Here is a 72089-nt window from a genome sequence, read left to right as displayed (position 1 = left end):
ATGTCTAAAGGTATCTGGTCATCTCAGTCACTAGCTGAATCTCCAGCTAACAGCAAGAGGAAATGTGGGAAACACTAAGCTGACTTTGTTATTAAGCACAGGAACAGTACAAAACATTAATGTGAGCATTCACCCCGGGAATTCTGAATGATCACCACCCACAGTGATCATACAGCTGACCTTACTACCTTATTTTGTTCCACACACTATGTGGCCATGTTCACATGTGATGATGATGCAAAGCCTGGAGGAACCAGTGACTGTTGGAGTAGATCCTGGATGAACTTTTAGTGGTGATGAGAGCTTGAAAATAGCCTTCACCACCTGCTCTATGAGAGCTTTGGTTTTCAGAGCCAAAGTATTCAACTCATACAAGCATGCCCCTACCCATGTTTATTCCATATAATCTGCTGGGCTCATTGGGCATCCTTGGAACAATTCTTGCTGCTCTCAGTGTAGTGCTCTACTGATAAACTCCCCTATCAGTCTGATTTGCACTTAGTTATTAACCTCTCTATTAGAATGATATTGAAAGTTAATTCTATTATTATATAAATTATTATTGCATAGTGTATATTTCATTTTCTTCACCAGTATTGTAGTGTATTAAAAGAAAATCCTTTGTATTGTTCATGCCTGTGGAAAATTAGTCAAAAATATTCAAGGTGGCAACTCATTGGTGACTCATCAAAAAACAGGAAGGCCAGAGCCACTAAACTTAAAAGTTGAAAACCATTTTCTTTTTTTTAGTGATAATAAGAGCAAATTAAATACAAAATAATTCTGAGTAAGAAATCATATACTTTAACTTGAATGACTATGGTAATTTTTTTTCAATGTCTGTATGTGCACATTCACTGGGGAGTATTCTGGTTATTACTAAAACCTCTGTCAGCTAAAGCAGAGATCAAAATACAAACTGTAACACATAGGAACATTATGTGAATTTGTGTCACTCCCTGGAGAAATTTAAGTTCATAAAGTAGAAATGTATGGATTACATGAAGACATAAATACACTCCTGCACTTTCTTCTGTGGCAGCTAGACTCTTTTGCAATGTAGTCTTAAAACCTACACCACCTTAGGCAATGAGCTCATCAGCGCTCTGGAGCTCAACAGGGTCAGCTCTGGATAACGTGGGGGAGGGTGACCTCCAAAGAAATCCCAGGTGCAAGAGGATACAGTGCAAGCAGTTCAAGAGATGTCATGGCTCCCTTTAAGTCACTAATAAGCAATTTCCTCTAAAGGCCATTATCGGATATCATGCTACCGGATGTCTCTTTGTAGAGATTTAATACATGTGGACAGTTAAGATCTCCTTTCCCCCTCCTTCTCTTTATTGTCATGGTAGCCATGCTGCTTTGGAATAATTTTTCAAAAGTTTTTGTAGCTAAATATACATCCATAAAATTTGTTTCTGTAGCCATTGTTACTATACTATTCCTGGACTCTAAAGAAACTGCTATTGCTGGTCAACTATCTCCACCACCCACCTTCAGAATTCATCTCAACTTACAAAGTTGAAACTTTAACCACTGAACAATTTTTCTCTCCCTTCAGCCTGAATTAAGCACCATTTTGCTTTCTCTGTCTGATTCTGAGTATTCTGTGCACTTGCTATAAGTGGAGTAAATAACATACTAATAAATACATTACTTGTGTATCTGTGATGGGCTAGGTCCATTATCCCTTGAAAATCATTTGGTCAGGAGTTAACATATTGTTCTTCCTGTAAGAAAACTAAATATTTCAGGATATTTTTTATCTCATCTATTATCTGTCATATATTCTTTCTTCTCCTCTGTGTCATTGTTATTTATTTATTATGATAATTAAAAATGTAGCAGAGGCTATTTTATCTTTAGTATCCATACACAGGGTGTTCAGATGAGATTTGTTCTATGAGCCATATTTTATTGATCATAAAGAAAAGAATAAATGTTTATTTCCCTCAAAAATAAGCTATGACAAGGAGCTAGACTTTTCTCTTGAGTTTGGGGTAAAATCATAAAGAAAGACTGATTTTACAATAGTCAGTCTACCATAAATGGAGAAGATAGGTCACATCTACTTGTATTTGTGTTAAAAGATCAATTCTGGCAGAAGATGTGGTATATAAATCAAATAAATGAGTAAATTAATAGTATAAACTTGTAAGTGCTCTGGAATTAATTAAAGGTTAAACCATATAAAGAGGATCAGGGTGGGGATATATTTCACTACTATAAGGTAGTTGGACAAAGTTCATTATGACAGCTAAGGATATGCTGCTAATGATTATATGGTGTGTCTAATATTTTATTTATATAGTTTCAAGTTTTGACAGATGTATTCAGTTCTAAAAACACAGTAATATAGGATATAGAACATAATATCTTACACAAAATCATATTTTTTTGTATTTTTTTCAGTCAATTCCCTGGTCCCATCCTAAATTCTTGACAAACCACTATTCTATATTCTGTCCCTATAAAGTTTGACTTTGCTATGATGAATATCCATTATCATGTAATATATAGTATTTTGCCTTCTTCTACTTAACAATTTTTGTCTGATTAATTTGTACTGTTAAATATATTAAGAAATTAATAAGGTGTTTATTTTCATGAGATGGTGTATCCAGTAGCCCAAGCTGGCCCATAATTCACTGGGTAGTTGAGGAAAATCTTAAACATTCGATACTCCTCATCTCAGCTCTGAAATACCAAGAGTACAAGCTAGGACCACAATCCCTCTTTAATATGAAAATTATCTTTGTTTCAGCTGAATATATTCTATTAAATGATTATACTAAAAATTGTCTAAAGAGTATTTGGATGTTTTTGTTTACTACTAATAATAAATATGGTAAGAACATTTCCATGCAGGCCTCTGTGTCAGCACATGTTTCCATTCTCTAAGAAAGAACTAAGAGTAGTATGAAAGGATTATAAACTACTCTTCTAATTATTTCTTTTAATTTTGAGGTTATAACATAATTACATCATGTTTTCCTTCCCTTTCCTTCCCCTGAAACCTTCTTATATACCCCTCCATGCTCTACTCATATTTATATCCTCTTTTTTCATAAAAATATGTTATATGCATATATGTATATTATATACATGATTAAGTACAACTGGCTTAATCTGTATAATGTTGCTTGTATGTTTATTTTCAGGGCTGGTCATTTGGTATTGGACTTGGTATGTTCTTCCCTGGAGAAGGCCATTTCTCCTGCTTTCAGTATTCTGAATGTGAAAGATTTTTAATTACTCTTAATTGTAAGGGGCATTGGGCATTGCCCTTTAAAAGTATTAGCCTTCCTAATACCTGCCCTGTAAGATCACACAAGACTTTTACTTACATTTGTTAATCGTATTCTTTTTTTTTCTCCTACCTTAATACCCTTTTCACTTGTAGTTTTTTTTTTCCTTTTTATTATATTTTTCTTTCACTTTATATACCAACCCGTTTCCTCTCCCTCTCTTTCTTCCGCTCCCCACTTCTCCCCTGGATCCAACCCCATCCCCTCCTCATGGGAGTAAGGCCTCCCTTGGGTAATTAACACAGGCTGGTATATCAAGTTGGGGTCAGACCAAGCTCCATCCCCCCACATAACAGTTGAGTAAGGCATTGCACTATAGGGAACGGGTGCTAAAAAGCCAGTTCCTGTACCCAGGATAAATCCTGGTCCCACTGCCAGGGGACCCACAAACACCTCACTCCACACAACTGTCAACCACATTCAGAGGGCCTAGTGTGGTCCCATGCAGGCTCCCCAGCTGTCAGTCCAGAGTCCATAGCTCCTACTAGCTTGGGTCAGCTATTTCTGTGGTTTTTCCCATCATGATCCTGAATCCCCTTGCTCCTATAATCCTTCCTCCCTCTCTTCAACTGAATTCCAGGAACTTGGTCACATGCTTAGCTGTGGATCTCTGCATCTGCTTCCATCAGTCACTGTATGTAGGTTCTATGATGACAATCAGGGTAGATACCAATCTGAATTCAGGGGAAGGCTAGTTCAAGTACCCTCTCCACTATTGCTATGGGTCTTAGCTAGGGATTGCCTTGTGAGTTCCTGGGGATAAGAAACAAGCTGGTATAGCCATCCTAATGTCTAACAAAATAGACTTCAAACTAAAATTAATCAAAAGAGATGGATAAGGTCATTTCATATTCATCACAGGAAAAATCCATCAAGATGAAGTCTCAATTGTGAGCATTCATGCCCCAAATACAAGGGCATTTACATTTGTAAAAGAAACATTACTAAAGCTCAAATTACACATCAAACCCCTCATACTAGTAGTGAGAGACTTCAGCACCTCTCTCTCACCACTGGACAGGTCTACCAGGCAGAAAATTAGCAGGAAAATAAGGGAACTAACAGATGTTATGACTCAAATGGACCTAACAGACATCTATAGAACATTTTACTGAAATACAAAAGAATATACATTCTTCACAGCACCTCACAGAACCTTCGCCAAAATTGACCACATACTCAGGAACAAAACAAATCTCAATAGATACAAAAATAATTGAAGTAACCCCCTGCATCTTATCAAAGAATAACCAGGCTACAATCCACAACCCCAGAGAAGCTAGGTAAAGAGGAGAACCCTAAGAGGGACACACATGGATCACACAAGGAGGTTGAAAGTTTACCTCCTGGGTAAACTGGGAGGGATAAGTAAAGGGGAGGGGATGGGAGGTGGGAACATGAGGGTTCCAGATGGCCAAGTTGGGAAAGGAATGGAAAGGGAGAACAATGAAAGATGTGTGTGTGTGTGTGTGTGTGTGTGTGTGTGTGTGTGTGTGTGTGTGTGTGTGTATTGCTTTTTTGGTTTTTCAAGACAAGGTTTTGCTGTGTAGTTTTAAAACTTGTCCTGAATCTTGCTCTGTAGACCAGGCTGGCCTCGAACTCACAGAGATCTGCCTTCCTCTGCCTCTTGAGTGCTGCTGGGATTGAAGATGTGAGCCACCAGCACCTGGCTCAGACATGCTTTCCTTTAAGCTGTAATAATTTTTCATATACATCATATGCAATTCTAATATCAGATGTGTCTTACAAGTATTTTTTCTGATCTGTGACTTGTTTTGTTCCTTCATGCTCCATCACTTTACAAATCAGTGCTGTTTTTGCAATGGTAAAGAATAATATATTTTCACATGTAATTTATAGCTTTGGGTGATTTCTATTTAAAAATATTTACCAAATGCAGAGTCACTTTTTTGTTTTTGGTTTTGGTTTTTTGTTTTGTTTTGTTTTTCGAGATATGGTTTCACTGTGTAGCTTTGGAGCCTTTCCTGGAACTGGATCTATAACCCAGGCTGGTCTCAAATTCACAGAGATCTGCTTGCCTCCACCTCATGAGTGCTAGGATTAAAGGTATGTGCCACCACCACTGGCTTCAGAGTAACGTTTTGATCTCTTCTTTCTTTTGACTTCTCAAGTTTTATAGTTCAACTCTTCTATCTGCGCCTGTGATTAATATCAACTTAATATCAACTTTTCATGTGGTAATACCTAACATTCCCATGGTTATTTATTGAAACAGCTAGTTTTCTCACACTGAATTAATAAGATCTTTGCAAAATTTATTATGGTTCTATTAGAACCCAATTTCATAAGCTTATATATAGATAGCCTCATGTCTTGACCTCTGACTACTATTATTATCTCTTGTTGTTTATAACCAAGGCAGGCCTTGAACTCACATTAATTCTACAACCTTCCTAGTGATAGGATTGCAGGAAGAAACCACCATATATGTCCTGATTATTGGCTTTTTATCCACATAACTTTTAAGTAATTGTAAAGTTGGTATTAAGGTAAGAATAGTAATAAGAAGATACAGTGTTTTATTTTGAAGCTGTGTGTTTCCATTAGCTTCTTGTGAGCCATTTTCTAATGAATTCAAAACAAGGATATGTTTTAAGAAAAGCCACAGGTACATCCACACCTGCTGCATATTTTAAAATTAAAATTCAGTAACAAGTTTTATTGGATAATTAAAATTTGTCAAAATAAAGAGTTTCCATTAAATGAATCTCAGTATTAGTCACAAACTTTTTCAGAGTGAATGAATCAAAATAGGCCATTGTTCATCTTTGTTTCATTGTATTCATTCTTTAAATACTGGCTGGAATCCAGATAGCAGTTGCCTTGAGTCTGAAAAGCAAAATCTAAAGATCTTTTCCCACTGTCTTAAGGATTTTCATGAATTAAATGATATATATATATATATATATTCACAGTACTCTCCAGTAAGTAGAGTGAAGACATAATCTATGCAATGAACTCAGAAATGCTTCCCAGGGAGAAATGTTAAATTCTGAAGATCAAGTAACATATTTTCCCTAATGAATAAATAGATTTTAATTCATTGAATGAATTGTGGATTGACATGATTGTTGTCTTGTTTTGTTCTCAAATGCCCTTTAAAGAAAAATTGTATACCTATCATTCTCACAATTCATATTGAGGGCATAAAGAAATTAAATCTGTTCTCAATAAAGTCCCTTAAGTGTAGGAAGCACCTATCAAGTCATTATTTATCTACACTTTAGAAATGAGGACAGAAGATTGATACCCATTCACTTCAATGCCTAATAAATATTCAAACCATGTACTATCTGGTTAATTTTTCATCAGAAGCTCAGAACTATGAAGATAGTTTTCAGTGTGGCTAACTTTCTCTTGAGCAGTAATTTATAGTTTGGTAGATTCTGACTGTCTTTGGATGACAATGATGATGATATAGCGCAGGTAAAGTGTGATTTATGGCAAAGGGTGTTCGCAGTAACTACAGGGGAAGCCTAGAGAATGAGCTCTCTGGATTCCTTGCAGCACACAAGTCTTGAACACTGCATCTGGTTTCCCTCCTCGTCTATCATTGTCACTTAATAAATTATTTAGGATGGGAGCTATTGAGAGAATATCCAACAATGTAGTCTATTTGATTATTAAGTTGAATGAAGTGTTAATTATTTTTAACTATAATATCACTTTGATAAATTAGTCATAGTTTGGACCATAGGAATAAAAATAATTTGAATATTTCTCTTTGTATAGAGTTTTGTTAAATAGACAATTGGGGGGCTTTTGTTGTTATAACTTTGCACAGTATATTAAAAATCATTGAAAATACTGTCTTTAATGTAAACACCATGTGCTAAATCTAACATTTATTTGTATTTCAGCAATGTATGATATAATCATTATCAATTTGCCAAACATTTAATTAAAATTGTTTTTATTCAAGTCAACAACAAGGTTCTCAAGTAGAAGAATTGGTTTGCATGTTCAGTTATCCAAATTAGTAGTTCAGTCAGTACAGATAAGTGCTGCATGAGTACATGTGTGCATGCACACACACACACATACATAGGTACATATATGTATGGATACATACCTACAGTTCAGAAATCATCATTAGATGATAAAGAGACAAACATTAGTGGAAAGCCTTTCATGCAAAGCAAAGAAATAGATAAGCACTTTATATATCAACAATTATTCTTTCTTTTCCTTTTTCCTTTCTCTTTCATTTTTGTCTAAAAGTCGAATTCAATCACTTTTGATGCCTTCCTTTAAAAATCATGTGAGAGCACCACGATTTTACACAATGCTTCCCCAGTGTTTTTCTCTACCTGAACAATCTTACTGTTTTCTTTTTTCACTAACGAGTCATGGGACTAAAAGCCCAAATCCCACAACAGTTGATCATATATAACCAAACAAGCTTGGCAAAATTTAAATGAGCACTTTTTTATTTCATAATATGTTGTTCTTAGGAGACACAGAGCCTGTCTAGAATGTTGGTTTCCCGTGAAAACTGTAAAGGGAGTGTGCTCGCGCTCTTGTGCCCTGACTCTGTTTTCATTCCACGTGTCGTACAAAAACAGAAGTGACAACCACAGGGCCCGAGTTTGCCCCTGTCCCTAGTCCCCATGGTGATCCATTGCGGCCTGCTGCACGGGAGGGACATAATGCTCTCATCCATCCCATTTTGCACAGCAGTGTATCCTCACTTGGTATCTCTGCTCCTTCTTGGACTCCAGTAAAAGGTACAGCTCACTGTGGTGCTTACCTGAGGGTTGGCGTTCTTCCACCAGTTTCTATAATGAAAGGATCATTGCATTGACTCCAGTTTCGCTACAGGTTTTAAACATTCACTGAGAGTCAAAGTTGAATGCCCCCCTCTCTCTTTCCTCTCAGACACAGCTGCACTACGTCTGCAAGGCTGACCTCACATTTACCATCCTTAGTCCCTAGCTTCCCGCATGGTGGGACTGCAGGAATGTACCACGCACCCACCTTGCTTCTCATTATCATATAATTTGCCATAGAAATTAACATTGTATGTTACAACTAAAAAGAAATTTACAATTATTTTTAAAATAAGTTAACTATTTTTAAATTACTTTTTTGGTTTTGGTTTGGTTTTGGTTTTCAAGACAGGGTTTTTCTGTGTTGCTTTGGCTGTCCTGGAACTCACTCTGTAGACCAGGCTGGCCTTGAACTCACAGAGATACGCCATTTTTAAGATCACTTGATCTACTCTACATAAGACAATTGTATTTCTATCATCATTGAGTATATTTAGTATTGTTCTTGGGTTGAATAACACCTGTCTGTATGCTGTTGCTTCATGATTTTCATTGACCATAATGTCCTTAAGTCGTGGTCTGTAATTCCTCTGAATCACCAGGACCTACATGCTGATCTTTATTTTTAAAAAGAGGATGTTGGACTATAATCTGCTACAAAAATAACTTAGAAACTTAGCTCCAGCATTATAAATATCTTTCATTTTTCATGCACTCTTCATGTCACCAGCTATTCCACTTCACATGTGTTCATTCTTATTTGCCACAGTTTTCTTCATGCTTAAAACACTCACTTCTGGAAGCTGTCTTCATACCTTAGCCATGTAAGGTATATTTCTTTTGACTCCCATGAAGCACATCAATATGAGAGAGTATATAATCAATTTATCAGATTAAAAATATCTGGCATAGCCAATTTCACATTATTCCAAGCACAATGAAATACAGCTCTTCTTTTCAATTAGAATGTAGCAATTTTGTACATTCATATACTTAATATTCCCCTCCCATGCTCTTCATTATGCTTCTCCTCATCACCTTTCCTGGTAAAAGCCTTCTTCTTTCCAAGTCCCACTTCTACTTGAATCAATGTCTTTGAGCATGTGTGTCTCTGTGTGAGTGTGTGTGTGTGTGTGTGTGTGTGTGTGTGTGTGTGTGTGTGTGTATGAGAGAGAGAGAGACAGAGAGAGAGAGAGAGCAATAACTAGCCTTGTTTGTCTGCTGGACACATCTGGGACAAGGGAGTCTCAACTGAGGAATTGTTTCCACTCCCAGATGGGCCTGTGGATCTGTCTCTGGACATTTCATAGATTGCTAACTGATGTAGGAGGGCCTGTCCCACTGTGGGCAGTATAGGTATCTGAGTAAGCCAGAGGGAAGGAGTCCGTCAGAAAGCAGTAGTGCTCTCTGATTCAGGTTCTGCCCCCAAGTCCCCACCTTGTGCTTCCACTGTGTCATCCCTTGATGATGGCTTGTTGGTGGTAAAAGGGAATAAGCATGTTCTTTTCCCAAGTTTGTTTTTGTCAACATTTTACCTCAGCAATGGATAGTAAACTAGAATAGTATTGACTCACAGATTTATATTATGATTTTTTGAATGAACTGGGGTCATTTACAAGCAATATATCAGTGACTATAACACTGAAGAAAACAGTAGGCCCTGCCCCAGAAACCATTAACCACCTACAGATGCTCCAAAAGGAACGGGGCCTCATGAACCACTCTCCCACAAATGATAGAAGATTGACAGGCCCAAACTTGTACAGGCTTTTTTTTTTATAGGTACTCACAGGCTCGATATGTTGGCATGACCTGTACTGCTTAGGACTTAACCTCACTGGGACGATGAGAGAATAAATGAAAGACAGACACATGTCCAGACAAGCTGGGAACAAGATGAGCCATGCCCTCTGATGGAGCTGTACCAGCAGCACCCACCTGGAAACTCACTAACATTGTATGGAGCAAAAAGAGGAGTCAGTTAGCTGATCTCAGTAAAGGTCTCTGTAAGGGAGCAATTTCCTATTATGGATATCAGGGAGAGGAAGCTTTCGTGATAGCTTCTGCATACACTAGTTTCAGCTAAAGGTCCATTGTTTGTGGACATGGTCTAGGGGAAGGCTTTGCCTTTGCTCTGAGCCTTACCTAGGGAAGACTTTGCCATTTCCACAGGTCCATGGCATTAGGGTCCTTGACATGGCCATGTTCATGTTAATAATATACACTCACTCACAACTTTATCTCCTCCCCACAGCAAGTGAATTCATAAATGTAAAAGTTTAATGGCTGTGTCATGTCCAGACAACAGTGCTTCACCATACTGCCTATGCCCTGGCTATTACATTCTTTCTACAACGTTTCTGTGAAGGCCCTTGAGCTTTGAGGATGGGGGCTGCTAACACAAGGTCCCATTTAGGGCTTGTCCATCAACAGTCGTTTAGTGGAGGCTCTTTGGCCAGAGCTGAGTATCTGCACTAACTGCATCTCACCACAAATGACCAAGGTTAGAAGCAACACTAATTTACATATACAAGCATAAATAATCAGAAGGCAGTTAACAAAATTTTCAACTAGCAAAATAACAGGAATATGGTCCCCTCTTGGGCCTCTGACTTCCCTAGTCATTTGGGTGGACCAGACTTTGACCAGATTTGAAGCCTGCTATGAGGAGGTAACTCAGGTCTGTAGCAATTTAAAAATAATTATGCTCCCATATAAGTAACATTATCTCATTTTGCAAATAAGATTAAATGGAACTCAAGGATTTAACTTATTCAAAATCATGTCATCATCAGTGAAAAAAAATAAAAATGTAAGAATATTAGGAAATTTAATTTAAGAAATTAAAGGCCTCCTTTTCTACAATAAAGGAAAGAATATAATCAAATTGCAAAGCTAACTCAAAGAAAAATGCAATGTCTTTGTCCTATAAGCCATGGGGCAGACTTGATGATTATATACTAAACAAATTTTATGTCTTTTTTGCTGAATAATTTAAATTTATCAAAGTGATGAACAAACTCTAAAAAGCAAAAATCAGCTCATTGTATTCAAAACTTAATTAAAACATTAATAGAACATTTCCCCACAGGTTGGCAAGATTTCATCCTGCTTTTCAGTTCTATGCTCATCCTGCTAATCAATCATGCTGTGCACAGCAACCTGTCAAGATCCGCTAGATCCACGAATCTAGGGCCCTTTGCTCATCCTCGCCCTTGTTACTAGAACAAGGGAGCTCCAGTTGGTATTTGGAAGGAAGCAAATGCAGCAAGATCAAGGCCATCTTGCTTTGATTAGTCCTCAAGAGCATTTTTCTATTTTTCCTCTGTAAACGTGTTTGGAGATCACTGAAAATGCTTTGTTCAATCATAAATCTTCAACATTCTGTATGGAAACATATGTTATAATTTGAACAAAATCTCAGGCAAACATGCATCTCTTATTATGTAGATCCTGTAATGACTCACAGCATTCTGTAATAAACAACTGATGTAAACTTCTCTTAGTTACTCATTTGACATTTCCTTTGTTAATTTCTTTCATGCTAACAATTGATTTTATTTCTTCAGGAATTATTCATTTTTGTGACCTGAGGAAAGAATGATATATACAAACTCCCCCAAGTGGCAATACTTTACTAGATATACAAAAGCCATAGCACTTATCATTCTTTCCTATCACAGAGTGTCCATTGTTCATTTGTTAAGCAGTTTGTCTGCATTTTGCATATAGGCTGAAGAACCAGAATTCAATCTATAATTTATCAGTTCACACAAAGGGATTCTAGAATATGCCTTCAGATTGGCCAAACAACAACTTTGTGCGCTTTTAGCCAGTGACATATGGTGGCTTCATTTTAGGAATCATTATTATACTCACAATACCCAAAATAGTATAAAAATTAAGAGACTCCCTGTTTGCATTCCTTTTAAAGACTGATAAAAGATTCAAGGAAATTGGGTCTCAGACATCTCCCTTACTTTTTTTCCTGTTTTTGTTTTTTGTTTTGTTTTTTTTTGTTTTTGTGGGTTTTTTGTTTGTTTGGTTTTGGTTTTGGTTTTGGTTTCTGAGACAGGGTTTTTCTGAGTAACAGAAATATCCCTGACTGTCCTGGAACTCACTCTGTAGACCAGACTGGACTTGAACTCACAGAGATCCACCTGCCTCTGCCTCACAAACACTGGGATTAAAGGCATGAGCCACCACTGCCTGGCTCACCTTACTTTCTATTGATCAGATTTGCTTCACAAGATTATACCACTGTCAAAGGAATTGGATATTTTATGAAACCTACATAGTTAATTCAATGGCAATGCATGAGAAAATCCTATTTTCTGATATTAAAATACACTGCAGAAGTAAGATCCCAGAAGTGGTAAAAAAAAAAAAAAAACAGTGTAATTGTGTATACAAAAACAGGAGTGAGCTCCATAGACAGCTTGAATGTAACAGAACTGGGTGAGAGATCAGAGTTCAATGCCAAGTCAACTTATAAATGCAGATCAGACTTTAAGATACATTTGATATTGTCCGGATTGAAAATCAAACCACAAAATATTTATAGAATAGCAACCCTGACGCATAAAAGAGCCTCATTTCATTCCATACAGATTCACTGTTTTGATGACTGATAGCGACTTTGGGTTAGCTATGTTACTCACTAAGTCCTCTATATCACTACCCATGAAACAGATGAGACAGTCATGCCTACTGCCCCAAACTGGGGTAACATGAGCAGCACATGGATGTCATGTCATTTTGCACAAACCTAGTAGTAGGTAATTAATGTGTGCATGTCCCGATTTTCCTGTAAACACATTCACAGATAGAAAAGAATAGGATAGATCTAGACAAATATTTCTTATCTGCTCTATTGATATCCCAGATCAACACCTTTGAATACTTATTGATTTTTAGAATGCATAAAAAATTACAAATTCTAAAACCCAAAGGAATTGTCTCAGACTTTCATTTAACATTGGCCCTCAATGGTCTGGAGAATGGCTCAGTGGGTAAACATGCTAGCCACAAAACTTCATAATCTGAATTTGCTCCCCAGAGCCCATATGAGAAACCAGATGTGGTGGTGAACATCTGTAATTCCAGCATTCCTGTTTCAAGATAGGAGGTGGGGCTGGGGAATATGCTTTTGGGCCCAAAGCCAGAAGCAAGCTTAACATCACAGGAAAAAGGAGAGTGAATGAAGGAGGTGGAAAACAGACCTCACTCCTGAAAGTTGTCTTCTGACTTGCATGCATTTGTGCCTACACACACACACACACACACACACACACACACACACGTACATGCATAACTATGCACATGAAGACATTTAGTGTGTAAAAATGCTTCTGATGAGAAATTCTAGTTTTTGTAATTTGTTAGAGGGAGCGATCCAGAATAACTTCATTTTTTCATAGCAACTATTAATGTGTTTGTTATAAAAATATATGGACAGATCAGCTATTAACTTGAATATTTAGTTTACAAGTAATTAATTGTATAAGGTCAAAAATTTATGCAAATATTTCAAACAAATAAGCTATTGATTGGTGCAATGAATTTGATCCTGATGGGTTCTTTAGACAGCATGCTCTGTCAAAAACAACATTTAAAGAATTAATTTAACAATGACTGGAAATGCAGAGCAGATATCCCATTAGAAAAGAATCTACCAGATATTGACATCTGCCACAGACTTCAAGTCTGAAGTTGATAGCATTAAACAGTCTTGAGAGGGTTGAATGGAGAGCAAGGCTTTGCATGGCTGTATGTTATTAACTGATCCCTGCTAATACAGAAGTAACTCCATGTGTCTTGTGCTGTCTGCCCTCTCCAGACCTCACACATTCGTGCTTTGTATGTCAGAGTCCACGTGCAAACCAGAAAGGGCCACCCAAACACTTTGCAAGCTGCAGAGTTGTTTAAATTCTTAAAGTGGATCCAGCATGACTGTCTGCACAAATTGTAAGTTCATCGCAACCGCATTGTGTGGCATTAGCTCACTAGATAGAACTTCACGTTGCCCTCATGTCAGGTTACGTTTGTAAACTCAGATTTCTTGTAACCATACTTCATGTGTTTCAGTTTCACTAACACATGTGGGAAGCAAGCTTGGAGCTCCCATTCTATGTATTCCTCCTTATTTAAATTAGTTGTCTTTACAAACATGCCAAATTTTCTCAACTGCATGTGGGATTTGCTCAGAAAACAATAGTAGTTTCCTTTCTCAACTTTTCACTTCTTTCTGCTGTTACAAAGCAAACCAAAATGACTTTATGCACAGAAACAGTGCATAGTTATTATTTGTAATAAAAGCTAGAGTCGATTATTATGTCTATCAAAAGGAACAAAAACTGCCTGGAGTAAAATGGTCACAGGACCAGGTTGTCCATTTCCTCAAATATATGGCAAGTCTAAGCAGCATATTTTAACTCAAGTATTTTCATGTCTCTATTATTACATATTTGAAATATGGACCAATTTAAAAGGTTTATTTCTTAAATATGTTTTAAGGGTTAATTAGGTTTAGCCAGTATACTGAGTGTGAATACCCTGCCTAGAAAGCAAGCAAACAAAAACAATTAATAGTGGCCTCTATTCGGTTGTAAGAAGAAAAAAGTACAACCAGAGAAATGGTAATTTATATACCAATAACATCATATTTTTGCTCATTGTTTTCTTAACGAAATATTTATATTTGGTTGTAAAATAGAAATAGAATGGTGAAAGTTGTAAAAAGTGTGTTAGTTCATTAAAGGGCAAAAAGGAAAAATAGTAGTCATAAAATTAATCAGAGGAGATGACTTAAGCAGGATTTGGGGCCTAGGAAGACCTGAATATCAGCCTTGACCAAGTAATGTCCTCTCTCCAAACATCTGAGATATTTTTCTTCACTTTTTCAATCACAAAGTCCACCAAGTACAGGAATTTACATGAACAAATGTTATATTTGTAAAGTTAGAAATTCCCCTTGGATAGTTATTAATTTCATTAAGTTTTTTGTTTGTTTGTTTGTTTGTTTTTTAAGAAACATTCTTCAGCTGGGCAGAGGTGGCGAATGCCTTTAATCCCAGCACTCTGCAGGCAGAGACAGGCAGCTCTCTGTGAGTTTGAGGCCAGCCTGGACTATAGAGTGAGTTCCAGGAAAGGCAACAAAACTGCACAGAGAAACCTTGCCCCATAAAATAAAATAATAAAATAAAACAAAATAAACATTCTTCATTGCCTCACGATAACAGGTCCTGTTGGTGACTAAGAAGATACCCATGATTTTAGAATAGCTTATAGTTTGCCATGGATGGGTCAGACTTGACTTGTCATTCAAGGCGATTTTGGGAGAAAAAATAAAGATGGCAAAAGTCAATCTAGAGGCCGGGCGGTGGTGGCACATGCCTTTAATCCCAGCACTCGGGAGGCAGAGCCAGGTGGATCTCTGTGAGTTCGAGGCCAGCCTGGACTACCAAGTGAGTTCCAGGAAAGGCACAAAGCTACACATAGAAACCCTGTCTCGAAAAACAAAAAACAAAACAAAAAGTCAACCTAGAAAGAGAAAAAACTCTCTGTATAGATGCAAAACAAACAGATTGGCCAGACAAGAAGTGGAACATTTCTCTCCAAATCCTTTCTCAGGGGTCTCAGGACCAACATTCTGTCAGCCAAGTAATGTAGTAAAGCAGCTATTTGTGGTCTTCTTGGGAAGCACTAATGTTTAAACTAGTTTATACATAAAATATATATTCTTCATCCCAAACAACTGACTCACAAATGGACTTCTGGAATACAATTCATTCATAAATTGTGGTCTCCTCATGTAATTATGTTCAGACAAAAATCCTCTGACTCATAAACAAATTGAACAAATAATTTCCTCCCTAAACATCTGTTAGTATGTATTGCAATCTAGGACTGCAGCCACAAGATGTCTTACAGTAACATGTGTGGTACAACCTCAGCATAGGGACAACATGAAGTCATGAATTCCTATGGGCCTGGTTAGTCATCATTAACCATGCATTCCTACCCTTTCCCCCAAGAGTTTAGTGGAAGTCCTCTAAAGCACTACATGGTGACTTCATTTATTTCTTGGAAAATCTGTTAAAAACATTTATTTTGAAGACAATACACTCTACATCTATTAACTAATAACCATAGCTTTCATTTTATAATGCACTTCCTCAAATCCATTTATATTTTATAGGTGAAATGAATTAAATTTAATAATGATTTTATGGATGAGGATAAATCCAATTGTTGCTTAGGTTGCAGGTTTAGAAGATACCTGAATTCAGATAATATACACAGAAGAAAAATAAAGGTGTGACTAGTCAGGACATTCAAGCTGCTTAATATAGGGTGACCCTTCTTTCTTTAAAGTTATTTATCAAATCTAGCTTTTGAAAAGTCATGACCATGAGAAACCAAGACATTCTATTCTAAAAGCATGAAATTGTATGACAAAATAACTCATTTTCAGTAGCTTAATTTTAATTTTTTAAGCCTTCATATCATAACTCCATAGTCTCTAGTGTTAAACAATTATTTAAATTAGGATATGGTATTCTTTGTTATTAGACACTCATATATAAAATATCAATTTCAAAATTATATTCATAAAATTAAATTTATTACATGACTTATCAGAGAAATATCTCAGCTCTGACCATATGTGCCTGAATTGTTCATTCTCTTGTAAATAGGTAAAGAAATGCCCTAAAATAGATGTTGGTGATTGACATCATGTTATAGCACATATAATGTACTAATGAAGTATCTCATACAAATTATATATCTAGTTATGACACAGACATGTTCAAGTATTAAATGAATTTAATGCATAAAACATTCTTTAGTTTATCTAATCTGAGCATAAAAACAGATAAAAGAAAATCAAACCAATATAAGTTTTTTTTTTTAAGTGTTTGGCACCTCTCTCCTCTCTATTCATGTTAATGAATCATCCACAAGTTACTGATGGACACGCAAGAATTCCTTATATCTCACAATTGTATGTTTGAGCAATTTGTGATTAGCTAGACAGGCGTTGCAGCTCATTTCTGGGAACATTCATGGTGCTACTGTTATCTGGTAATCTGACAGGATGGGATTGTCCCGGAGAGATTTGTTTTATGTCTCTAATGGTTGTGTGGCTGTCAGCTGAATTTCCATGCCTTTTCCCCCCACTGCAGGCATCTCCAACAGTAGGGCAGGTAAGACTCACCTAAATCAAGGAGAAAGTGTGGAAAGGAGGTGAAAGCATGCCTTGAGACTTCTTAAAACCTACACCTGCAAGACTTAGACTGTCACTACTTCAAGTCTGGGATTGTCAAAATAAATCCAAGGCCAAGTTGTAGGTAAGAGACAAGGAAGTGAACTTTAATGTCTTGGGGGTAGCAAAATCATATTGGCAAAAGGTCTAGAGAAAGTTGTGACTAACCAGACAATTTCATGTTAGACCTCAGTATTGAATCATTCTACCAACCTACAAACCTTCAAATGTTTCTGTCTCTCTTTTTTTCTTTATTATTATGTGTTTTAAATTTTATACATCAGCCATGGGTTCCCCTGTCCTCCCCCCCTCGCGCACCCACCCCCACCTTCCCCCCAGCACCTCCCCTCCATTCCCATGTCCTCCAGGATCAAGGCACCCCTGGGGATTCATTTAAACCTGGTGGATTCAGTACAGGCAGGTCCTGTCACCTCCTTCCAGACTGAGCAAAGTGTCCCTGAACATATAATAATTTTTGTTTCTGTCTCTTAAGGAGAACATTTTGCTGATACCATTTCCCACTAAGGTGCATTGTTTCTGGCGATTCCTCTAGGTTGAAGTATTTCAATTACCATGTATACCCTTAAGCTCATCAGCATTGTCATATATAGCAAGACATTAAGCTCCATATAGCAATGAATGCTTATAAGTCCAGCATTTGAAATCCTAAGGCAGGAATATGAAAATTAGAAGATTGTACTGACTACATCATGAGTTCAGGGGTAGCCTGAATTAGAGAATGAGATCTTTTAAAAATAGAATTTAAATCTCACTTATAGATAGCATATGGTGTTTTCCTGCAGATACCTTTCCTGATACAGGATTGATGGACCACATGGTTGTCTTGCTTTTAATTTGTTTTAAAGGCATCTCTAGTCTTTCCTACAATATTATCAATGTACACTCCTTCTGACACAATTTGGTTTCCTTTATCTCCATCTCCTCTTCATATTTTTTCTCTTGAATTTTGATAATAGTTGTCTCCATAGATTGATGGTGACATCTTCATTATCGTCATGATTCATATATCCATGATAATCAGTGATATTTAGTTCCTTTTCATGTACCTGCTAGTCATTTGTATATCATCTTTGGATAAAAAAAATTTTGTAACCCCATTCTAATTTTCTAGTCATTAGTTTTCAACATTGAATTACATTAGTTCATTAAAATGAAATTATCAAAAATTAAATGTCTAAGACCAGTTAGGAAATATTTGGTTATCATATTCTTCATAGCTTCTATATGAAAGCAGGTGATTTATAGACAGAGTAAGACAGCTGCTGTTGTTGTTTGGGTCATTTTCCCTTAGCTCTAAAATAAGGAACTTCTACAGGGCTATAAATCACCAGCTATGGATATTCTGCAGTTTTGGGCACATTGCCCTGATGTCCAGCTTCAGATGAAAAAGTCTGAGGCAGATTAAAGTTCATATCCTGCAAGTCACATAATAGACTCAAATAATGCATATTTATACATGCATATTTGCATTATATATGTTATTAAATGTGCCAATTTTAGCAATATCTGTAGTAGATTTTACCTTAATGTAGTTATGTTACATATAAAAGCAAAGTGTTGCTGGGCATAGTAGCTTAAAGCTATCTTAATATTTGAAAGATGAGGCAGAAAGATCACAAGTTTGGGGCCAGTCTAGGATACCTAGTGACTTCCAAGTAAAATTGGCCTGCAAAATGATAATGATAGTGAGGAGGAAATAAAAACAAAATGTGAGTGGTATGTTGTTTTTTTGTTTTTGTTTTTGTTTTTTTCAGAGAGAACAGAGAGAGAGAGGGAGAGAGAGAGAGAGAGAGAGAGATGTAATCTGCATTCAAAAGTAAAGAGAAAGAGTGTTTCAGTAAGGATAAAACCATCTTCAAAGGGTAAGACACCATACTGGGACTTGGGAGATGTCTTAGTAGGTGTATTGCTTGCCTGCAAGAAAAAGAACATGAGTTCAGATACCCAGTACCCACATGAAAAATCAGGCACTGTGGAGTGTTTTTATAATCCCAGGGCTGGAGAAGTGGAGGCCGAGGGATCCCTGGGTCTCCAAAGCTGCTGGTCTAGCTCAAGCAGGCTCTCCAGGTTCAGTGACAACCACCTCAAAAAGTAAGATGGAGTGGGAATAATGATGTCTAATATGCACACACATGTGTGTGTCACACGTACAGAAAAATTTTAAACCACATTGAAATTCACTCTAATTATAGGATATTATTTTTCTAAGTCTTCACCTCAATTACTAATGTTTAAATTAAAAGAGGGTCAGGTGTGCAATGGACAATGGAGTCATAAGGATTAGTCCTACAAAAGGCAGAGGGGCAGAGGCTTATGAAAGTTTGATTTTATTTCATTTGTGCTTAAAAACTTGAGAGAAGAAACTCGAAACTAGGGATGCTTCATTTTTAATATTAGCTGGAAAAATATTCTAACACCACAGAAGGAGCTTGTGACAAGTGATGAGGATATTCACATATTGAAGGCATTTATTTTTCAAATAAGAATACATTCCTCTGAGCTTCTCTAGTAGAAATGTCACATTAACAGGTTTTTTTCTTTACATCATAGCACATTTATAACCCAATTCCAGTTTGCTTGCAAGTGAAACTAAACACAAAGCCTGTCTTAAAACACACACATATGTAATGACACATATACATACATTCCAGTCACAAGAAGTGAACACATATTAATTAAATAATATTCAGCTATTTTCAAAATATAAAGGCTACAAAGAAACATCAGCAGCAACAACATGAGGCTCTTTCTCACATTTATTTTAAGAAATCGGTTAATTGCTCGATAGCCCATCCTTAGGGAGTCTAAACGGCCAGTGTTAGAATGTAAGGACCCCTAGGGATAACTAAATTAAATCTACAATTGTGTTAGCATGACGATTATGACAATTATTTCATTTCTTGTAAATGTCAAAATAGTAAGAAATGTGTTAGTTGGTTTTGAGAACAATCTGTCTGATTTAAGACTCTTTTTATATTATAAAAAGATGACAAAGAAAAGAGATGTGGAGTTTCATTGGGGAATCACTAACATTTTTCACCCAGGATCTTGGCATATGACACTCTTAGAGACAAGTTCAGGGATACCATATGCTTTGAATCTGCACAAAGGTGGACTCATTACAGTAGTTCACAGGGGATCCAAAAAGAAGCATGTAAGTGATGTTGAATGGTAAGTATTGGACATTCTTACCTTTTAACTTCAGCTGAACAGTAGTATTTTAGCATAATTATACACTACAACCTAACTAGAAAGTATGTATACTATACACACACACACACAAAGTGTACTTGAATAAAATACAACTGGTTTACTGTATATTCCCTTAGAAAATTGATCAAAACTAGATATTTCCAGGGAAGCAGGAACATTTTTTAGCAGACTCACCCAGGAAACATGTTTGTCTGTGGACTCTCTGGGGAAAGCCATTTATTAATGATATGGGGACATGAAAGATTCTCTTAAATGGCTAAGTGAGTCATTTTGTGTCCATTTACAGATCTATTTTTAACTTCTTAATTTAGTTTTGGAGTTTTTTCACACAATTTTCTACATATCTCTCAAGAGTTCTGAGTAATGAATATGTCAACATAGAAAAATTTACTAAACCTCATATCCACATAAAATGGATTAAAAGACAAAGAAATAGTTTGTGCAGAAAACTATAAATTTTGGTTTAAAAATTAAATGTTCTATCTGCCACAATGCATGACTGGCTGTATAAATTTCTGTAGCTGAAAACCAAGAGAGAGCAGAGAGGGACAGCTGTCATTCATAGCCAGGACAGGGTAAGGAAGGATCCTTCTGGATACAAATAGAAAAACATGGCCTGGAGCACACTCAGATTTTGAACTTCTTACCTCTGCAACTGTGTGAATATATTTTCATTTTAAACCACCTAGCTTTTAGCAGTATGTTACAGTAGCTCTAAAAATAAATATCTATGCCAAGGGATCGGTTGTATCTTCTTTTAAAATACCATGGTATTGTATACAAAATTCTTAATAATACAATTAAAGTAAGTCATCTTAAATAAAGCTGTGAAAAGTATTTTAAGCAAGACAAATGTGTGCCTTTTTCACATAATCAAAATAGAAATCATGTCTTTCATAATTAAGCTAACAATTTAATAGCTGGATTCACATTTGGACCAACATAATGTAAATCATAAGACAAATTATTGCGATAAAGCTGAAAAACATAGTCTATAGGTTGCATTCTTTTCCATCAAGAGCATAATATTTTCTCCCATTTCCTGCCTCTTACATTTACAGAGGGAAAAATGTCATATATATTTGTGCTAATAACATCAGAGTAATTTTTAGATTATGAGAGTGCTTGTTAATCAAAGAAAACGTCAAGTTAATAAAGTGTGTTAATGTTTTTTCTAATAAGCACAATTTTGATTATGTGAGCATCTGCCATGAAGCTTTTGTTCAGGAACTTCTGCAGAGAAGTGCTGTTTTAGATAAAAGGCCATTGCCTTCCCTTGTTTTCATGCAAATCTCTTAAAAATTAAGGTATTCTCATGAAAATCTAAATATGTTTTCAATTGGCTTAGTAAAGTGATTGGCTTTGTGTCCTAATACATTTCAAAAGACGGGTTTAAGCAGCCAAGAAAAGGAGCATTGAAATCTGGGTAGAGGACTGAGGATAGAGCAGAACAATTGCTGTGGGAACATGAGGATTTGAGTTCAGATCCTAGCACCGAGGTGGAAAACTGGAAGAGTTTTCGATGCTCACTGTCTGTTCTGTGTAGGATAAAGATGGCAGGATGTTGTCGATTACTGATTAGCAGCCTTGTTTCCTGTTCAATCAGAGACCCTGGTCTAAAAGATTCAAGTGGAGAATGTCAGAGCAGGATACCCATGCACTCCTCTTACCTCTGTGAGCATATGCACAGCCATACACACCTGTGAATACATGTGTGAAAACCACATACATACACCAAAAAAGAAAAAAAAAAGTTTGACAAAATAGTTGCAGTGAATTATTTTGGTACACAAAAATATCACCATCATGGCTGCCCAATTGTGAACTAAATTAAGATAAGACTAGTGATATGCCAAAGTCTGTAAAGAAGAGCCCAAGAGACCTCAACTCTACACAGCAAACTCCAGGCAACTGAGGAACAGGATAGCCAGAGAGGAGACTGTCCCCAAGGAAGAGAACACCAATTAGTTATCCAATACCAAATGACCAGCCCTGAAATACACATACAATTAACATTATGCAGATAGAGCAGGTTATTTTTAGGACAATTAACAAAATAATAGCAAGAACAATGAACAAAAAGAGGCCATGAATTTGAAAGAAAAGCAATGGGGGTATATGTAAGGGTTTGGAGGGAGGAAAGGAAGGGGACATAATACATAATTACATTACAATCTCAAAAAGGAAACAAAAGTAATCTTAAGCTTTTGATGGTAAAAAATGCCTTCAGAAATCCCCAAATGTGTGCATGACATAATGGACTAGTATTTTAGTGTAACCACTCTTGGTCACTGCCATAATTTGAGTTCATAAATATCTTTGCTGTGGCAGGTGAAACCTGACTTCAAGGTAATTTCTTTGCTAAGGCTCATTCCTTCCTGTTTGTCCATAGAGGACAGCTTGGCCCTAACACTCTATCCTCTGATCCTAATGCTTCCTCTTTTGAGCATTCTGGCTCTGTGCTCTTGTACATCTGCTTTCCATGGATGAGAACACAATACCCTTTGTTTGATTACTGCCCTGTCATTTCAGGGATTTCTTTGGGTCCATCCCCTGCCTAACTGCCCACAAATTCTTTACCTTGAATAAATGTGGTTATGTTTTACTCTCTTTATCCTCCAATCTAGATAATTAATCCCTAAAGGACAAAATTACATAGTTTGGAAATTAGAATATCTACAAATTACAGGTTTCTGCTCTCAGTTGCTTTATCCCTGCCACGTGTCAATTTTATTCAGGTTTGCACTTTCTCACACTTCTTTCTGGCTTTTCTCTTCTTTATAGTGATTCTATCCATATGTGCCCTCTTTTAGGCAAAGAGCACATAGAAGGCCATGGCCCTCTCTTGGTGTTTTTTCTTGTTTTCGGGTTATCCTTTTCAAGTAATAAAAGCCATAGCTCTTAAGGGTTCAGTGCAAAATGTTTTGATAAATTGTGTAGGTACATGGAGCAAGGAATAAGACACAGGGCATTTCTGTCCCTTCAGGAATTCTCTATATACTGTTTTGTGGTAAACATCTCCTTCCAGAGTTTGACTGGGATAAATTTAGGAAAGAATGGGAGAGATGAATTTGGGAAGAGAAAGTTATACAACTGTTTCAGTCGATGCTTAATTGTATATTCATGAGAATAACCTTGAATATGCATGGTATGACTATGTTTGTTGCTGAAAGTTATCACTGAATGTGAAAACACTAACACAGAACATCATATACTGAGGGACTTGTATGTTAGGAAAGCAAGAAGGATGAAATCTAGTCCAAAAATACAGCACCTACATCAGTTCTGTTGTAACAATATGTAACAGGCTCCAGATGCAGATGGAGTTAAATTGGAAAATCTACTCAGATAAAGCGTGTGACAATTTTGTGTTCTGTTTTTGTTTTTGTTTTCTGTCTTTCATAGTATTAACATCTAAGGGAAATCAGATGTAATACCAACAACTAAAAATGGAAATTGAGGAAGAATGTTTGTGTTTGAGACCAAAAGAAAAGACATGAGACAATCCTTTTGTACAGGGGGTTATTTAAGCCAGATAAGAATACCAAGTGGGTTTTGATTGCATTAAAGTTTCATTTAATGTATGCTATCATTACAACAATTTTAAGGTTGCAATTCAGAATACTTGCATGTTTCTCTTTAACAATGCCTTTCACTTTGAAAGTCAGAGGCTTCTGCAGCCATGGCAATCAAGCCTTCTCCTTAAATAGAGGCAGAACCTGGCATCATCCATGATGTGCTGTGTTTTGGGTTTATAGGTAAAAGAGTTGTGGGCTTATACCAAGGTTTGAGGGGAAAGTAATAGCATCAGACAGAGTGTACTATGGGTGAAGTTCCTATACGGAATTCTTGACAGAATTATGAGTGAAGTTGTGCAGGTGAAGTCTAGGTTGCAGGGGAGAACCATGTTGTTCTAACTTAGAAAAGCTGCAGGCACCAAGAGAAACTGAGCCCAAAGAGGGGGCATTTGTGCTGCTGTTGGCAAGGTAGTAGAAGAGGGACTGACTTTGAGAGCACATGATGACATAGAGAGCTCTTGATGGTGGCTGTGAAGCTATAGGGGTTTTCTTACTTCTTTTTATTTAGTTTAAACAAGTGATTTGTCATTTTGTAGCAATATTAAGCCAAATTGCATAAAGCATCTTCCTATTTCACCCAAGCATTTTCACAGTGTAATGGGCACCCATGACTTTTAAATTCAGTCCTTCTCCAATATTCAGACACAGGTACAACATAGTCTAATTCTTTGTCACAATGTGATATGAATGGCCTCTATTGAATTCACATTGAAGTACTCTAAAACTTTGTGAATACAGTCTTTATTAAGAGCATTCAACCTGTAGAACTCCCACCAGAATGGCCCATTAAGCTTTGCTTTCAACATTGCAATGCTTCGCCAGTATACACCTCCATACTATCAAGGCTTAAAACATCATCAGGTTTGTCACCATGTCCACTTTCTGTGGTAGTCCCTTTACTTGTCTTTGAACAAATTACCCAAACAAAATAATATAAGCAATGAAACTGTTTTTCTGGCTCATAGTTAAAGAGAATATCAGTCCACTGGCAGGGAAGGGGACATGCCTCATATCTTAGTGGAGTGGGAAACAGAGAGCTTGGGGTGACAAGAATGTATATCACCTTCAAGTTCTGCCACTGGCTTTCACTTCTGGGTAACCTCTGTCATGGGTAACCATAATACTGAAGGTCCCATGACCTCCCAAAATGATGCTGGTGGCAAAGGAATCAAAAACATGAGCATGAGGGAATATTTCACTTCCAAAACAGAACATCAATATATTATTGTTCTTAGGTCATTTTAAATGTTTTGCTATTATGTTGTAACACAATACCATAAACTCTGTGACTGAGCAATAAGATAATTTCTCACAGTTGTGCATTTGAAAGAGAATGAAATCAAGATGCTAGCACCAGTGTCTGGGGATGGCTTAGTCTCTGGGCATAGATGTTCTTTATAGCTGTCTCTTCTAATGATGGGTAGGTCATGACAGCCCCCTAAGGTCCTTTTTCACAAGATACTTTCCCATGTATAAAGGCTCTACCCTCATGTCTTAATCTCTCCTCACAAATGCTACCTATTGTGGGATATTCGATCACACTGTGAGCCCTGAGTTTGAGCTTGTTCATTGAATGAAACCAATCTTGTATCAGGAGACTGAGTTAGCAACTTGTTGATAGGAAGTAATCATAAAGAGTCAGAGGGTATCTCTAAGACAAGAGACAGATGCACAGGGATTAGTAAGGAGGGACTTGTGTGTCATGGGCTTTTTTCTTTTCACAGAGTGAAAGAGCACAAGAACATGCTCTTTCAGAGGCACCAGCAAAGATTTCTCAGCTAGTTGCTACTCAACCTCTCTGAGCTAGCAGGGTTTCACCCCAGCCTCTGATTCCTGAGTCTTATTGATAAATAGAATGACAGAGATTTAATTAAAAGCTATATTTGGCAGCAGCTGTGCAGCCAGTGTTTGCAGGAATGGAATTCCCACCTGGCCATGGCCAGAGTGGCCAGGCTGCTGCCAGAGTAGCAGGCCAGTAACTGCAGAGCCACAATTGGTGGCTGAAAGAAACAGCAGTAGATTAAAGCACAGTATCTGTGCTGATGAAAAACTACATCCACCTCCTGATACCATCACATTGGTGATTAGGTGTCCCCATAGGTATCTAGAAAGGATGGGATTTTTTTTTTACTTATCCTGTCCAAAACTGAATTCCTTGTTTCCCTATGTAAATTGATCATTCCAATATATGCTATAAGCATAATGACAATTAATCCTTAGAGAGTTCCACTCTAAATGTCTTGGAGATGGTAGGAAAATTTTATCATATTTATGATTTTTTAAGGTTTGCAGCCAAAATATAACCACATTCCAATTATCTTGTGATCTCTCTTAAAACTACAAAAAATAAAAAAAAAAACAAAACCAAAAACAAAACAAAAAAAAACCCACCTATCTAGATCAGAGCTATGGCTTTTTGAATAGTCATTCTCTTTAACATTTGTTATTCTAGAGTCTACTAGAAACATGATAGTCAATTTGTAGCTGGAGAGCTTCTTCCAGCCCCCACCAAGCCCTATTAGTCCAACAACCCACTTATAAAATAAACACACAGACATTCATATTATTTAAACTGCTTGGCCATTAGCTCAGGTCTACCATTGTCTAGCTCTTACTCTTATATTTAGCCCATTTCTATTAATCTATACTTTGCCACGTGGCTTGTGGCTTACCAGTACTGTACATCTTGTCATGGCAGTGGCTGGCCGTATCTCTCTGCCTTCGCCTTCCACTTCCCAGAATTCTCCCCTCTCCTTGTCCTGCCTATACTTCCTGCCTGGCTACTGGCCAATCAGCACTTATTTATACAGATCAATATCCACAGCATCAATTTGATCCTTGAAAAAGGCCAATGAGTTTGAAAATGTATTGCCACCAAAATTGGCATGTATCATGTATATTTCAGGACACCCATCTTCATAGAAGAATAAATTACCAATGAAGATGCAACCAAAATAACACAGACTGTAAAAATTCAGTTCGAATTTTTTGGCTATGGGTCTGACTGAGCTCATAGGATTACAATTCATCCTTAATATATGAGATGTTGGCCTGACAAAACACTTGCAAGAAGAGCAGAATATTTTAGTCTGCATAAATGTTCAATGTTGTCATTATACTACATAAGCAGTGTGTGCAATACAGAAGCCTAGAGTAGTTCCGTAATCATTAGAACTTTCTGGTCACTGAACAAAACTTATAGTTTTTAGGAAAAGGCATCCTAAAGGTATAATATGATATGAGTTCATAACAAGAATAGCAAATGCTTGAGAGTCCATGAAAAAGAAGCACTTTTGGTTTTCCTGCAGTCTCTGTTTCAATTATTGCTCTATTACTATTACTTCTTTTGTTTTATTACTAAATGGGAACCTAGAATTAATGCAATAAATGCTTAATGGAAGTTCCTTTGTCAAAAATTAATATTTATCTGAAAGTTAACATAAACAAATGATATTAATCAAAAGTAAAAAAAAAAAAAAAAAGAACTGACTATACACAATTGAAACTCTAGAGCATCAAAATAATCTCAAGCTCCATTAAAATTCCTAGGTGAACCTAAAAGGAATTCAACATATAAGGCAGACAAATGACACTATTAATCCTTTATGAGAACATATGACTCTTGAAGATAAAAACATGTGCCCTTACAGAAAAGTGTGCAAAAGATATCAAAAGGAAAATTCATAGAGAAATAAAAGCAAATGGCTTATAAATGTATGACAGGCTTTCAGTTTCATTTGGAACTGTCATGAAAGCAATTATTTTTTGCATCTGAAATGAATACCATGCTGAAGCAACATCACTTGGAGCTTATTTTCACTTTCTGCTCCAGTGATGTAAATTGATACAACTTTTTGGAATTTTCTTTGACAAGATTTACCAGTGTCTCTAGATATGTTTATAATCTTTGGCTTAGCAATTGTATTTCCAACAAACTATGAAATAAAACTGGCAAGAAAGTACTAATTTATTTATAGAGAAATTACTTTTAGCAGAGAAAACTTATAAGAATTTTAGAAATTTAGGGGGAGCAAACTATCTACAATTCTGGCATTCTCTTGTCATTAAATAGATTGTACTTTGCTTAATAACTAAGTGCATTGTACAAAAATGTTAGATAATAGCAATTTTATAGTTATCTTTATATGTAACATATTAATATTTATAGTAATTTTTTTTGAGACAGGGTTTCTCTGTGTAGCTTTGGAGCCTGTCCTAGAACTCACTTGGTAGCCCAGGCTGGCCTCGAACTCACAGAGATCTACCTGCCTCTGCCCCCCTAATCAGGCCCTGAGTTCAATCCTCAGCTCCAAAAAAACAAAAAACAACAACAACAAAAAAAAAAACCCAAAAAACCTCATCAGGATTTAGCATTGTTAAAAGACCTCCAAATACAGCAGAATATTTTGGTTCAATATTAATTTTTATTTAGCAGGGGGACAAGACTTTTTGAGATTTAAGGCATGTACTATCACCACCTAGCTATAATAATTTCTGGAGGACATAAAGAAGGAAGAAAAATTAAAAATCTGATTAGGGTATATTAAGTCTTTGTTAAACGTTTTGCACATTAAAAACTGTGTCCTAGCCAGGCGGTGATGGGACACGCCTTTAATCCCAGTGCTTGGGAAGCAGAAATAGGCAAATCTTTGTGAGTTCGAGGCCAGCCTGGTCTACAGATCAAGTTCCCGGACAGGCTCCAAAGCTACACAGGGAAACCCTGTTTCAAAAACAAACAAACAAAACAAAACAAAAACTGTGTCCTAAATTTTGAGTGATGGTTAATATTTTGAAGGTATCGTGGTGTTTGGCTTGTTAATTTGGGGGGGTCGGTAAATGTTTTTCTTTTTTATCTTTTCTTTCTTCCTTCCTTTCTCTTTTTTCTGTTTTGAGACAGGGTTTCTCTGTGCTGTCCTGGCTGTCCTGGAACTCACTCTGTAGACCAAATTAGTCTCAAACTCATAAAGATTCATCTGCCACTGCCTCTTGAGTGCTGGGATTAAGGGCGTGCACCACCACTGCCAGGCTTGAAAGATATTGTTGTGTGTATTTTCACATTTTTCTCAGTTTCATAATTTTCCTGCAATAATTCTCCTTACACTATCATAGCAAAATAAGTTTATTGTAAAGAGACTTCAATTAGGCCCAATCAATGAATTACAAAATAAGAAAGGTTGACCTGTTAAATATTTCTCTTTGAAATGATTAAAAAACTCAAATAGTAAGCGATCTATTTTGATTAAGCCATATTTTGTGCTTCAGTATCCAATTTTATAATTTTAACCAAAAGTTTCAGTGAAAAGTATTTCTAGAGCCATGAATGAATTACTGTTTAGAAGCAAATATTATTGGGCAAGTGAAATGACGAAGCTGGTATGACACTTGCCAGCAAGCCTGGTGCCCTGAGTTCAGTCATGTGAGCCCCCATAACAGAAGGGAAGAACCAACACTTGAAAGTTGTCCTCTGACTTACACATTCACCACTGTGCTCAACAAACACCTGCCCACAAATAAATACACGGAAGCATACACACATACATATATAAATCGTAATTTAAAACTGAGTAATGTTTACTTCATGTTTACTTAACCTAGAGAGTGGCAAAGACTTTAAAAATCTAATAACTTTTCATGTGTATCAAAAATTCCACTTTCGCTGGATAATGCTGTCTACATAGACTAAATAAAAGTAAGAGTTAAATTTTGATCATTTACTTATGAAATCATTTTCCTCTCCGACTACCACATGACCACTGAATTATCTAGAAATAGCATATGCTAGGCAACAGGATCCTTATGTATAATCACCTTTTCATCAGGAAAGTGAAACCTCTTTTATTTTACTTTTCTTCTAAGTCCTGTATAATCTATTCTTTTTCTAATAAAAAAAAAAAGAATGAGACACACAATGTTTTAGCTTTTTGTATTTCATTTGAATCTGCTTAGTCTCATATATACAGATTGAACAGATATTCCTGTATGTAAAATGCAATATGTTTAGATAGTTCATTATATGATATCATTATTCTCCAGATACTGTGGAACTTAATTATTATATAACTCTATATTAGAATATATGCCATGCTGACTAGTCTTATATCAACCTGAAAAAAAGCTAGAGTCATCAGAGAGGAGACAGACTCAGTTGAGAAGACACCTCTTTAAGATCAGACTGTAGGCAAGCCTACAGGACATTTTAATTAGTATTTGATGGGGTAGGGCCCAGCCCATTGCTGGTGGTGCCATTACTGTATTGGTGGTCATGGGTTCTATAATAAAACAGGCTGAGTAATCCAGGGGAAACAAGCAATTAACAACTCCCTTCCATGACCCCTGCATCAGTGCCTGCCTCCAGGTTCCTGCCCTGGTTGAGTTCCTGCCCTCACTGCTTTTGAGGTTGAGCTCAAATAAGGAAATATGAGTGTAATAAACCCTTCCCTTCCCAAGTTGCTTTTTGTCAATGATATTTAATCATAGCAATAGTAACCATAGCTAGACTATATGCATATGTTTAACTCTGCAAAATAATTGCATACTATTCAAAAGTTTAAAACTTAAAAGAGAAAAGCTTGTCTGAACATCAAGGTTCACGTTTTCACAGTATTCTCATCTTTAGAGAAGATGTACAAACTAGTGTTAAATACCTGAAAAACTAATTTAATATTACATTAAATTTGTTAAAAATATAATATGAAAAATCCACACTGTACAAAATAGAGGAAAGTTCCTTAAAGGGTTTTTTATTGACAAAACAATTCCCTTTAAATTTGTATCAGCTGCTTTAGTATACTTAACATATTAAAATTAAACATGTTTCTGTTGCAAAAATATCTATACAAATGGTTTTTCTCAGTTGCATATCAAATCATGTGTGTGTTGAACTGTTCATATATCCATGTCATAAACTGAGCCTGCTCTAAAATGATGCCAAATTAGTAGTGTTTCCATTACTCTCCATTCTCTACAAAGTGTCCTCCAGGGAGCTATTTCCACTCAGGTTTCTATCTCCTGCTTACATTTCCTACCTTCTTACCAAGGCTTCATCATTTTCATTCTACCTTTTGCCAAAATAAGACTTTAATTTTGCCTATAATTTGCCCCAAATTCCCTTGCCTTTATTTCATTGCCTATGATATTTGACCCATATATACCATCATTTCCTTATTCAGCTGAAACTTTATCCATCCTTCAATAGCTCAAAAGTCTTTCCCTGAGTGTCCTGGGGATTGAATTCTTGTCACTGGGCTCTCAAGTTGTCCCTAAACTCCACATACATGCCTCAAACCATTCCTCACACAGTAAATGTAAAAACATTTTTTTTTAATTTTCTTGGCTTGGTTTGGTTTTGGGGACAGGGTTTTTCTGTGTAACAACCCTGTTTGTCCTGGAACTCAGTCTTGAACTCATAGAGATTCACCTGCCTTTGACTCCTAAGTGGTGGGATTAAAAGCATGCACCACCACTGCCAGGCTACAAAAACAATTTTTAAATAAGTCTTCTCCTGGCTTTTAAAAATAGATTAACTTTTACTATGATTTTTCTTTTTTTCCTTTTTTATTTATTATATTTGTGTTTTAATTTTACACTTCAGCCATGGGTTCCCCCGTCCTCCCCCCTCCCGCCCCCGCCCCCACCTTCCCCCCAGTTCCTCCCCTCCATTCCCATCTCCTCCAGGGCCAAGACTCCCCTGGGGATTCAATTCAACCTGATGGATTCAGTACAGGCAGGTCCAGTCCCCTAGGCTGAGCAAAGTGTCCCTGTGTAAGCCCAAGATTCCAAACAACCAGCTCATGCACTAAGGATAGGTCTGGGTCCCACTGCCTGGGTGCCGCATTGTCTCATTTATCCAGAGGGCCTGATCCAACTGGGGGCTCCACAGCCTTTGGTTCATAATTCACGTGCTAACATTCTTTTGGCTATTTGTCCCTGTGCTTTTCCAGTCTTGGTCTCAACAATTCATACTCTTATAATCCCTCCTCTTTCTCGACAATTGGACTCCTGGAGCTCCACCTGGGGCCCAGCAGAGGATCTCTGCATCCACTTCCATCAGTTATTGGATGAGAGTTCCAGCACGACAGTTAGTCTAATCACCAGATTAGACTCAGATCAGGCTTTCTCTCAACCATTGCCAGCAGTCTACAGAGGATGTATCATTGTGGATTTCTGGGGACCTCTCCAGTACTCTGCTTAATTACTCTGTTATTTGTAGATTACATGATTTATTTGATCATTTAAGAACTCATCTTAGGGGGGCTGGAGAGATGGCTCAGAGGTTAAGAGCACCAACTGCTCTTCCAGAGGTCCTGAGTTCAATTCCCAGCAACAACATGGTGGCTCACAACCATCTGTGATGAGATCTGGCACCCTCTTCTGTGTACATAATAAATAAATAAATCTTTTTTAAAAAAAGAACTCATCTTAGGATTTAGCATTGTTGAAAGACCTCCAAATATAGCAAAATATTTTGGTTCAATATAAACTTTTAATTTAGTAGGGGGACAAGACTTTTTGTAATGATGGAATGAACAATTTGGAGAAAGAAGTTCCAGATATAAACTGGCATGTCATAAATATATCTGAATGAAGTAGATAGTACACATGGTTTAACTGACTACAATATAATTTAGGAAAATAAATTTTTACATTGGATATGTCTTTTTTTTTTTAACCACACAGGTACATATTCGAATGGGCAGTGTTACGTTTTATTCATCTTTGATTCATGTTTTGGCCAGTGGGGATGCTGGGTAAATGTATATCTAAGTCATTGATGTCTAACCACCAAAAGATGCTTAAGAAATTAATTTAATATCCTGCTATATGGGCCAGTGAGATGGCTCAGTGGAGAAAGATGTGTGCTGCCAAGTCTGGCAGTTTGAATGTGAACTCCAGGTCCCACACGGTGGAAGGAAAAGACTAATCCTCACAAATTTTCTTCTGATCTCCACATGCACACTGTAGCATGAATGCACACACACACATACATAAATAAATATGTAAGTGTAATGAATTTTTAAACAGATGCCTACTGCATAAAAAATGTTTATAAAGGAAAACAACACAGTATTTTGACTTTGAAAAATAACACAATAATCAGCCAACACAAAGGTAGCATTTGTCTGCACACACTTGGGTGACGTTTTAATCTTCTGAGTATCAACCAGCTATTGAGAATGGAATCACTGCTATTTACTCATTGGGAGATCACCTTGAGTTTTCCAGAAGTATTTGTGTATGTACAGACTAAGCGTATGTAGACTTTTAATCAGAGTTTCAAAGTTACCATTTTAAATATGTAAAGCCAGGCCACCTATAATATTTTGAGAACTAGTATTAATTACAAAATTTTCTTGTGGCTGATCTAGTAAAAGCATATAACCACAAAATGGAATTTTGGCATTTATACGTCCACTTAATTAAACAATGTTTTAAAATGAATTTTATTTTGAAATAACATATTTATTGGATAATATTTGTGTCTTATAAATGAATGACTAAATAAAAGTATTTTAACATGATAACCTAGAGATAATAACCACCACATATTTTGGTACATAAATTTGTGTGTATCTTGTATGCATATTTATATCGCATTATTTTAAAAACAATTGAAATATATGTCATATTTTCACTAAGATTTTATTTTTAATATCTGTCAATACAACAGACATAGTTGCATAATATGTTACATAAAGACAGGAGTCTAGAGTTTTATGTATTCTCTTCTGTAGATAATTAAAACATTGGGCTAAATCTTTGTATGAATATCTGACAATGTCCTTAAGGCAAGATATTAGAAATAAAGTGAACATTCAAATGTCCCTGTCTGCATTTTTACATATTGTTTATTCATATCTATTGGAGACTCAGTTCCTGCCCTGCTTATCTATTTTGGATAGTCCAAGACTGCTAAATTAGTTTTAAGTACCAAAGAGAGACCTCCACATTAACCTATAACCCATTGCTTAAGTCAGGTTTGTATTTCTTTTTAATAAGGCCTATATCCAACCACTACATAGCTTCCTGAGGCTAAGGGGCTAGGGACACGATGTAGCTTATTATCTATTGTCAACACAGCTCCACAAAATGATTTTAGTTGCTTATGCAACACAATTTATTTCTTCACAGTTCTAGAATCTACAATTCTTAAGACCAAGAAATGAACAATATCAGTTTTTCTGGAGGCCTCTATGCTTGGCTGAAAGATGGGTGCTTTTTTCTAATGTCTTTATATGGTCCTTCTTCTGTATCTGTGTCTAATTTCCTCTTCTTATAAAAATATTCATTTTGGATAAGGATCTACCCTCATGACCTCATTTAGCTTATTTAAAGACTGTCTCTGAATTTAATCTCCTTCTGTGCATGAAGGCTGTAAAATCTCCATATTGGGGATAATATTCATCATATACATTTTTATCGTTACTCATTGAATGATAATAATGATGCCTTTTTGATCTAAGGTATAATAACAAAAGACTTCCTACAGCTGTAATTCTTTCACTAAAGAACAAAGCTTCTCTCGCTTCACTACTGAGGTTCATGAAAGTGGTAACTGGATTTATCTCGTTGGCTTATACCCACTCAGTACTATCTTGTCTAAGAAAGAACAAATGCATAGTATATAGTCGCAGATCACACGAAAAATGTGAAAGAAATATCCAGTTCCTAAGGAACTGTGATAATTGGTGCTAAAGGAAATCAAGGAAGTACTGTGTCACTTTCAAAGAGTGTACAATATCAAGGGAAAGACAACAACATTTGAAGTCAGATAGCAAAGCCATGCTGCAAGATGACATTCCCTCAAAGACTAAGCAAGTAATTTAAAGGTGTGAAGTAGCTGAATAAGAATATTAGGAATGATCAAACCTTATATTAACGAGAAAATCAATTCTAAACCTAAACACAACTACAGTGCAGTGTGTGTATGTGTGTGTGTGTGTGTGTATGTTTAGATATAATACATATATTCTTGTTTAGGAACTTCTGTGGCATTGTGCTGCTCTTACTAAAAAAAGGGTAATTGAATAATTAATCCTATTTAATTATCTATTTTTAGTAAGAGTAACACAATTGCACAACAGCTGCTATAACACAGATTTAAAAATATGATAGGTTTGAAGACATTTGAGAAAACACCATGGATCTAACTAGTTAAGATTTATAAAGGTGTGGGAGCCTACAGAGGTTTCCTAGTGAGATCTGAGCTTGGTTTACCCAACAGAACTGCATAAGAGGATGATTGGACCATAGGCCTGGGTGTTTGGGAGGGTCTACACTTGGCTGTATCTAGCAGGGGGGGGGTCTTTTGCCTCTCCCCTTGGCATTGTTATGAAAAACTCTTGTGAATAAAGTTATTGACCATTGGGTATTGACCCAGGTCCTCCCAAAGCTCTCCTGTGTTTCTTTCTTCCTCTCATTGGCTAGGCCTATCATTCTACCTAATATTTCTTATTCCTCTCTTCTCCTCATATAGGAACCCTGTAAAAGGTGGGGGCTGGTCCTCCACATAAAGGAAACCATTTCCAAATGTAACATGATTTAGACATTCTCTAAGTGTCTTCATATTTCAAAATATTTAAAAATTATACCATATATATGTATATATATGAACTATTAGATAGAATAACTTTCCCTCTTTTCTTCAAGGGCTTATCACCACAGATTATTTGCTAAGATTCTCTATAGTAAAAAAATTTCATATTGGACCCACTGCCATGAACTAATGCTATGTATTCATTTTTTCAAAGCCACTGTAGATCCCCCTTTTTCTACTACTCATCTCTCTGAGCCAAAGTAGAATATTTACCAAATGTTGAATGGATCCCTTTACTAAAGTTGCTCAGAAAAGAGAAAGTAAGTATTGAGTATTTTATATTTTACATTAGGTCCAAAGCTTGATTTAACCCATGGCTATGTGCATATATAAATTTTCATAGACACAGTTAATACATTTCCATTTTTATAGGCCCCTCAAACTTTTCTAATAGAGGTGAAGGCTGTTTAATCCCTTCTATTTGAGAGATTTATGAATAGAATATATGTGCATATATATCCTGACTGCTGCTTCCACATTTGGCTCCTTTTTGAACCAGATATTAATTTGGGAAGACAGTTTAAGATTTTCAATAAATATTACATGTTGCTGTTTAACACAGGATGGATTTATCCTTTCAGACTGGGTTGAGTAGTCCTGAAATGTTTCAGATGGTAGAGCATCCATTTACATGTGGAGGCATACGATGAATTTGGAAGCAATGGAAACTTCTCTAAAGTCTTCAGCTGAAGATCCTGCTGAGCTAAAATGTCTCCATGCATTTTCTTCCTCATATTTAAGAGAACTGTAAATTGCTGGAAACAGCTACTTCATTTCTGTTCTCTGGCCAGTGCTTAAGTCCCGGGAGGCATTCCATGGGATCTGAATTCAATGGCTTCAGGACATCCTCCGGTGGACTTTCCTTAGAAACCACAGCTGAACTGGCTGCCTTTAGCAAGGAGTTTTGAGCCAGCAGCAGGCTGCATTACCTCTCCTCCCAAGAGGGAAAGATCCCTTTTGATCAGGTTTACAGTCACCTCCAGGTCAAAAGGGAACACCTTGCAGTATGTCTTGCTGGCTCTTCCCCATCCTGGAATGGAGTCCATCTGCTCCCTGACAGCATTTGTTTAAACTTGAATAGCAACCTAAAGAAGGGGGAAGGTCAGGCAAAGGATGAAATGTAAAGAAATCCAGGTATGCATTGACTGCCAGATGGTTGGGTTGGAGGAGTGCTCTCCCATCTAGTGTTAGAATCCAAAGATGCTGAGTTCTCCCTGTTCTCAATTCTCTAGTTTTGCTTTTCCTCTTAGGTTTAAGACCCATGAACTCTTCTGGGTAGAATCACTTTGGCAGGGCAGGAGGTGAAAGTAAAGTGTTTTGTAAATTGAACAAGTAGTTTTCTTCTGGGAAAATGGCAAAAACATAATAAAACAGACCGTATACTGTAATTTTCATGCAAACACCTTAAAAGGAGAAATCACTCACATTATTTAATAATAGTATCTCTAATACAGAACATCAAACACAATCTATTAAGGTGGTTTAAGGAAATGTGTATACATTTATAAAGGTTTAATAAACTATCACATTCAGTAGCATAGACAACTAGAAAAGTGTTATCTAACCAGTTTTGGTTAGTGAAACTATAAAACTCCTATCATAGGTGGCTTTCTTTTCTGTTAGCTATCATCACCTTCATTGCAGAGATGTTTCTATGGGAGAAACGTGTGTTTGTTTAGACTCCAAAGTGGAAGGAAACATTGTTGATCCTCGGGTTTATAGTGAGAAGGATGTGGACTGTGATTTCTTTCTTTTTTTTTTTTTTTGAATCTTCATCTTCTCATTCAGTTGATAAGTGAACAGCACTGTATTTATTGGTTTGCACTATGTAGATTAACTTCAAAATATCTTTGTCAGTTACTCATGGTTGCTGGGGGTAAAAACACAGCATAAGGGATTGATATTGAGCAGAGTGCCCACATTAGCTCACAATAACGTCTCTGCTTTAGCTTTCTGTATATCAAAAGAATAGTGATCTCTTTGGATATGTAATCTTCCACACAAACATGAGTGTATGATGTTTTGTGTTTTAGTGTGAAGAGAAGGAAAGTCAAAGTCACACAAGAAGAGGTGATGTTGGCAAGGGAGGAATGAGATGGTATTTCAGTCTGTAATCCTGAGCTGTTATTGAAATGCTAACAAAAGGATCATACAGTTAAGGGTTCAATAGCGTCATTACAATCTATGATAATCTGGCCTTTAGTGACAATGCAGAGCAGAGGTAGGCTGAACAGCTTCTTCGGTAATTGTTGGGACAAAAGCCAAGTCCTCCATCGACCAGCAGCTATAACTGGTATGTCAAAAAGATTCTGACAGCCTTGGTCACACTGGTACTAAGGTAAAAGACCCTATTATTTCTCTCTCAGCTGACCATTAATTGCCTGAACTACAGGCAAACCTGTGAAGAGAGGTGAAAGTATGGTCTGGGTTGGAGAACATACATATGATTGGGATACATGGAAATAATTGGCCTACAGTCAAACTACAAAAGGGACATCACAATTTCTTTCAAACCTGCAAATCCTTGAGAGGGTGGCTCTTTCCCAACCAATTGTTCAAACTAGGAGGTCCATTCCCAATCATTCTCCACACACTCAAAGACCAAGACCAAATGTGTCAACTAAAAATCTTGAGTAGCTTCTGTTTCTATGAGCTTCTCTCTGGTTCTACCACTTCCCCCACGTACCATGTGTTAAGATCAACTTCACCACACAGAAACTTACTTCTCTCCTACCAAAGCATTTGGTATGGAATGGAAGTCAGATTTTAAAAGTCATGTCTGGAAAATATTCATTTCATCTCCCACATCTCCCTTATAATACATGTGATATTTATATGTATTAATTTTAGTTTTAAAATACATCATTTTTAAAACTCTAGGTTTTTTTCTACACATTTTTCTGTTTGGTAGACTACTCCTTAATGTCATCCAAATACTATTCACCCATCAAGTGTTAATTAAGATGCAGTAATAAGCTAAGTAATTTGGACTGCATTAAAAGTATAAACTGTTATTGTGATAGAGCATCTTATAGGTTGAGGTGGCCTCTTCTCATAGCTCACAAAGGGCTTCCTAACATTTTGCTAAGATTTCAATTAGCATTTCCATTTCCCACAATAAAATAGCTAATGGATTTTAAAGTGGACACCTTCCTGTCAGAAGTATAATAGACTGCTGATGTATTTCCTTAATAGTACTATTCTTTAAGAGAATCATCTCAAATCACTTTTATTCTGTCAAGCATTTGAAGCATAAGCTGGGAAAATATGAAAGATGAACCGGATAAGCTTGACTACCTTTTCTCATCAGTCATATTCCCTGTGTTAATTGTTTGTGGGTGATTTTGAATTCACAGTAGCAAAAGTTATTGGAATGGCTTTGCTCAGTGCTCCCGTTATATACAGATGGCTTTCCTGCACAGAAAAGACAGCAGAAATCCCAAAAGCTCTGCTCTCCAAAACAGTCCTTGTTATGTCCTGTTACACAAACCAGACAAAAAAATTTGGAGCTCATCCCCTCCATGCATCTCTAACTTTATCTAACTATGTTTATTTATTGCTGCATGGATTCCCTCACATGAATATCATGTGAATAGTTCTCTGATATTCAACACCATGGCATATAGCACATAGCACATCTCCTGAGATCCCAAAAGAGCACAGAAATCAAGGAAATTATTCAGGGTAGCTGAAAATCTCAAATCTTCCTACTCAAAAAGAAATTGTTGCTACTTTTCTCATTTCTGGAGTAAAATGATACTATGTGGTACATAGTCAATAGGTAAGCTACAATAAAGACCCACAGCGCTGCATGTGTCCTGTCTTTCATTAAACTCACAATCACAATAATTTAAGAGAGCGAAAAGTAAAAAGGGCAGAGATTCAGAGTTCTGCATCTGTATCTTTTTCCTCTCATTTTAATTTCACTCTGTTTTGTGTATGTGTGGAACAAGGGAATCCTTTCTGACTCCCAGGTGCATTTTTGCCATGAATGGATATCATTTCTAACTACTATAGCACTTTCACAGTTTCCCATATACAGAGAAATCCGATGCAAGCACACTCTGCTTGGTTCCCTTTCCTCCTGGTGGACATTTTACATAGTTATTATGAAATGGTGTCTTCAGAAATCCTTTCCTTCAGGATTCCTTTTATGGGCTATAATATCCCTCCCAACTTGGAAATGTGAGCATGCCTATATATTTCCCATTTCTTGACTGTTCTGGCAATTTTCCCTGAAAGGGAGGAAAAACCCTATAAAATTTCTGGTGCCCTCCCCCAAAACAGAAACATCTGCAGGAGTCATGAGTAGCTTGTTGGCGCTGCTGAGCGGCTCCAGCCTGGAGTTGATTATCTCGCCTGCTTTGGCCATGTCCATGCCGTTGAGGAACACACTGAAAACTTTCTGGGAAGACTCATTATAAATAATGGGGACATGAAAAAGAAGAAAGGGGAAAATGTCCAAGCTACTTTAGCATACAGATTTTATGAGTACCACAAACTAAAATCATTAGACCACCAAACTGCACAGTTAGAAATCAAGATTGAAACTAATCAGGATGCTACTTTCTGTAAATACAGCTGTTGGGAGAATTCAAAAAGAAGAAAAGAAAGAAAGAAAGCCAGTTGTTTCATGACACTTTGGGATAAGAAATGGTCACTGACATGTCTGTGAGTCTCAGATTATATGATACCTCACAGTGGAGTTGGCCACGAGTAGCATTTTCTGGCTCAAGTACCTAAGCATTTTTATTCTTTGAAATAGCTGAACAGGTGCAAGACATGTCTGTCTAGGAATGCTTACACATGAAAGACTCAACTATTTCCTGAATTGATTCACTCCAACTAGTGTTCCACAGAACTGGTTGCAAGCTTTCTGTGAACTCAATTGAATCAGTTACTTAAGAGTTGAAAATAACACTGTTTTCTCTTTTTGTAACCTGTACTAACACAATTATTTTGTTTTTCTACTGGAACAACATTGAGTGTCAAAATGTTTTCTGTCATTTTGTCAGGATTTTCAGGGGAGAAATATGAACAGGCAAGATTGATGAGTGCCTGGCATTAAAGTTTAGGTAAGAAATTCAGAGAAGACCCACTAGGTCCCCAATGAAATGTTAACAATCAGTGTGCTGAGAATAGTTCTCTGGAATCAATTATTGTAGCCTAGGGTTATGGAACTTGACTGCATTAGAACACTTTAGCGAGTTTGGTAAAAAAAACACCATGTCCCACCCCTTTCTGATTCATACTATCTAGTTATTGCCTATACGTCTTTGGTGCTAGTCACATACCTGGCCCAAAGACGGTGGTTTTTACACCACGGCTCTAAGAGACAGTAGAGAAGACAGATGAGATTTCCAGAGGATACGGTACTGAAGGATGCCTCTGATACCTGGGTTCATGGGCTACCCACAAGTAGTCAGTGACAGCACAAGCTCATGTGCTCCTGATCAGGCAAAAAACTAAGTGCACCACTACCAAGCAAGACCCTATTTACATGCCTGGATAATCTAAGGTGACTTTATCAGATAATCTCTTTTTAGACATCTATATATCTGGTCAGGCAGGAAAATTTTGAGTTCTGTGCCAGCATGAGCTTCAAAAGATGACTTGTCTCAAAGAAAGTCTACTGTATCTTTGGTGTGTGTGTGTGTGTGTGTGTGTGTGTGTGTGTGTGTAATAAGGATATGGTAATTACATATATGTAATGTTATTATATATTTATATTATCATATATATATATATATATATATATATATATATATATATATTTCTTCAAGTCTACTCTTTTGAAATTGATTGCTATGACAGCTCAATGACTCTCAATTATTTTCATATGAAAGCCAGTTCTACTCTAATACCAGCCCAGTAACCCTTAGAGACATGTGACACAGGGGTAAGTCTTTCTTTACTATGTAGTCAGACTTTTGTTCAAGGCCCAACTCACTAGAGAAAACTCAGCCTCCTACCTTTGTATAGCCAAGATTCACACCCTACAAGGGATATCACTATTGGTCTCCCCCAACTCATCTACATCTAACACATTTTCCTATTAACTCCCTATAGTCTACCATAAACATACTAAACTAGAAACCATAACATGTACACAAAGTAGCTATAGGATAAAAAGAAAAAAGAAAAAATGCATATTATAATATATATATTTGAGAGAGAGACAGAGAATTCAAAAAGGAAATCCCTGACACAACATTATGACACAAGGAACATCCAAAGATGTTGCTTTCTTTTGGTCATCTACTGCTGGGCATGCAGTCTACCCTTCAGATTAGTTTGTTTCCCCAAGAGTCCCTTGGAGGAAACTACACATGAGAAATAATTTTAATAATTTAGAATTGCTGTGGATATCGCTCTGTGTAAATAAAGTTCTGATTGGCCAGTGGTCAGGCAGGAAGTATAGGCGGGACAAGAGAGAAGAGAATACTGGGAAGTAGAAGGCTGGGGAGAGACACCGCCAGCCGCCGCCATGAAAAGCAACATGTAAAGACACTGGTAAGCCACAAGCCATGTGGCAAAGTATAGACTAACAGAAATGGGTTAATTTAAGATAGAAGAAGTAGATAACAAGAAGCCTGCCACAGCCATACAGTTTCTAAACAATGTAAGTTTCTGTGTGCTTTCTTGGTTGGGTCTGAGCAACTGTGGGACTGGCAGGTGAGAGAGATTTGTCCTGACTGGCCCAGGCAGGAAAACTCCAACTACAAATGGCGCCCAACGTATTGGCAAGAGTTTCCACCTAAAACCTGAGAAAAAAGATTCTAAACGGAGCTAAAAACAGCTTCCTAGTTGTCTCCCTCAAGTTAGCGGCAGCCTGCCAGTTTGAGCTACTATGGCGGGTTCCTGGCATGTGCGTCTGACCTGTACTGCAGCGGGAATGAGGAATCTACAAGCAGCACTTTACTCTGCTGCGTGGTGGATTTAGCCTTTGGTAGTTTAAAAAAAAAAAATAAGTTTCTGGGCTATGCACTGCTTTGATAGGACTGCTTCTGATAGTTGATGGTACACATGGCTCCAGACCCAGAGCTGGTGGTAAACAGTACCACCACCATGTTGGGAAGCTGAGGTGGGCGGAGCCAGCAGCCACAGTGGTGTTTCAGTCTTACAAAGATGGATATTACACAGAGAATCTGGTTTGTCTTATCTTTGGGATTTTTAACTACAGAAAAAGATTTGATCGTAAAAGCTGTTGAGTTAAACAAATATGTAAATTTTAAAGGTACCTTGACTTCAAAATTTGGATATAAGGATATGTTGCTTTGGAAAAGAGTCTCTGCTTTTGTTTCCACAGAAAACCAGAGGCTGTGGATTTGTTCCAGATTAAGATACATCAGGTTTGATCAGCCAAGACCACCTGAAAGGTCTCCAATGACACCATGGCCCAGATGATCCAACATCCAGAATGGTTTCAAGGCAACTGGCTCAGAGGTTCACCCTCATGGACTACTCCATAATCCTAAATTTTTCTTTATGTCCCCATAAAATACAGCGTCCCCCTCCAGCAGGAAGTAGTAAGAGAAACTACGCCCAAATTCCCAGCTGGCTTTGGAGATGGAATTGGCTCACTCCTTCTGTAAACCCAAGCACATTGTTATAAGAAAAGGTTAAGAGCTTCTTGTGTCCCAAATCAGAAGAGCCCTCTGGTATGGGACAGAGAAAAACCACTATTTTATTTAAAACAGGTTGATTATAAATGCAATCTCTTTCTAAAGATAAAAAGGGGATATGATATAGATATGATAGGATGAAAGGGTAGATTAATGAACTTACTTCTAAAGAGCAACAACTCATTTAAAATGTTTTACATTGGTATAGATTTTAGTCTATTGATACAAACTTAAAGTTAATTTTGTTATACTGTGTGTATATTTCTAATCGTGTTTAAGGTATTATGTTTGTATAGCTCATTTTAAATTGTAATGGATAATTAAAAATAGATTAATAATTAGTCATCTATTATAATCATACTCGTAGCCATGTTAGTTAAGTCTTCTAAATATAAATAGAGGTATCTTAGATAGGCAATCTTCAAATACTTCAAAGACCCACAGAATATGGTATTTAAAATACTTTTAAAATTTAGACTTTCTGGACAGTGAGACATGTACCTAGTCTTCTTTTTTCTATTCCAGAACTCTATCGGGATCCCAATCTGCATTTGCCTGCTCCTTCTCCTTGTCTTTCTATTCCTAGCAGCAAACACTTTTTTCATGATATTGACACATGAACCTCTAGTACGGATGTGTGAGAAAACAAACTACAATTACTAATGACCGACTGTGACTTATCTTTATATTGTCAAAAGTTGGAGTATACAAAGAAGGAAAAAAACAGAAGTGGGGGGGGAGTTTCATTTAATTACTCTTTGAGCAAACCTAGAGTATATCATCTAAAAATATGGGATAAACCTAGATCTGCTTGTACCAACTAAAGATATGTCTATGACTTGCCTGATAATTCTATTGTATCTTATTTTGGTTGTAGTTAATCCAAACATAATCAGCAATAAATAAGTACACAAGCCTCAAAACAAAACAAAAGGGACATATAAGTTAAGTGACTATTTTGTTGTAGGAGCCTTGAAATAAAAATCTTATATTTCTAAAATTGAAGAAGTTTTCAATTAAGATGCCTGTTTTTATTCTAATGAAAGCTAGAAAGAAATCATGTAGACTAGGGTATGTACAGAAGCAGAAAGGATCTGGGAGGACCTGGAGGAGGCAAAATAGAAATCAGAATATAATGTATGAAAATCTATTTTCAATTTTCAAAAAAAGACGGCAATGGTGGGGTTGAAAAAAAAAGACCTAGGAGTTATCTTCTTACCAAATTATCAATAAAAACATTTCTAGGGGCAGGCAAGATAGCTCAGAGAATAAAGTCATTTGCTACCATAAAACAGACAGCCTGAATTTGATTCCTAGGATGCATAGGATAGAAAGAAATAACTGACTCCCACAGGTGGTCTTCTAACCTCCATTTCTTCTTCTCTGGGTTGCACACACACACACACACACACACACACACACACACACACACACCTACACCCATGCATGCATACACGCATGCATGAATGCATGCACACGCGCACACACACACACAAATTTAATAAAAATATTTCTGAGTATAAGCAATGAAATAACTGAAAGGATATTTCCTATTATAGCTAATTTGTAGCACATTTGGAAAACATGATTCCTTGTACAAATAAGCAAAGCATTTAGTGATTAGATTTAAAAAGAAAGAAAGGGCAATGTAGAACTTTTGCACCATATACTTTTTTTCCTCCTCTTTTATTTATTATGTTTGTGTTCTCCTGTCCTCCCCACACCCACACCCAACCCTACCTTCCCCTCAGCCCCTCCCCTCCATTCCTATCTCCTCCTGGGCCAAGACTCCCCTGGGGATTCAATTTAACCTGATGGATTCAGTACAGGCAGGTCCAGTCCCCTCCTTCCAGGCTGAGCAAAGTGTCCCTGTATAAGCCCAAGGTTCCAAACAGCCAGCTCATGCACTAAGGAGAGGTCTGGGTCCCACTGCCTGGGTGCCTATTCAATTATCCCTCTTATCTGGAGGGCCTGATCCAACTGGGGGCTCCACAGCCTTCGGTTCATAATTCATGTGCTTCCATTTGGCTATTTTGTCCCTGTGCTTTTTCCAATCTTGGGCTCAATAATTCACGCCCTTACAGTCCCTCCTCTTTCTCAACAGTTGGACACCTGGAGCTCCACCTGGGGCCTGGCTGAGGATCTCTGCATCCACTTCCATCAGTTATTGCATGAGAGTTCCAGCAGGACTGTTAGGGTGTTTGGCCATCTGATCACCAGACTAGGTCAGATCAGGCTTTCTCTGCCAGCAGTCTACAGGGGATGTATCATTGTGGATTTCTGGGGACCTCTCCAGCACTCTGCCTATTCCTGTTCTCATGTGGTCATCATTTATCATGGTCTGTTATTTCTTGTTCTCCCTTTCTGTTCTTGATCCAGCTGGGATCTCCTGCTCCCCTAAATTTCTTTCCCTCGAACCTTGCCCTTCATTACTCCCACTGTTGTCCAGGTTGTTCAAGTAGATCTCATCCATTTCTCTGTCATTGGACAATCCCTGTGTCTTTCTTAGGGTCCCGTTTTCTAGGTAGCCTCCCTGGAGTTGTGTAGCTGTCTGGAGGCATCACGATCCCCAACCTCAAGGTCTACTATTGAGCTACCATAATAAAAACAGCTTGGTACTGGCATAAAAACCAACATGTGGACCAATGGAATCGAATTGAAGACCCTGACATTAACCTGTATACCTATGAACATTTAATTTTTGACAAAGAAGCCAAAAACGTACAATGGAAAAAAGAAAGCAACTTCAACAAATGGTGTTGGCATAAATGGATGTCAACGTGTAGAAGGCTGCAAATAGATCCATATCTGTCACCATGCACAAAACTTAAGTCCAAGTGGATCAAAGACCTCAACATAAAACCAGTAACTCTGAACCTGACAGAAGAGAAAGTAGGAAGTAGTCTTGAACGCGTTGGCACCAGAGATCACTTTCTAAATATAACACCAGTAGCACAGACACTGAGAGAAACAATCAATCAATGGGACCTGTTGAAACTGAGAAGCTTTTGTAGAGCAAAGGACAAGGTCAACAAGACAAAGTGACAGCCTAGAGAATGGGAAAAGGTCTTCACCAACCCCACATCTGACAGAGGGCTGATATCCAGAATACATAAAGAACTCAAGAAATTAGACATCAAAATGCCCAACAGTACAATTAAGAAATGGGCTATAGAACTAAATAGAGAATTCTCAACAGAGGAAGCTCAAATGGCTGAAAGACATTTAAGGAATTGCTCAACATCCCTAATTATCCGGGAAATGCAAATCAAAACAACTCTGAGATACCACCTTACACCTGTCAGAGTGGCTAAGATCAAAAACACAGAAGACAGCTTATGTTGGAAAGGATGTGGAACAAGGGGAACTCCTCTCCACTGCTGGTAGGAATGCCAGCTTGTATAGCCACTTTGGAAATCAATATGGTGCTTCCTTAGAAAACTGGGAATCCATCTCCCCCAAGACCCAGCTGTAGCACTGTTGGGCATATACCCAAGGAATGCTCAATCACACCACAAAGGGCATTTGCTCAGCTATGTTCATATTAGCATTGTTTGTAATAGCCAGAACCTGGAAACAACCTAGATGCCCTTCAACTGAAGAATGGATAAAGAAAATATGGTACATATACACAATGGAGTACTACTCAGCAGAGAAAAACAATGACATCATGAAGTTTGCAGGCAAATGGATGGATCTAGAAAAAATCATCCTGAATTAGGTAAACCAGACTCAGAAGGACAAACATAGTATGTACTCACTCATAGTAGGATACTAAATGTAAACAAAGATGCACCATATAATGTTTTATTTTGGTACTACAGAAATGACTCTATGAAACCATGATATATATGTGTGTGTGTGTGTGTGTGTGTGTGTGTGTGTGTGTGTTCCAAAAGCAAATATCATTCCATACTCTAATTTTCTCCAACTAATAAAAATGTACCAAATTGCAAATGAGACAAATTCTTGGTGTTCATGTCCAGAACCGCAATGAAGAAAAAGAACATAGTTCTACATTTCGAGTTGTGAGGTACTATCGCAAGCATACTTTTAAAGCTTGATTTCTTCTTCCTTGATGTTAAAGAATAACTAGAAACTTAAATAAGCATTTGTGGCCTTGAAAAAAGATAAAACTTGAAGCATTAGAGTCCCCCTAATTCCTGTTGTCCATATCTAAAGGATCCAATAATAATAGGAGGGCTGACTCTACATGATAGTGATCAGGGGTGGGGTATCATGACTACATGCTTACCTTTTTGCACACATCTTAAAATCATTCTCTCCCAAACCTTGGTCTTGTCTTCTCTCATGGGTAATAAAAGCTGAGGCAGTGCTGGTTTTAGCTGGGATTCTTAAACTCCTATGTCTGACCAAGTAGGGATCTCTATTCTATTAGAGTGGGTCACCTCCTGTCCAATTACCCCTCACATGCTTCCCTCTTCATAAAGATAAAGATTTGACATAATCTTTTCTTCTCAGAAAAGTTTGTTTGTTTTCATGCTGTGTTGTAGAGAAATGTAAATAACATAGAAATGTTATTTACTAGCAAACACAGAAAACATCGTTTCCAATAAAATGGATTTTCTTGTTGTAATAAGGAGAATAAAAATTAGTCATTAAAATTATTCAATTAACATTGTAGAAAAAAATGAAATGATGTAAAAGCATTCATCATTCATGATTTTATAAAAACAGCTCACATCTTAAACATCTTCACAGACTTGTCCCCTCAAGAAATAACAGAATTCATATTTTTATACATTTAACAAAGTCTTCAATGACATTCTATCACTTCACATTTTGGGAAGAAATCTACTATCCTTTCATTTCAGTTTCATGTTTTCTAATGTCTGCATCTCTGTGTCTTAGAATGAGACAGCAGGCTTGCTGTTTCCAAAGCTAAGAAAGTCATTATCCCATTATCCAAGAAACAGCAACATGGAAGACTGAACATAATTATGAATTTGTGGCCACTTAGCATGAATGGGGAACAGGGAACACACACAAAACAAACATACTGCTCCCTGGAGATCAATGAGACCACAGCAGTGCTGTGCTGTAGCTGTGTGCACAGAAATATACACAGTACATGTCTTGCAATATCCATCTTGTTTCACCTGCCAGAACTGTCTTTAGCTTTATAATGTACAAAATCAAATACATACATGCAAACATAGTCAAATGGCATCCAAGTTTATATTAGACTCATAACAAACACTGTAAAACTCAAATATTGATTTGTCATTGCCTATAAAACTAGAGAACAACTGGAAAGTCTAGAAAAATCTTTCATGTCTCTGGAAAGGACTTCCCTCATCCATAGCAATGTAAGTTTTAAGTTATTCAAGAAGTCAAAAAAATGGTAAAGATTTTAGCCTGTTGGTCTTCAATATCTGATTACTATTATAAATCATGATAGCATTGCTTTCAATTAAAACTAGTTGACACAAAAATTAGAGGAACTATAAGTACATAATTATATAGAAACTAAGAAAGCATCTGGCTGGAACACAGAAAACACTTGAGAAAGGTCAGCAGTTGCAAAATATCACAAAAAAAATCATAAAAATGTAACTCATAAACTAACTTTGTTTTTCAAATGTGAAGAACACAATGGCCTTTCAGTATTTGTTCTCAGAAGAGGAGCAAGAATGAGAAGTCACACATAGCTCCCTGTATCTGTTTGCTAACCCAGTACCTCATTAGAAAATGAAATACACACCCCTACCTTCAGCACAGGAGACCTCTGCCAGCATGGAGCACATTAAGACTCATCAAAATGCTGTTGGAGGCCATGCAATGCTTTGTTACAAGGAAGCCACACCAAAATCAATTATTAAATGACTGGAGAGATAAATGTAGCTATTAATACTGCACACCTGCTGTCCTTCCCTGTGCACTTTGATCTAACAGAAGATGATTTGTAATGGCACAACCTCAACACCCAGCCACCTGTAGTTTATTAGGAGATCAGCCAAGTAGCATTACTGCCTACTTGCCAGCAGCAGGGAGGCAGACCTAGAAAGTCAATCCATGTCGTTTCACACATGATGCCTTTATCCAGAAAGCACCCTAAATACATTCACTGCCCTCATCCAAGTAGGACTTAGTGATACGCAAATTCAGCATCCCTTTGGACACATACCTCTTCCTGTTCAAACACTCTGGCTTTATAGATCATCCTACAGTTTTTGAAGTGAGAGAAGAATGAATTATACTTACATGGTTTGTTTGCTTGCTGTATACTGCAAGAGTAAAGTGGGTTTACTTATTGATTTTTTCCACAGTATATGTTAGATGGAGACTTTAACTGTTTTCTGTTTCTCTCTCTCTCTCTCTCTCTCTCTCTCTCTCTCTCTCTCTCTCTCTCTCTCTCTCTCTCTCCCCTCTCTTTATCTCTCCTTCCTTCCTTCTATTCCTCCCTCTCTCTTTCAAATCATAGGAAAACTATTACTAGGGAATCAAAGGTTTCCCTTTTGGGGTCTTAGTCTTATTAGTAAAAGAAGTTTTTAAAAGACTCGGAAGGTAGTTGTAGGACAGATTTCCAGTTGGAGAGACAAACCACTGGGTGGGCAAACTTAAGTCTTGGAACTTGCCAGGAGGAGGGGCACAGAGAGAAAGTCTTGCCTTTTGAAATGGAGACTGGAAAGCAATCCCATGGCAGAGGGGAAGGCAGAAAAAGACCGAGATAGCCCAAAGGACTAAGGAGAGCATACTTAGGGTTTTGGCCAGTATCTCAAAGACGAAGTGATAGAAAGAAAAGGGAAAGTCACCCTTTTTGAGTTAGGACTCAGAAAACAAATAGGTTCTGCAGCTGTGCTCCAAAGAAGTACAGCACGTGTCACAGGGTATAGTAAATTCTCCATCCTTCTTATCAGATTTCAGGGTCTGGAGAGTCTGAGCTCCTCGAAACATGATTGACAGACTCATCTGAACTAAAAATTTTCTTTTTAGTTTTTAAGAGAAGACAATAGTATGTAGTATTTTGAATAGTTTGGGTGTCAGGGTGTCTGGTCTCTACCAAAGGCAAGGGATAAAACTTATGATATAGTCTTGTGACCAGGAGGAAGTAACTTTGCATCAACAAAAATCAGATATGTCCAGTTTTTCCATAGAAGCTTCCTTTTCTAGTGTTACCATGGACACAAGAAGTGGTGTCCAAAGTCAACAGTGGGGAAAAAAGGCCTCCATGGCAGTTAATCCCTACGACACAACTGTAAAGCTACTTTCCATTCATAAAGGAAGAAATTTGTTCTGTCTACAATTCAGGAAAATTATAAAGTCATTGTGTGAAAAAAAGTTGAAAAGTACATAGATTCTTTGAACTATTCTTCCATTTTATTTATTGGATTGCAATGGGGCTATATGTGCATCAAAATACTGTTAGCATAAATGAACAGTATGGAAACAGAGAAATTCTGTGCTAAGTACTTTTTAAATCATAGAATGCATAAAGAAACAGCAGAGGTAGCAGAAAAAAAACATGACAAACCATGACTAGATCTCAATATTCAGTGTGCCTGTCATTCAGTAGTCCATGAAGCCTTAAGACAACCCCAGTGATTTCTCCCCTGGCAAACAAAATAAATACATACCAACCGGAGGGAGGGACAAACAAATAGGTCACACCACGAGGGCAGAGGGATTAGAGTAGCTAAGACAATGATCAAATTCTGTTCTTCATGGAATCCGTTTATACTGAGTACACAGTACCCCATGCCTATAATTAAAAATCCAAATTTCATCACGGAGTGATTTTTAGTTTGAAAATCATCTGTAGCCATGACTAATATCACAATTTTTTAATGTTTCCTTCTTCTGATAGAGCGATTTCACTTTTTCACATTAGAAAACTGCTGTTATCTCTTCATCTACTTTATAATAATTATTTGTAAGATCATTTCTCTTTATACTGGAAAATTGAAAAGGTGTCAGAATCTTCACATCTTCTTACTGACAAGTTTCTCCAAAAGTTTCAATAGTTTTATGAAAGAAACCAAAATGCAGAACCTGATCACATAAAATGTGAAATAAACATACCCGGACTGAGTTGAATCTGTGATAAAGCAAATAATCCATCAGTACCATGCAGTGAAGCTGGAGACACAAAATGCTTACACTAGGATTCTCCCTCAACATGACACTTATCATAAGGAGTATGTTCAACCAATTATGTAGCAGGATACTTTAGGGCAAAAACCTGGGTTCTGGCAGTGCCAAAAATTGAGGCTCTGTCACTGGTTACAATATACCAATTAACGGTATGAGTGATAGTGAAAAGCAGAGAAAGGAGATTGATTCAAAGGGGCCACAAAAGAAGAGGAACAAATCAGGAGTCTAGTGACACTATCCATCTTCATGGTAATGACATGAAGGTTAGATCAAGGTATGGTTTTACTCATTGTGTCTCTGGCCAGGCCCTGCAGGGGGGGGGAGGTAAATTATTAATCTGTTTATCATTGTCATCACCCAAGAGAAGCAATCTGGTCCCTATAAGATGCTTACTTCTGACATATGGTATAGCTTCCCTATCCACCATGGATAACTATCCTCACCTGGAAAGGTGGGTCCTGTTCTGTATGATTTTTCTTTTGGAATGTAAGTTGACTCAGGAGAAAAGGGAACAGCATTCTAGAGGGGCATGAGATTGGATACACAGGCACCCCTTGAGTGATTAACGTGCTGGCCTGTAGAAAGAAGCTGGTGGCCCAAAGTAATGGACACAGACTGGAGCAGAGATGCCAGGCTTTTGTCATTCTCTTAGTTGTCTCCTCAGTCAGGGGAGGGACAATGATTTCAAGCAAACACAGTTTCTAGGGGCTTGTTTCAACTATGGGAGCTGGAAGAATACGTTATTAGCTGTTATTCGGTAATTCTTCTTCAGTTCAAAGATGTGGAAACTGGAAGTGACTATTACAAGTTTCAGTGGAGGGCAAAAGAAGGCCAATGTTCCAATTCATGCAGACTCCCAGGCAGAGAGACCCCCATATCCTGCTGGTCTCATAGGCCCATCCACAATGAGATAATGGCTGCCACCTGGAGAAGGATATCCTGCCAAGCTCTCCTAGAATGACCCTCACACATCTGAAAATATTATTTTATCAGATGTTAGTATATCCCTTGGCCTCATGAAGTTGTCTTATAAAATTAACCTGCACAACACTACGTTATCACTGTAATAAACAAATATTTATCTCTGTGTGTCCAACATAGGCTTGCTTGGAAGGGCTATCTCTCCACAGTACTCCTGAGTGTTGGTGGCTCCCTCATGATGAGAGGCTTACATATCCACCTGAATGATCCAAAAAGTGATGATAGGCTTTATTAAATCTACTCTTGTTGAAATCTGATTTAGAATTACTGTGTTTACAGATAAGTACATAGAACAGTATACAGTAATCAGTTGCTTATTAAGAAACTCACCAATTAGTCGTTGAAAACACTGTAAATGGTATATGTACTTATTATACTTAATATTTTTTACATATATTTATTTATTGTGTGTGTGTGTGTGTATGTGTGTGTGTGTGTGTACAAATGCTTGTGTGTGGAGGTCAGAAGAAACATGCATGAGTGGTTAGCTCCTTCTACCATGTGTATCCCAGAGATCACTTAAGGCTGTCATGCTTGGCAGCAACTATCATGATACATGGAGCTATCTCTTGAGCCCAATATATGTAATTGTTAAACACAAATGGAGGTAGAAGAGGGACTATTACTTGGAAAGCATAATTAGACCAACAAGAGGAGGAGTAAGGCATATGGGAGGAGAATAGGAGATGATATCATCAAAGTACATTAGGTAGTTGCATGAAAATGTCATAATGAAACCCATTGTTTGTATAATTAATTGATGGTGATAATAGTCTTGAAGAAGAAATGCATTAAGGATTCAGTGACAATGGGTGTGTACTGTACAGAAATAAAGTATGTGAAAGACAGGAAAGTTGTGTTAACAGTGTAAGAAGAGTACAAATGTTTATAAAGTATTACGTAAACCAGGGCGAAAGAATGCATGCATTGACAGGTTTAAACTAAATTACATGGTCCAAAATTTATCTTCCCAATTCCTACCAGTGTTATTTGGATCTCGTAATACTCTTGATTTTATATTTAAATATCTTTTTATTCCAACAATCACATATGTGTGTTTTCTGAAGAAACTTCTAAAAGCTAACAATTTCTCTATCTTATTTAAAAAATTGGAATCCCCATGTAAATGATAAAACTTCATACACAAATACTAAATTTTATGATTCAGTACCTCCACATGCAATGTGGAATCTACAAAATTTTGTTCTATGGAATGTAATTATGAGTAACTAAATATGGACAAAGTCAATGCTAAATAAAGTTTATAAATCAGTACAACTGTGTGTGAATATTCTACATTTCACTTAGGTATCACTGAAACGAACATTGGATTGAACCTTGATCCATGATTGTAGTTCAAGTTCCAAGTCCCTTCTCATGCCTAGGGTTATGATATTGACAGCCAGCACAGGTTTGTGGGGATTTCCTCTACATTATCTCTTTGTTTGTAGGGTCCCTCGTTTTCTATAATCTCTATTTCATTTTCTTTTTTAAATTATTAGATGACAGCCAGGCATAATGCTCATGCCTTTAAGCTAAGCGAAGTTCTTGGGAGGCTGAGGAAGGTGGATCTCTGTGAGTTTGAGCTAAAACTCACAGCCAGAAATAAATAGTGAAACCCCATCTCAAAAACTAAAACAAAATGATTTGAGACTCCATATACATTCCATATAATATATATATACTAAATTTGGGCCATTTTCTCCCTTCTTCATTTCATATCTCTACCTCTCTCCTTCTGGAAGCCTGCTTCATCTGAACAAGCCCACTCCAAGTTTTACAGTTTTCCCCCCATGGAATTTAACTATGTTGGTTTGCTTAAGTCGGGGCTTATTCACTGGAACACAGGCAACATACAAGTAGCTGTCCCACCTTCTCTCTCAGCACTTATTACCTGGCCAAAGCCCCCTCAGAGAGGGGTGTGACACATGAGCGCCTCCCCTGTGCATGAAGAAATAGACACAAGTCCCATGGTATTCAGGTTTTCTGCAGGTAACCGCAGCTGTAGAGAAGTCACAAAACCAATGCTGTGTGCAGAAGTCACTGTGGCCCAGCAGTACTCCCACCTTCTGGCTTTTACATTTTTCTGCCCCCTTCTTGGTGAAGTTCCCTGAGTCTTGGGGGTGGTGGTGGTAATACAAATCTATTTTAGAGCCAAGAACTGCAGCATAGGATATCTGTTTGTAAGAAGTTAGTTAGGCATGACTTTTCTCAATAGAAACTCAGACTAAGAAAGCAAATGTGGAAGCTAGGGGCCCTCTCTAATAATATAGTGACAATGTCACTTCCATTTACTTTCATTAGTGGAGACAAGACAAAAACCCAGAACAAGGCAAAGTGAAGTGTTCCCCTGGAGGAGACATGGCCTGCAGACAGTGACAGCAGGGACTGTTGCCAACCATTGAACACAGTAGAGTGACTGTACAGCTGGGCCAGAGACTGCCTTCACTTTTCTCCAAGGGCATTGCTGTGCTAGCTAGCAAATTAAAGTGCTGTGCATGTCATTTGAAATTCCCCATTGTGGGGTCTAACTTGTCTATATTGTTTAGAGATCACCAGAAACATGACTTCTACCCAGTTAAACCTACTACACATCCCAGTAAAGCTACACCAGTGATATGGGAAAGCCCAGATGGAAACTTTTGCCTAAGCTATCTTTAAACTCAGACTCCCGGCCATGTTCTCATGCTTTGCAATCCTAAAACAAAGTCCATCCCATGTGACCAATTGAGGAACCTAGGGAACTGCACCTGGAAGTTTCTAGATCCCCTGATACCTTCCTTTGTTTTCTCTCTCCTTCTTTATTGTATCATTCATTTTTATTGAGGCCGTATATTAGTGTACTCAGTGGAGTCCTTTGAGTACATTCAATTATTTAAACCTGTGCAATCAATGTTGCCGTTATTTAGATAACCTACTACAACTCAGTAGTTTCTAAATAGAATAATATATCCACTCCCTCATAAAATAATCTACACCTACTTATACTGTAACAATATTTTGCTGTAGACTTATATAGTACATTGGTAGAACAGTTGACTAAATAGTGAAGCCCTGGATTTGAGTCCCAACATAGGAGTAAAGCAAAAACTTTAAATTTTGCATTTTCTATTAAATAGAGAGGGTTAGAAACATTTCCTTAAATTGAATACTAATTTGGATATTGGTAGTATTGCCAATTGTGATGATGGCTAAAATTCATAGAACAGTTTCTGTGAGTTAAACATTTAAGTTCATTATACTATTCAGTCAACACAAACATCATATCTGATCTTTTAAATCAGATTTTTGTTGTTTATAAAATTATAAACAATAATCTCCAAGCACATCAATATTCCAAATTCACTTTGTTCTACACCAGTATATGATAAATGTTACAGTTTTTGCTTTTTATTGGACAAATTTGTGTTTATAAAGTTGATAGATGGTGTAAAATTTTCTTCACCAAGCAAAGTTAATGTGAGCTATATCTAAAATACTTGAGGAATAAGTAGATTCCTCCTTTAGCATAACTAATTTTTCTTTTCTGAGGATTTAATCATTACACAAAACCTCTTTCCACATCTGGCAATTATGGAGTATCTATGAGACTATTAATTCCAAAGTGTGACTTGGAGTGTTACTTTTGTGAAAAGTCCAATTCTTGTCTCCAGCCCAAGGAGCTTCCTTGGAGGTTACCCTCCCTTTCTACAAGGTTTCCTTCTCCATGCAGTGACCTTGAATAACAATCCTCCTTTTAAAATTATTAACCCAACATGCATATGTTCTCATAGTCTCAGAAGTTTTCATTAAATCTTGAAGAAAAAAAGATCATGAGGGCTGTGGATATTTATCTCCCTTGAATGTTCAAGCAACATACTTCCAGAAAGGATGCTAAATGTTGCTGAAGTTGTTACATCAGAGCTGAGGCCCTAGTATCCCTCCAACAATCCAGGCTGTGCCATCCATCCTTAGCAGGCCAATTAAACAAGCAGTACTGAAAATCAGAAAAAGGAAATATATGCAATGTGGCTACATTAGGAAGAGGAAAGTAACAGGTGCAATAATGCCTTAAATCCATCTCTAAGGTCCTGACAAGAGGTTTAGGTTTAAACAGAAAGTGGAAGATATGAATATGTAAGCTGTCTGGTAAGGATTTCCATTCATAACATTGTCTAGCTTCCAGGACCTCCTGGTCTAAGAAGCCATGAGAATAATGTGAAATTGTTTTCCAAGAGACCAGCTCTTCATCTGGCTGGCACCAATGGTTCCTTCTGCTTTACAGCATTTTTCTTCTCCTAGTGTACCATTCCTGGGGAAATTCCAAGCTCTTCTGGATGTATTACATCATCAGCTGATAGCCAAGGGGAGAGCCAAAAGTATCTGTTTAGAATATTTTCATTTATGTCAGAATGGTTTCAATATGACTGCAAGGTTTTGTTCTATATTCCTGAAGAAATTTATATACCCTTGGATTGACAGCAACACACTCATTCAAAAGAATAATGAACCCAGTCACAGTGGAACAAACTCATGGTCTCAATTATTCAGGAGGTTGAGGTAGGAGGATCAGTTGAGTTAAAAACCAGCCTAGACAATGTTGCCTGTCAAAGTATCTTGGGGAAACCAGATTAGATAAAGCACAGTAAACATTACACATTATGTTCATCAGATATACAATGGATTTATAAGCTCATTAATAATAATTGTACAGTATTAAGAAAGAGAAATAAGGGCTCCTCAGAGTAGTAGCTAGTAGATTAGACAGAAAATATGTAAGCGTAGACTGATGTATAGCATCATAAAATAAGGGAATTCAAGGGACAAAGGGCCAAGAGAAAGTATTCTCATCAGTCAAGACTGACATGAGAAAAATAAATAAATAAAAATAAAAACCAAACATCTCTGAGGCTATATCTACATAAATAAATGATGAATAATTACATGAATTGATAGGAAGGAATGATTTTCTCAAGCAGAATCCAAATTATTTATGCAGCTATCCCACCTTTAAAGAAGTTGATTGGAACACCAGACATCTTACAAATGTATTGTATGGCATGTTGTCCTTTCAAAGAGTACAGTGTATTGAGGGAAAAAAAGAAAACTTTAGTGGAAAAACCTGATAGGCACTGGCTCAGCTACAAGATCAAGGTCAACATCTAAGGTGATAAATCATTTTGATAGCATAACCTCGATTAAGAATGATGAAATTCTGTTTTACCTTTATCCCAAACCCATAACCTCAATCTAAAGATGAGGAAAAGTATGTGCAAGTCTCAGCAGAGGGAGAGACATCTGGCATCAGGGCTCCTCCAAACTGTCAATTTCATACAACAGCATGGGAGAGACACCCAAATCACAAAACATGCCACATAAAGATAGGAAATAAAGATTCTGCCTCATTTCAGATTGCTACTAAATATTTAAGAAAAAAACATATAGAATGGTGATAATAAGTATAGTTCATTTAAATATTTTAATGTAATATTATGGTTACACTTATGATTAAAACTATTACTTTTCACTTAAGCAGTAAATTTTAGAATGTAGATATTTTGCCTTTAGAAAAGAACCTAGTCAATATGGGACAATAAAAGCCATCAGTGGGTATGGAGTAGAGCAGTCTGGAGACTAATGCACTGTCCCTAAAAACAAGTGAAAGGAAATTTTAAAATGCAAATGGACAGATAAATCAAACAAATATTCTAATTTGGTGAATTCCTTTGTTTCATTTTTACTCACAGAACACAACAATTTAGTTTCAAATTGTCAGAAACACCACATAAAGCATTGACTTCATTTCAAGGCACACTCCAAGGAAAAGAAAAATGAATGACATACTGATGATTGAAAAAGCAATAATGAAGATTGACATTATTTCAATATCATGATTAAAATTAAGATTCAGAAGCTATTATTACATTGAGCATGGATATAACTGCAAGGACTTCATAGGACAAATGTGTACTGCATATTATTTAGTAATAATATGTTTTCTAGCAATCATTTATGCCCTTCAATACTCAAGTAAATGAATAGATAGGTATCAAAATAAGGCAATATGAGCTGAACATTCCTTCTAAAGAAGATGAGTGGATGGATGAAGAGATGAATGAATGAAGACATAGCTGTATGATTAGGTGAGTAAATTCTACATGGAGAATTGGTTGACATTGAAGATAAATACAACCAGGAACAAAGAAAAGCATCCATGGATGAGGAAATCTTCAAAAATTTCTCTTTATCCATTCTTCAGTTGAAGGGCATCTAGGTTGTTTCCAGGTTCTGACTATTACAAACAAAGCTGATATGAACATAGCTGAGCAAATGCCCTTGTGGTATGATTGAGCATTCCTTGAGTATATGCCCAAGAGTGCTACAGCTGGGTCTTGGGGGAGATGGATTCCCAATTTTCTAAGGAAGCACCATATTGATTTCCAAAGTGGCTATACAAGCTTGCATTCCCACCAGCAGTAGAGGAGAGTTCCCCTTGCTCCACATCCTCTCCAGCATATGCTGTCTTCTGTGTTTTTGATCTTAGCCACTCTGACAGGTGTAAGGTGGTATCTCAGAGTTGTTTTGATTTGCATTTCCCGGATAATTAGGGATGTTGAGCAATTCCTTAAATGTCTTTCAGCCATTTGAGCTTCCTCTGTTGAGAATTCTCTGTTTAGTTTTATAACCCATTTCTTAATTGGACTGTTGGGCATTTTGATGTCTAATTTCTTGAGTTCTTTATGTATTCTGGATATCAGCCCTCTGTCAGATGTGGGGTTGGTGAAGACCATTTCCCATTCTGTAGGCTGTTTTTTTGTCTTGTTGATCGTGTCCTTTGCTCTACAAAAGCTTCTCAGTTTCAACAGGTCCCATTGATTGATTGTTTCTCTCAGTGTCTGTGCTACTGGTGTTATATTTAGAAAGTGATCTCCTGTGCCAATGTGTTCAAGACTACTTCTTACTTTCTCTTCTGTCAGGTTCAGAGTAACTGGATTTATGTTGAGGTCTTTGATCCACTTGGACTTAAGTTTTGTGCACGGTGACAGATATGGATCTATTTGCAGCCTTCTACACATTGACATCCAGTTATGCCAGCACCATTTCTTGAAGATGCTTTCTTTTTTCCATTGTACGTTTTTGGCTTCTTTGTCAAAAAATTAAATGTTCATAGGTGTACGGGTTAATGTCAGGGTCTTCAATTCGATTCCATTGGTCCACATGCTGGTTTTTATGCCAGTACCAAGCTGTTTTTATTACAGTAGCTCCATAGTAGAGCTTGAGGTCGGGGATCATGATGCCTCCAGAGATTGTTTTATTGTACAGGATTCTTTTGGCTATCCTGGGTTTTTTGTTTTTCCATATGAAGTTGTGTATTATTCTTTCCAGATAAGAATTGTGTTGGTAATTTGATGGGAATTGCGTTGAATCTGTAGATTGCTTTTGGTAAGATCGCCATTTTTACTGTTAATCCTGCCTATCCATGAGCATGGGAGATCTTTCCATTTTCTGACATCTTCTTCAATTTCTTTTTTCAGGGACTTAAAGTTCTTGTCATATAGGTCCTTCACATGCTTAGTTAGAGTAACCCCAAGGTATTTTATATCATTTGTGGCTATTGTAAAGGGTGATATATCTCTGATTTCCTTCTCAGCCTGTTTGTCTATTGTATATAGGAGGGCTACTGGTTTTTTTGAGTTGATCTTGTATCCTGCTATGTTGCTGAAGGTTTTTATTAGCTGTATCAGTTCCTTGGTTGAATTTCTGGGGTCACTCATGTATACTATCATGTCATCTGCAAATGAATAAAGAAAATATGGTACATATATACAATGGAGTACTACTCAGCAGAGAAAAACAATGACATCATGAGGTTTGCAGGCAAATGGATGGATCTAGAAAAAAATCATCCTGAGTGAGGTAACCCAGACTCAGAAGGACAAACATGGTATGAACTCATTTATAGGAGGATACTACTGGTAAAACAAAGATGACTAGACTGCTACACAACTCCAGGGAGGCTACCTACAAAACAGGACCCTAGGAAAGACACAGCGATCACCCAATGACAGAGAAATGGATGAGATCTACATGAACAACCTGGATGAGAGTGGGAGTAGTGATTTGGGGGAAAGAAAGCTTAGGGGAGCAGGAGATCCCAGCTGGATCAAGAACAGAAAGGGAGAATGAGGAATAACAGACCATGATAAATGAAGACCACATGAGAACAGGAATAGGCAGAGTGCTTGAGAGGTCCCCAGAAATCCACAATGACACATCCTCTGTAGACTGCTGGCAATGGTCGAGAGAAAGCCCGATCTGACCTAGCCTGGTAATCAGATGGCCAAACACCATAACAGTCATGCTGGATCTCTCATGCAATAACTGATGGAAGTGGATGCAGAGATCCTCAGCCAGGCCCCAGGTGGAGCTCCAGGTGTCCAACTGTCGAGAAAGAGGAGGGACTGTAGTATGTGAATTATTGAGCCCAAGATTGGAAAAGCACAGGGACAATTTGCCAAACAAATGGAGGCACATGAATTATGAACCAAAGGCTGTGGAGCCCCCATCTGGATCAGGCCCTCTGGATAAGTGAGACAATTGAATAGCTTGAACTGTTTGGGAGGCATCCAGGCTGTGGGACTAGGACCTGTCCTTAGTTCATGAGCTGGCTGTTTGGAACCTTGGGTTTACACAGGGACACTTTGCTCAGCCTGGAAGGAGGGGACTGGACCTGCCTGTACTGAATCCACTAGGTTTAATGAATCCCCAGGGGAGTCTTGGCCCTGGAGGAGATGGGAATGGAGGGGAGGGTGGTGAAATGAAAGGTGGGGGTGGGTGCAGGAGAGGGGACGATAGGGCAACCCATGGCTGATGTGTAAAATTAAAACACAAATATAATAATAATAAAAAAATTTATCTTAGGCCTTTTGTAGTAGTGCTTACCTTTGTGAGGCAGAGAAAGGCAGATCTCATTACAGATCAGCCAGGGCTAAAACATTAGACTCTATCTGAAATTCTATATCTGAATCTATATCTGAAATATATATATATATATATATATATATATATATATATATATATATATAACATATTTCAGAAAATAGTAATAATTACCTTAAAAATATAAGATACCTCAATTAAATAACATAAAAGCTATAAATAAGTAATAATATCTTTTTTCCATTTGATGGGGTCATAAAGTAAGAAATACAAAAGAAACTGTGTGTTGTCACCCTTCTTGGGAGATATGTTATTCCAACACTTATGTAGTTTCAGCAAATTACAGTGTATATAATAATACTAATGCAATAAGAAGTCCTATAGAATTCTAGGTAGTTAAGAAATTTCAATTAGAGCCAAATAGTAAAGGTGATAATGTGATGCACAACTAATAAGAGTCCATGAACCCAGACTGTGCACCTGGCAGTAATTACATCATTAACACCTGAAAAGATGAAAGTTGATTAATGAGATACAGATGCAAATTCTGAAGCTTCCAAATTCAAATACATTTAACAATATGAATATGTGATATACAAGAGTGATCTAGGATGCATCATGAATTAGGAGTATAGAAAATAAAGATATTTCCCAGAGTTGCTCCAAAATAAGACATCATAGGAAAATTTATAAGAATTCAAATGTGAACAGTTTTAATGCTTACTTTATTTGAATATTATTTCATAAGAATGCATGAAACTAATAGCTTTCTAACTACAAAAATGGGACTGCAGCTTACTCTACAATACTAATTGTAATAACTATATATGTATTTATAAGTTCATCTGAATCCTATTCTATAAACTAAGCATGAGGTAGAATACAAAATTAGTTCCTATTGCCTAGAATGTTCTGCAGGTGATTTGAGTTCTCAGAAGCTATCGCATCACTTGTAGTAGTTTAATAATATTAACTTGGGAAACTACATTTTGGGTTAAGAAATTGTAAACTGATATTCTTTATTTTAAAGTACTCAGCAATGCCTACATCTTAATTTCAGCCAAATCTTCCCACTTCCTTAGGATCTTCAGATGACAGGAACTGCCCTACTTTTCAAACCGGAATACTACCTGAAATTAGGATGCTTATCTGCATCCTTCTACATCCTCACATCAGCATCATTATGTAGATGAGCCTTCAGAATGCTAACTAGGATATTTTTCTCTGTGAGCACCTGTACTACAATTTTAGCCTATGGATCAGTCACTTGGAAGGCCTATACTTCAGTAGACCAATAGTACCAGATACAAGGCGACTGTCAACTTAAAAAAAAAAAAAAATCCAGAAAACACTTTGAAATTATTTCTTTGGCGTTCCTTTCACTTACTGAAGATAGACTATTTTGCATCATAGTTAAGAGCAAGCAAAAGTCAAAGTGGTGACATTGAACACAGCATTTTACAGGGTCAGACAAAGTCCTTCACTCTGAGGTTCCCGCTTTCCTGCAGGCAATAGAACACCTGACGTACAAGCAGTGATGGATGCTTGAGGCTCCCGCAGAAGCCAAGTCCTTCTAGTGCTGCTGCATTTTGTCCTTTCTAACGTATTAGTTGTACGTTTGTGTCAATTTCCTCGACAGTTTGGTGAGTTTATTTTTAAAAACCTTTAAATATTTCACAGAAATCGAAACACATACAATAAATTCCCTTGGACGACCACTTTACTGTCACCAAGGGAGACTGTGTCTATTATCAAGAATCCCTTGTTTCAGTGATGTCATTAGAGAAAAAAAAAGAATGTGCTATTTATTATTTTGAAGAAATGTCACTTGAGAGAAAATAAAAATAACTGCTTTATCAATAAAAATAATTACTTCATCTGTTTCATTGGCCATAGGCTATTTCATGTACCTTTGCCTACAGCAATAACATTTATCAGGGAAGTTTTAAAATTGAATTAAAATGTACCAACTCAAGCTGTATCTACCAAAGGAGGTAAATCAATCCCCCTACACATAATAATAAAACACCACAGTTAGCCATATTGGCTTTTGTTTTGAAATAAAAGTAATAATTTCTAAATAAATGTTGATTTTCCCAAAAAGGTGGGGGGGATTTAAAACTAATGCCTCTCAAGAAAGTAGTGTAGAAGAAAAAATTTCTGCAACTGCAACCACATAATTCATATATTCTATATAACACTTAGCAAAATTGGAATGTGCTTCAAACACAGCCAGCACTGTTCTTGAAGATGAGAGCACCAAGGAGTTTTGCTCTTCATCTTACATAAAAGAAAAATCTAGTTGATGTTGAATTCCAGTGCCTAAATTTGTCGTTATTTGAATAATTGTCTGTTATCACCAAATACACACACACACACACACACACACACACACACACACACACACACACACACCTACAGACAGTTGAAGACAATACAAATTTACAAAACTTCAATGATTTTATATTTAAGGCTTCTGTTTGAAACGACTTAGGAAAGCCTTATTTTAAATATTTCATTTCTTTCCAACAAAAGAGGAAATATTGACATCTAAATACTGGAAATGAACATTTCAAGCAAAGGTTAGAACGCAGTTTATCCAATGTGCAGCCGCAGAGCAGGCTATATCCATCTGTAAACAAAACTACAAAGTAAAAGTCCTAAGTGACCATTAATTCACACCTCTCAGCCCTATGCCAGCTAATAAAACGATGTGGATCTACCAGATAGTATATGCACAATAAACTGCCAAATTCCTACATCCAGTAATTAAAATTTACTGCCTTCACATAAAAACTGGATTCTAGGAAATAAAGTGAAAGATATTTTAAATGTTTACAAAAATAGCCCAGAGCCCTTGGATATAGATCACCCAAACTGGATAGAAACTAGGCTTTCTGATGTTGGTGCTTACCCTCACCTAACCTAAGGAAACATTCTCAGAAAAATCCTCCAAAACCTCTTTGGCTTAATTTCTCCTTAGGGCCACTTACTTTCATACATTAAAGTTAATTCACTGGTTCGTTTTTTTGTTTGTTGTTTTTTTGTTTTTGTTTTTTTTTTTAATGAAGCAAATCTGGAGTTTATTAAGAAAAAGCTTTAACATAGATTTTAGCATAGGCGCTGAAAGAGACCTGACATTTAGGAAAAGTACAACACATACTTGACTTGTCACTATAACTCAGACTCAGGCAAGCTTAACTTCAGATCTCCAATGTTCAGTGTACCACAGAAAGTAATTAAGTTCATGATTCCCCTCAGCTTGATTAAAGTTTACACTGATTTCAGCCTGACCCCAGATGTCCCGTTTATCAGAGGATTTGCTTCACAACATTTGTACAGTAGGTTCATTCTTTGCTCCCATGAAGTATAAGATGTCTCTTTCCAGTTTTACATGACAATTATGTCTTTCGTAAGGACCTAGAATCTATCTTTTTGATAATCATTAAAAATGTTCACAGTACATATGCCCTCATTTCTGTGGGGAGATGGAAGCGCCACTACTGGTTAAACACTAGTAACTTTACATACAGGACCAGTCTCATCCAAATGTCCTGAGTTCAGTTCCCAGCAACCACATGGTAGCTCACAGCCATCTGTAATGAGATCTGATGCCCTCTTCTGGCCTGCAGTAATACATGCTTTATACATAATAAATAAATAAATCTTAAAAAAAATACCAAAGGGAAAGGCAAACGATATTCCCCTTGCATGATCAAAGCACAGCCAAGTGTAGCCCCTTCCAAACACCTGGTAAACATGCCCATGGTCAAATCATCCCATCAGGCAGCCCTGCTGGATAAAGCAAGCTCAGATTCTCTGACCCTAAGTTCTCACTAGGAAACCTCTGTGGGCTCCCACAGATATCCTCTCTGTATGATGTGACTATGTTTTACCATTGGTTAATAAAGAAGCTACCTTGGTCTATAGCACAGCAGGATAGAGCCAGGTGGGAAATCCAAGCAGAGATACAAGGAGAAGAAGGGTGGAACCAGGAGCAGATGCTAGTGAGCCCCTGGAGCAACAAGATGTACAGGAGAACAGGAAATGCCACAAAGCTACATGGTAAAAATATAGATTAATAGAAGTGGGTTAATATAAGTTGAAAGAGCTAGTTAGTAATAAACCTAAGCAACAGACCAAATGGTTTGTAATAAACAATAAGTCTCCGAGTGATTAATTTAAAAGTGGCTGTGGGACTGGGCAGGCCAGAAAAGCCTCCATTTACACTACCTTGTTTGAGTTCCTTCACTAATGAACATCAATATGAAAGTGTAAACCAAATAAACCCTTTCCTCAACCAACTTGCTTTTTGGTCATGGTATTTCGTCACAGCACTAAGATGTTTAATTCTATCGGGTACAATCAGTCTCTGACACACGAAAGATCAACATTTAACTGTTAGTGGCAAACATTGGTTGTGAAAGCTTTGCTTAATCACAAATAGGAAAGTCTTGGTGAGGATGTCAGAAGACAGGGAATAAAGAAATGGGGAAGCATTAAATATAAAACAAAAAATGTAAGACTGCATTTTGCTGCCACTGCTCTTCCCTGGGGTGAGAAGTGATACCTACTCACACTTTTAGTAGGCTAGCAATATGGATAGTGGCAATTTCCAAATTACACAGTGAGTGAAAGAAGACATCAAGGAAGCAAAATATATGAAGTCCACTCATTCCTCCTCAAGAGATTCACATGGATAGTATTTCCTAAGCGTCTCTTGTTTTCCTTTTTTCCTCTCAGTGTTGAAAATTCCCTGCCTAGTCCCCCTACAAATAGTTGAAGTCAAAGTAGTAATCAAGCCAGTCACAAGTTTGAAACACAGATTATTATAGATATAGCATACACAAACATTTCCAATACTCCTTATATAAGATCTTATACATGTTTGTATGTGTAACTATAAGAAAGATTATTAAGTTGTCATAGAGTTCACAGATGACTATGGGTGGACCTTTATATTATAAATATGTGGAAGTACTTGGTAAACGAATCTTTGTCAGGGTCTTATACCATTCACCAAACAGAATCAAGGTTTCTATTGAAAATTTTATTACCATTGTTTTATTTCATGGAAAAGGGCAAGCCCATATGTTAACTTAAAGAAACATTTCAATGCAGTGTCTGCATGGATATACATATAACAACTAAAATAAAATTAATATTTAAAGTATAAGAACTATTGATCTTAGGATACTATACAATAATAAAACAAACACTCTAAGCTAGATTTAAAAATATGTAGAACTTAAATAAAAACATTAAAACTAAAGTAAAATAAAAAACACACTAACTTGTACTAAGACAAAAGAATATAACCACCCTACACAATGAAAAAAAGAAAAATGTTTCATCATCCTGTATAATTAAGGCAATATTTGCTTTGTAAACCACAGTGCTTGAACAGAACCAACAAGGCAAAGATGTCAATAGTTCAGTTAAGAATGATGAAAACTCTAAGTTGCTAAATCAGCAGAAAGTAACTGTGTTCCAGATGTTTAGAAAGCATACATTAAAATTAAAACTGTAAGCAAGTTGTATATGTAATTTCATAAGAAGGGATGTGATGTTTCCTTTCAATGGGATGTTCAGATGTTCATTCCCACAATGATGACTGACTCCAGGGTGACGTCCTGAACAGCCACCTGAGACTTCTGGCAATTGTCTATATATGTTATCGAATTTGCATTTAGTTTAAATGGATGGATCAAAGATTTTCACTACAAAAATTCTGAAGGTATAATATATAAACAAGCTTCAAAGTCTAAAAAACTAGTTCTAGAAGGAAAATGAGTTGATTCTGTTGTGTTACGGAACTTATTTCTTTAAAATTAAATGAAAACACTCGTGAAGCAACATCTGGAACGAAACAAGCAAATAGCATAATCATAAGCCTGATGTTATGGAACCAGAAAGATTGCTCCGCTGATAAAGGTGCTTGTTGCCAAACCTCATGCCCTCAGTTTGATGTCCTGAACCTACACGCTAGAGGGGAACTGCAAGTTGTCATATTAACTTGTGCTGTTGGGTTTTGTTGTTGTTGTTGTTAATTTCACATAAGCCTAGATATCTCTGGGGAAAGGGAATCTTGGGAAAACGCTTCCATAAATTTGGCCTGTAGGCAACTCTCGGACATTTTCTAGGTTAGTAATTGATGTGGGAGGGCCCTGTTCATTGTGGGCAGTGCCTGCTCTGGACAAGTAGGTCTTGCTGGTGTAAGAGAACATGAAGAGCAAGTTAGCAGCAGAGTTCCTCTGTGGCCCTGACTACCCTTGGTGATAGACTATAACACAGTCGGTGAAATTAAACCTTTTTTCTTCCCAAATTGATTTTGGTCATGGTGTTGATCACGACAGTAGAAATCCCCTCACTGTGATAGAAATTAGTACCAGGTTCGTGAGATATTGCTATGACCGATGTGGCATTAGTTTAGGGAAGAGTGTCGAAGGATTTTGGAAGGTTGAGCTTAATGAGCTGTTGTAGAAACCAAGAAGTTAATGCTGAGAGCAGTGCAGATGATGGAGGCCTGGCTGGTGAAGTTTCAGAGGGAAATAAAGACTCTATTGAGGTCATTTGTTTGCTCTTTTGTACTAAGACTCTGTGATTTGTCAACTGAGGCTGCAGAATCAAGAGAGATTAAGAAGAAACCAGAACCCCTGAAATGAAACCTTCACTTTTCTGAGATAATTGATGCTAATTAGCTGGAGCTGAGAAATTATCAATGATTATAAAGAGACCAGTATCATTGAGGTGAAGTCTTCTGTAACTATTTCCCCAGGGTCAGCACACAGAAATCATTGTCTATACTCTAATCTCAGGGAGCAAAGCCTGCACCTCATGCTGGTAGACTAACTGGTAATGTTTAGATATCATACAGGTAATAGGGGTTGTGAAGGCATAAAGGGGTCATGGAGAGATCCTGGAGTTAATATGTGACAGGGCTACAGCCCCCGAAGGGAGACCGAGGGAGGCTATTTATGAAGGTACAACGTCAGTTGGTGTGGAGAGTCCAGGATATTGGTGAGGCCAATACCATGGGGTGACCGCCAAAGGCAGTAGCAAGTGTGGAGTGGAGCCCACCTGAGCCTACCAGTCAAGTACTGTGTACTATGGGCAGGTGGGCTGGAGGCACGGAGCATGTTGGAGCCCAAAAGGGCATGGCTGACCCAGAAAAGCATCCCAGACTTCAGCCATTAAGCTATTGTCATGGGTAGAGTTTGGTTTCACTTCTATTTGGTTTTTTACTGTTCCTTCTTTCTTCTCTCTTGTAGAAAGTACACAAGTTAGTTTTTATTTTACATAAGCCCCCAGTTGAAATAGTTTAAACTTCTAAAGAGATGTTGAATGTTTAAAGAAAACCTGATCTGTTAAAACACTGAAAATTTTAAATACTGCCTTGATTAATGAATGACTGATGTGAGAAGTCCCAACTCAGTGGGGGCAGTGCCACATCTGGACAGGTGGTCCTGGTTTGTATAGGAAAGCAAAGGGAACAAGCTAGTAAGCAGTGTTCCTCCATGGCTTCTGTTTCAGTTCCTGCCTCTCGGTTCCTGCCTTAGTTTTCCTCAATGGGCTTATGACCTGGAATATGGAAACCAAATAAAACTTGTCCTAAGTTGCTTTTGGCCATGGCGTTTTATCATAGCACTAGAAACCCTCACTAAGACAAACTTCCACATTCATGTTGAGGCATGTGAACACCCATCCCTCAACACACACATGTGGACATACACAAAATAATTATAAAATTATTTTAACTGATTTTCTTCTTCCAGAAAAGGAACCATCTTACTCAGAATGTGTGATCATGAAATAAAATATAGTAATCTGCCTCAAGAACAGTGATGTTGTCATTGTTGAGTTTTTCTGAGGTTAAATTAGAGAGCACTACACAGAATATGATCATTTGTTAGCTTTGCCTAACCTGCTTATTCAGTATCCAGAAATATAAACTATGTCATAAATTCAGGATCTTTGCTCAGCTGGTCCAAATTCTCACTAAATACTCCAAGTCTACTTTCTGAATATCAGAGTCCAACAATGTGTCCCTTCCTCAGATATTCACTAACCTGCTGAACCCACTCCTGTTATTCAGGTTGTCACTTTTTACTTGCGATAGTTTCATTAGAAAAGTCACTGTGTCTCAGTAACAAATTTATATGACTTATTATGGCTATTCCACTATTGTTTCATTTTCTCTATCTATCTATTATCATCTATCTATCTATCCATCTATCTATCTATCTACCATCTATCTACCATCTATCTATTATCTATTTTTCTATCTATTTCTCCCTATCTCCATCACTCCTTCCATCCCTTCCTTTCTATCTTTCTGTGCATTTCTTTCTCCCTCATATATCACTTTAAAATACTATTATCAAGTTTATGAATTGATTTTTTTATGCATAGAAAGACCAGTGAAATGAAGCTTCACAATCCCACAGCATCCAGTCCTCCCAGAGTTTCTCCTCACCTATAGAGCACAGTAAGTTAGACATTTCTTCCATGTGGTTAACCAATCAAGAATGATAGATTTGTTATTCCAATGATTAAGTATTGGACTTTGATTTAGTCTACTGCTGTAGAACTTGAGGTGTGCCTTGTAAAAGAGCTTCTGAGGTACAAGGTGATACAAAAAATGGGGGAGGGGCTTCTAAGAGCTCTGCATAGCCAAGAGATTACAGAAAGCAAAACAATAGGGTCCTTGGCCTACAACTTTGAAAGCCTGAGTTCTGCAAAAAACCAGGTGAGATGGGAAGAAAGCTGTGAGTTCTAGAAAGAAATGCAATCTGGCCAGTTTCTAGAATTCAACTCTAATGAGATTTACAGTGCCTGGACTTCTGACCCATGGAAACGAGGATATTATAAATATATTGTTTGAATTCCCCAAATATGTAGTGATAGTGTTTAGAATAGAAAACTAATGCAGCTCTGCATAACTCTTGTCCTGGACAATCTTTTCTGGACAGATTGTATTGAAATAGCCTTGTGTAATTCATATCACCCTACAAATATGAGAGTATAAGTAAATTAAATAAAACCAGAACATAAGAACATAATTTTACACTTAATCACAGATATATTATATGCTGTTTAAGGACATGGATTATTTTTTCTCCATCTTTGTATCTCTGACAATGTCTACAAAGAACAGCACTCAACCAGTATAAGAACTTAATAAATGTATCCAGTGACTTACACTTTATCTTTAATATATTCACAATATGAGGATCGGTAGCTTGTTCAACATCATTTGCAATTAGTCAGCCAACTAATTAAACTCAAATATAATGAATAATGGAGACAATATGAACACTAGCTATTTGAACAAAGTTCAACCTTTTAATTTTAAAGGTTTCTGTTGGTAAATCAATGAGGTCTTAGGAAGCATTGGATAATCAATACTGATATCATTTATAATATTTTCATGGCATGTAGACCATGGGCAGTATATTCTCAAGAAAACTATTTAACAATGTCATTATGTTATGATAGAAATTTTATGTTAAATATTCATTTTAATTATCTTTCAGACTCACTAGGTGGAATAGGCAATGTGATAACTATTAAGAAAAATGAAATGAAATTCTCTCTCTCTCTCTCTCTCTCTCTCTCTCTCTCTCTCTCTCTCTCTCTCACACACACACACACACACACACACACACACACACACACACACTTATAAAAGATGAAGGACTACAAAGTAGATATCTTAGGTCACAGCTCACAGCATTTCCAGAGACGCTACCCGCTTTGTAAGTCACAGGAAAGAAAGGAAACTCACCAAACTCCTTAGTTCAGAAGCAAGGGAAGTATAAGAGTTAGGCTTGAAATAGAAAAACTCCAAGTCTCGTGAGTCTGGCAGTGATGTTTTAATACTCATTTATGCAGTTGAGTTTAGTTTGGAATTCCATCCTGTGAAGCTCAAAAGGAAAATGTGTTTCACTGTACACCTGTCTCTAAGGAGGACTCTCATCAAGAGACGATGGCTTAAATAGAGCAATTTATCTCATTTGGAGGTTTTTTACCACAAAGTGCCTTTATCACCTTAACATAGGATGCTTAAAAACCAAAATGTCTGGTTCATCAAAAGCTAAAAGGTACTAGAAAAAAAATGAAATAGGAGCCATTTCAACAGCTGATGCTTATCTCAAGAGACTGAACAATAAGTTTCAGTGATACAAATCCCCCCAGTTTTTACACGTGCTTGTTTTGTATGTAGATCACAATTTGCAGGGCATTGTGCATAATGGAGCAGGTTCCCACAGTCTATGATAAATAACTGAGATTATAAATACAGATCGTTTACCCTAGGATGTACAAGATAATCGAAGTAAAATAATACATTGGAGGTTTTGGTATGAAACAGCATGTAGCTCTTTAAATCATTTATTGTCAGGGAGATGTTTTCACAAACCAAGGCTTTTAAAGATCAACTGAAATATATTTCTTTTCCATTTCTCTCCTGTGACTGGTCACTATAACTTGTTAATGATAATTACATAGCATCCACAATCTTGATTTCACACATCTAATTCTTTGACCTTATCATTCAATTTCTGATACTTGCCCACAAAGCACAACTGAAGAAATCTGGTTAAAAACTTACCAGGCCAATGGAACCTTCAGTCCACATTCTCTACACCCATCAACCTCATGAGCTCACTCAAATCTC

The sequence above is a fragment of the Onychomys torridus genome, chromosome 12, assembly GCF_903995425.1.
Source record: "Onychomys torridus chromosome 12, mOncTor1.1, whole genome shotgun sequence".
Taxonomy (NCBI): domain Eukaryota; kingdom Metazoa; phylum Chordata; class Mammalia; order Rodentia; family Cricetidae; genus Onychomys; species Onychomys torridus.
The sequence above is the reverse complement of the archived record's forward strand: the minus strand, read 5'-3'. Positions refer to the sequence as shown.